Source organism: Amblyomma americanum, chromosome 1 (genome assembly GCF_052857255.1).
Source record: "Amblyomma americanum isolate KBUSLIRL-KWMA chromosome 1, ASM5285725v1, whole genome shotgun sequence".
In the NCBI taxonomy this organism is placed as follows: domain Eukaryota; kingdom Metazoa; phylum Arthropoda; class Arachnida; order Ixodida; family Ixodidae; genus Amblyomma; species Amblyomma americanum.
The window spans coordinates 101,718,897-101,790,939 of record NC_135497.1 but is presented as its reverse complement, the minus strand read 5'-3'; the positions used below and the strand labels follow the sequence as shown (position 1 = coordinate 101,790,939).

Below are 72,043 nucleotides of genomic sequence, written 5' to 3'. Positions count from 1 at the left end.
ACTGAAGTTTATTTTCTCACCTGCCCGAGATCGATTTATAGTCAGGAGCGCGCACTAGTTTCCTTTTACACGGATATTATTACTGATAAACGTCGCAAATATATGATAAACATATATCTAAGATATGACCATCTTATGTGGATTATGTCAAGAAAAAAACTGGCAGTCGCAGCACCTGGGCTTTCCTTCTTTCAAATAAGGTTCTTGAACAGAATCAAAAAAAGGGGAAGGGGGAATAATATCTCTGACTGGTAGCTTCGTGGCATTTGTCCTCATAAAGATCGACGAGAACCCCAACTGAATGCACGAACTAGTAAGTTTGAGTCATGGGTTTGCGAATAAAATCACTTTGCCTGGGATGGGATTGAGAAAGCGCCCGCGCATTTGTGGGTGGCGCCCTCCACCCTCCCTTTGTCGCCGCCACTGCTGGCTATACGTCACAGGCAGCATCTGACAATGGTAGCGGATCAAAAGAAAGAATTGGCTGCTCAATTGTTGCGGAACGCGGCCCCTGACCTTGGCTACTTAACATACCCGGTGTTTCAGGGAAGAATTCATGTAATTCTCAAAAATTGGTTCTTTGAGATAAAAATAAGACTTTTTCAGTATAGTATTACCAGTGTTGGCGGACACCAGAAAACCGGTTAAATAATATTTAATAATTAACTTTCTAATAGAGTTAGGCGCCTAGCGGCAATTAGAGATTTGTAGCCGATCGATAGTTATAGCCATATCAGTGTTTTAGAATTTAGCAAACGCGATTTCTCTTGGTGCTGTGGCTCGACGAAATTTGGCTTTTTTGACTAGTTACGTGCACTGGAGGGGTTGCTTTGCCTGCATGCTTTTCTAACGCGCACGTGTTTTGGCGCGATGCAGCCAAGTTTGTCAAGCCACAGCGCCCAGGGTAATCACGTTTTCGAAATTTTAAAAACTGATGCTGCTTTTATACTAACGGCCGGCTACAAGCCTCTAATTGCAACCATGCAGTTGCCTAGCTGTGATAGTTAAAAAGTTAATTATCAGAAATTAGTTAACCAGGTTACTACTTGAGATAATTCACCGGCTTTCCTATGTCCGTCAGTACTGTTAATACTATGCCGCAAAAGCCATATTTTGACTCAAAAAATCCTATTTTTGAAAATTACTTAAACCCTTGCCTGAAACACCTGTTATTATTTAATTTAAGCATTGCTACAAAACGGGACACACGCGAAGCGGGACGTAATAAAAATTTAGGGTGGCTTAGGGCATCTTTGGTTGGCCGTATCCGCGTGTACTACGCGGATACACGTACTGAGCCGATGTAGTGCGATGTCGAGATCTGCGTCGTAACTTACAAGCCGCTGTGAGGAAACTTGCGCGTTTGATGACGTTTGCAAACGCTGTATGTAACTCGTGCCGGCAAAGAACATGTGGGCTATGACAGATGCCGTAGTGGAAGGCTCTTGACTAATTTCGACCGCCTGCCGTTCTTTAACCGGCTCTGGCACCGCGCAACTCAAAGGCCTGTTTTGGATTTCGGCTCCATCGAAATTCGGCCGCCGCAGCCGGGATCGAATCCAGCGACTGCGGGCTCAGCAGCCGCACGGCATAGCCACTGAGGCACCACTGCCGGTGAAGGCATGTGTCTCTCTCAGTACTACCGTCATGTACAGGCGTGAGCAAAAGCGGAGAAACCACGGGAGCTATACAGTTTCTCAGTATTACCTACAGGCAAATCTGGCGTCACCGTCTATATGCGAGTTTCTTAAAGAGCACTTATGCCACCGCGAGAATGCTGGGAAGGCAAGGTTTCTTATTTGGCTTGGCTAGTGTTGGACCGAAAACGCGGATTCTGCCTCGAGATCGGCAGCTGCGCCGCGACTCTCTCGTCTGCGAGCAGATGAATATATTTGAATAGTTAATTTTTCACTTCTTTAATATATTTAAGACCACGTGTTAGACTGGTACTGGTATGAAAACTTTCACAGCGTTTTTGCGAGGTTTGCCGCGAGAAGAGTCCTATTGTTAGGGCTGGATCCATATCTCACGTCCAACAATAGCCAAGCCAAATACGAGGTTTTATCTTCCCTCTTCATCTAAACTTTACGAAGGTAATGGATGGCAGAGCTGTTTCAGGTCAGCGCTATGTGACAGCGAGTGCCTGTTGTCGAGAAATGCGCAGTGCGCCCTCTCCATGCTGGCCTGTTCACACAGGCCGTCAGTAGGACACGGCTTCTTCGGCAGAAAATCCTCAAGATACCACTGTTCGCTTTCGCGGTGGCAGGCTTAGTGAACGATTTAGCGTGTGCGAGCCATTTTATTCGTCAGTCTCTATCACAAGTCGCTATCGCAGCACTGTTTTGCGTTTAGGTTCAGCATTTTAAAACAACACACGACTTCCACTTGACGGCGTTAATTTTCACGTGACCAGGCTGCAGAGCGAAAGCTACAGCCGGTTTCTCGGCCGAGCTGTGTATCTTGCGAAAGTGTCTCCGCCTGTGCCAGTCAGCGAAAGACGACGGCTCATTGGGCTCAGCGCCAAATTTCTCGCACACTGGCCGTTCGCGAAATGTAATGAACCGCATTATTTGCACAGAACTGCATGATGAACTTCTGTGCAAAGTTGCGCAGCGATAGAGAATGGCTGATAGAAACGCTAATACGTGTCAACTCCCTCGCCCAGATAGGATATTGCGAGCGCGGTAGTGATGAGCGGTCTCTTGCGGCATTTCTGTTGAAAAAATCTGTGCCCGACGTAAACGCATGGACGAGCAGGCCAGCAGATTAGGGTGATAGCACTGAGCATATCTCGACAACAGGCAGACGCTGATAACGTTGGCGAGCAGTTATGCCACCGTTCCTGTGGTCTCTCCGCTTTTGCTCACACTTGCTAGTGTCGCGTGTCGGGCTGTCGTATATCCCAACGTTGGTTTATCCGGCGGCCGTGTTGGTAGTTTTCATGGAAAGGCTGTGGCTAAAGGTACGTTGGACGGATACGGTACATTTTTTTCCCGAGTACGTCGTGCGGATATGACCAACGTGTTTATCAATGTCCAGCCATTTGATGCTCGCTCGGCGGTCTGCCCGATTATGTTCCCGTTGCGCTCTTTTAATTGATTTACCGACTGCAAATGTAGTTATTCATTAGTTGGGTCAAGAATATTTACGATTGCTGCCCGGAATGGGGCGACTGGAGTTCGGTGCGCGTACTTCGACAACACCATATACTACTCCGGCTGCACCGTTTGCCGCACTTCGTTTGGTTGCAGCGTGCGAACTGCGAAATTACTCCTGCTATTTGCATTCCAACATATGTGGCACGCATACATGTGCTATTCTGCGGTGTATCGAAATGCGCTTGATTGGAACCTTGTTTCCTTGCGGCGAGCCGCTGTCCTCTAGTCGAAGTAGAGTGCACGCTCCATCGGGGCTCCAAATTTACATACGAAGTTGAGCGTGTCACGGAATCCCGTCTGGCCGGGAGCGTACGTTTGAAAAAATAAGAGACGCCGACCAGTGAAAAAAGGTTCGTTATACCGGAAGCGATTACAGTAGCACGCTCGGGACGTAAAGAATGAAAACACTCGCCACAACGCCTTAGCGGAGCACGCCGTCGTGAATGGCCACAAAATTGACTGTGGCAATAGATAGATAAAGAGGAGGAGGGAAAGGCGGGGATGTTAACCAGAAAGGGGTTCCGGTTGGCTACCCTGCACTGGGGAAAGGCAAGGATCATCGCAACCGAAAAAGTAGCAGAATCACGATTTCATCTGGAATCCTTAATCCTACAAACTACGTTACACACGTTAAACCGGAACGACGGTAATCTAAAGCCGATATACGCACGCTCCTTGAGCCGATTATTCAACCATATTTAAACGCCCCGTGCTTGGTGATGGATTCATTGTGAACAAGGCTTCCGTGTGGAATCCGAAACGTCAAGAACGAACCTTTTTTCACTGGTCGGCTTCTCTTATTTTTTCAAATTTACATCTGTGACAATGGCTGAGCGGGGGCTTTTAAGCTCGCGCTAAGCTCGAATCCGAGGAAGTCCACATGCGGGGACAAGCTGCGAGCAGGGTACTTTTCTCGTCTTCCCCGCTAAAACGCCGGTGCTTGCCCGGAAGCGGCTCTTGCGTGCTTCCGACCTTGTGGTTGCTCCTCCCCCGTGTATTGTGGAAAAGCATTCCTTCGCCTCGCCAGGAGCGTCTGCTCTGTCATCGCCGTTAGCCACTTTGTGGGAGTAACTGTAGGCCTGAAGAATTTGACATACTATTGCTTTTACCAAGGCTGTGAGGCAGATTCTTAAAATTTTAAAGACGGGCATTCTATTTGCCGATAAAGAAGAGCTGGAATGTGATATTTTTACATATTACTTTCGGGCGCTCTGCAGTGTAAGATGCGTGTAATAAATGCTCACATAATCGTGAGAATTTATTACCGCAGATTCGTCGTGCATGTTAGTGGTTTTCTGCGGGATATATGGTACACGCCTTAGGTTGCAGCTTGCGAACTGCAAAAATACTCTTGACCATTTCTATGCAAAACATATGAGGCCCATGCGATTTTCTGCCTTGTGCCTGAGTTCGCTTCATAAATGTTGAAGCTTTTCTTGTGGCGAGCCGCGCTCCACAGTCGAAGTTGAGCGTGCGCGCCGAATTTCTACTTGTACGTTACGACGGCTGAGCAGGGTTCGTTCGGCTCGCGCTAACTTCCCACCGGCGGGGGTTTAAACTACACGTACGCGAACTTTCGCTATAAGACAAAGACAAAGCTGCGGGCTGGGCATTCGTTTAGTCTTTCCCCAAACTATCCAAACAACCTCCGTCGCATTTTACGTGGAAGCGGATCGGTCAATCTTCTCGCTTTTCGGTAATTCCTGCTGCATTGCGGTGGAGCACGTCTTCGCCTTAGCAGGCTCTCCGGCTTGCTCGCCGCCGCTGTACTAGCGTAGGCGTAAAATAAATTAGACATGCGTTTTCCTATGGCTGTGTGATAGGATCTGAAATCTTAAATTATGGATGTCATATCTCCTCTGTTTGCCGGTAATTAAGTACTAGCGTAACATTTATTTATTACGTATTGTTCTGCATAGTGATACGCGTGTTGTGCCGGTACAAGCACTAGGTCCGCAGTATATATACCCGCCCTTCAGAGGTCGGTGCAGAATCGCAGCCGGCGGAAATGCTACATAGTGATAGTCGGTTGCTTAACTTACGAGCGGATGGAGGTGTCAGATTACGGGGCTGTCTACTAAGAGTGAAGTGAAGCCACCGAGCGAATACGTATATCTCTGCTGTGTCAAGTCGCGTGCCGCCGTTGCTTGCATGCAACCCGGTGCGAGTGACAGCGGTGGTCGCTGTGCGCAGCCGGGCGTAAAAACGCTCATCTTTGCCATTTGTGGGAGTCACTCAGGAGATTAACTGCAAAGTATGGTTAATGTATTAGACAAGCAGAGCAGAACAGTGGGGCTAAAAATTGATGTGCAGAAAACCAAGGTAGTGTTCAATAGTCTCGGAAGGGAACAGCAGTTTAGAATTTGTAGCGAAGTGCTGGAAGTGGTAAGGGAATACGTCTACGTAGGTCACATAGTGACCGCGGATCCGAATCACGAGAGCGAAATAACTAGAAGAATAAGAATGGGGTGTGGCGCATTTGGCAAGTTCCCTCACATCATGAGTGGCAGTTTACCAATATTCCCCAAGAAAAAAGTGTATAGCAGCTGTATCTTACCGGTACTGACCTACGGGGCAGAAACGTGGAGGCTAACGAAAAGTGTTCAGCTAAGGTTAAGGGCAGCGCAGCGAGCTACGGAAATAAAAATTATAGGCGTAACGTTTAGAGACAGAAAGAGGGAGTAGTGGATCAGGTATCAAACACGAGTTAATGATACCCTAATCGAAACCAAGAGGAAGAAATGGGCTTGAGCAGGGCACGTAATCCTAAGGCAAGATAACCAATGGGCCTTAATGGTAACATACTCGATTCTAAGGGATGAGAAGCGTAGCAGGGGGAAGCAGAAAGTATGGTGAGCGGATGAGATTAAGAAGGGATAATCTGAGAGATATGAGAGAAGCATTTTTCCTGCCGTGGGCGGAGTCGGGCTGATGATGATGATGATGGCGATGTGAGACTGGAGGAACTTTGCAGGTCCTCGAAAGTCGCGAAGGTTGAGATCCGTGTACGCGTAGCAAGCAGCATGACGGGCATACGTTGGACGTGACTTCAGCCACAGGCCTACAGCGACGTTCGTTGCACCTTTAACCAGAATTGACTGGGAACGTCGAATGTATCTTTAGGCACTTCGTTATCTAAAAAAACAGCGTAAGCTCATTCACGCCATGGCGGCATCAGTCGCCAACGACCGGCAGACTATATTTTTGCTCCTGTTGGAAAGAGAGGATCAATGCATATCGTAGAGACGATACGCACCATGTGCGTCGCACTAAGCAGCAAGACTAGAAATTCGCGCTCTTTACACAAAACAGCTAAATCACGTGCTCTTTGGACTGTCGCGATTGCGCGTAGCACGCTATAATTATCACTTCCTTCGTGTTTGCCAAACGTGCGCTGAGCAGTAGCGCATATGGCGACGCGCAGACAGCCCTTTGCGCAAAAGTCTACAAGTCTCTATGGAAGAACCACCACTGTTGTGTGCTCACTGCGTCCCGCGCACTGAAGTGGGCGTTCGCGGGCCAATGGACTTGAAGCAAAAAGAATGGCTCGTGAACGAATCTGTGTTCGGGGGTGGTGCTACTCGAAGCCATCATGCAGCTTCGAAAGACAACCAACGTTCCCGGGAGTCATATGGCGCTCAAAATACTGATTCTGCTCTATTCTGTGGCCTCCGTACCTTAAACCTCTGTGCACAAAATTCATTGCTAAGTTTCGCACAATTGTGAATCGTAACGCATGCGAGCGTGGTTGTGATTCCCACGAAGACACCTTGCGACAGGCCCTGCTTCTGTCGGCCTGGTGGCGGCATCTGCTGGGCTCGCCAAGAGACATGCTCGAGCTGTGGTTGCGAGCACGCGGTATTTATTCCGCTCTCAACAATGAGCGCGCGAGGCTGCGAACATTTGCCAACTAAAGGTATTAGCAAACCGCTGCATCCAGAAACGGATCATCCACAATACCATAAAGAGACTAACCTGGCATCGGTGCTTTTTTGAAAAATACTCCGGACGAACATTCAGTCAAGTTGGGCAAGGAATGTTGAACGTTTAGATTAAAATTCCGTGAATATTTGGCACGCAGCCTCATTTTGAATCACCTTAAGACGTCCCCTAGACCACAAAGAGTAGAAGTGGAATACGTAAAGAATAGTGACAAATTAGTAAATATTGGCTAAAGAAAAGTTATCGCTAAAATGTCGCGCATGCTCATGTTCCTTCTAAGCGCGCCGTGGAAAGTTCTTATAACTAACTAACAAATAATTACTTGTTATCGCAGCCAAAATAATATTGTTTGTCTCCATGGTTGTCACAAATTAGGTCAGGTAAAGCCCCTCTCCGCTCTTCGCATGCATGAAATCAGAGCTAACCAGAGATAACATTGTGTGTGCACGCGGGTGCGTGCGTTAGAACCACTTAAGTTTTAAGACTATCATCAGCAAAATGGCATGACGAACACCCGCAGCCGTTATCTATGCCACTTCAATATTCAGTACGGTTAGCGGAACAAGATACCGGGATCAGTGCCGGGGCCATAAATCTGCATCGTTTACTTTGCAGCATTAATCAGAAATAATGGTCAAGTGGCGTTCACAGAACATAAACCTTGCATCAGGCACTAAATATGGAAAGAGCTTATATTGCAACATGCAAGTCGGGGATCACATAGTTTGCAGCTTTGTCTCCTGCTTCGTCGACAACCTCCCTCTTATGCATATATGAATAATGGTTTCCCCAAATGTCGCGCATGCTCATGTTCCTTCTAAGCGTGCCGTGGAAAGTTCTTATAACTAACTAGTCATCCTACCTTGTGTTCTTAAGACTTTTTCTTTGTTTCGCACCCAGATAGTCCTTCTCTGCGTTCTTCTAATATTGCAGCAGCTACACCGAAGATATTTTCAAAAGCAACGGGATCGTTTTCATTCGTCAGCTTAATGTGTTATTGGCTTAACCAAAAGCCGGGATCTTTTTTAATAGGGAATTTTATTTCAAAAAGAGCAGAGACGGGCGCCTCGACGCAATAGCAACCAATTACAAAGTCGGGGGTGAATATTCTCGTTCGATACGACCAGCGCAGATGCAGACACAGAAAAGCAATATTCGTTTTTCATACAAAGTGAACGTACCACATCGTAAATCTCACTCAAAACAACGTTTGAACAGGGTTGAACAGGTGTTGTAGTGCTACACCGCGGATGATTCTTAAAATGATAATAAATGTGTATGGCGCGTAAAGTTTAACGCGACAGAGCTGCATATGAGACTGCGAGAGACGCCGTAGGGGAGGGCTCTAGGATTAATTTCAGCCACCTGGGGTTCTTTAACGTCCACTGACATCGCACAGCACACGGGCGTCTTTTGCCTTTTGTCTCCATCCAAACACGGCCGCTGTGCGGGGCTACAACCCCGCATCCTCGTGGTCAGCACCCGAATTTTGTGACCTCTGAGCCACCGCGGCGGGTGCATGCGTTCTACTAATACGGCTTGGTTCCGATCCCCACCGTGAGTGAGGAAGCTACGGCGACTCTTCCTGACATCCACGCTACCACCACTTTTCTGCCTAGGTGAGTCAACCGAGGTATATACTTCCAATTTGCAGCAGTCCCTCGGTCTTTTTCCTGTCTATAAAGCAATCAACACATTTCTCATTGCCAAAACTGGTACATTTGAATACAGTAGTGCGCATAACGTCTACTGCCCCGGCCCGGGACGCCCGTCCAGTCCGCGGTATTCCATCCCACCACAAAACTTACTAGGTCCAGGGGGCTGTGTTTGCGCAAATACTACCTGAGCCTTCAAATGTGGAAATGTATAACATCTTTTCATCGCTAAGCAGTGGATCCTCTATCCGCACTGTTCTCGGCGACATTTTCCCCCAAAATGCAAAACGTTTACCACCCAATATTTTCTGTGGTCTCTATTAGAATGTCATTTAAGGACCCTACCTATAAACATTCCAATATAGCAACCGTTGCCTCGCAATGCAACGAAAAGGTAGATGTGGGAATATTCTGTCCGGGTTTAGACTGTTCGTTTCCACTGCGCCTTCAGGATTTCACCCCTATTTTCCAAGCAGAGTTTCTGGCAGTAGTGCTTGCTGTATACGCAGGATGGGCCCCTCTCTTATCGCAGTAGCAGTCATTATTGATTCTTTATCTTTGTGTTCGTCCATCGCTTTGCCTGTTGACTCTCCCGCTTTAAGAACATTCTTATCCTTGCTGCCTTCGCATTTGAGCCTTGTTCATTTAGTATAGATACCCCGTCACAGCAGTGTGACAGTAAATGAGTTTGCTGATAGCCTCGCAAAGGCGTCCTTTAGCGGCCCAGCGTTGCCTATCTTCCTGGCTACAGCGTTTATCACAGCATCTAGGTTTCAGAGACGTGCGTTATGAAGTGAGCAAAACATAGCAATTTTATTATCGGCGGATTATCAGATCTGAGATATTTATTTATTTATTTTGTACATACTATCCGTCCAACCTGTACCAAGATAGGAGTGGACACAACATCAAACTTCTGGCATACGCAGACCAGCAGGAACAAGATGGAATCAATACAGTAGAATCAATAAGACAATCTTGACAAAGTACAGTTATAAAATACAGGTGAAAAATTGCAGGTAATAAAAGATTCCCTTTATATACTTGATACATTTATTTGTTTAGCAAGACGGATAGAAAATTCTTGCTGAGATTGTGCATTTACAACTTCGTTTGGCAGCCCATTCCGTTCGGACGCTGGTACAGGAAAAAAGGAATATTTGAAACAGTCCTTGCGAAATCTCTCTATTTGGACATGTCTACTATGTTTATTAAGGCATATGCGTGTTCTTGTTTCTTTTATGTATCGCTCTTTCCTCACATGCACTTAGCTATTAATAACACAATAAAAAGATTTAGTCTTTTTCCTTTTCGTCTCTGAGAAAGGAAAGGCAAATCAGCTTTCGCATAAAGGAAGGTCACGGAATCCAGCCTTCGGTATTGAGAGAAAATGAAGCGTAAGGCCTGTCTATGTACCTGCTAAGTTTAGATATTGGCTTTTTGTCGTATGGATCCCATATTTCACATGCATACTCAAGTAAGGGCCATACAAGCATCTTGTATGCTATCAGTTTTTTGTCTGTGGAAGCCTGCTTTATGACGCGTCTGAGGTAGCCTAGTCTTTTGTTCCCTTTCACGACAACGTTATCGATATGTTTTGTGCAGCTGAGATTTGAAGTTATGGTCATGCCGAGGTATTTGTATTCATTCACCCGTGAAAGGAGACTACCTTGTAAAGTATATGCAAAGTGAAGCGGATCAGCCTTGCGAGTAATCGTCATGCAGACTGTCTTGCGGGTTTAAGGTCATTTGGCATTCTTTACACCAGTTCTCGAAAAAACAAATTGGTTAGCTTGACTTTGTCACTAGCGGATTGAATTTCACTTTAAATTATGCAGTCGTCTGCGAATAGCCTTACTTTAAGTGGCGAATCTTGAATCAGGTCACTTATATATCATAAATAAATGGGGGCCAAGAACTGACTCCTGTGGCACCCCAGACTTAACTTCGAATAAGCCTGACTTCTTGTCTAAAATGGCAACATTCTACTTGCGATTGCTGGAAAAGTCCTCCACCCACAGAACTACGCAATTATTTCCAAGAATAGCTTTTAACGTATTTAGAAGTTTAGTGTGATTAACCTTATCGAAGGCTTTTCTGAAGTCTAAAATTAAAACATCCATCTCACCCCTGTCATCAATAACTTTACAAAAATCATGCACACATTCCATTAGTTGCATCACCGTTGATAAACCCACCCGGAACCCGTGTTGATACTCACTAGGATAACTATTGCGATTTAAATACTGACGAATATTTTGGATATAATATGTTCTAAAAGTCTGCAGCACACTGCTGTTAGTGCAATTGGTCTAAAATTAGAAACATTAGTAGTCTCTGCATCCTTAAAAACTGGTGTGACTTTACTGATCCCCGAGCCACCCGGAAGCGCACCCGTGTTGTTGTGGATCGGGTAGCATGCCGTCGCTCTGCAGGTGTTGTCGGGCAGAACAGGAACGAAGCGGTCCGGAGACGGATTTAAGGTGACCAAAAGGGAGAACTTTATGTACAGTATTTACATTGTCATGGTAGCGTAACAACTTGGTCGGAGACCGACCGGCGGAGCGGCCACTCTACTCGAGAGTCAGAACACACACCACTCCACTCCCTTCTGCTCCGAGTTTCTCTGTCGGCGAGCCGGGTATTCTCCTCGCAGCCGGGACACCCAGGTCCTCCTCTCCACGTCCGCTGCTCGGTCACAGCCTGTGCCAGCGCGCCCAGCTAGCAGCCATTCTGGGAAGGCGGGTTTGGCCCGGAAGCGTCCCCAAATAGTCATCCCGCACTCCAGGCCCGCGGGAAGGCCGAACGAGGCAATCAGGACAAAAAAGGGAGGGTCCGGCATATGGTCGTCCGCGAGCGACGGCGCCTCCCAGTCTCCGCCTGTGGGTCCGTCACGGCCACATCTGCCGTTGATTAGGTCGTCCCAGCCCAAGGATCACAACAGTGTTCAAAGATTCCTGGAGCAGGAAATTTTTTTTGGTCTCGGCAGTTTGGAGCCTCTCTGACGAGGTTGCGCTGCCGTATCCCTCCTCTAAATTTCTATCTACATAGGTCTGGTTTGGCGCTATTTCCCATTAGAGCAATTGGCCGTGCAGCTGAATCTATCGAACATTTTGGCTCTATTGTCGCCGCTTCATCTCTTTGAGAAGAAGGTTGCTGGAGAAGTTCTTGCTGCATATTGGCCTTAGTTTGAGTATCCGTCTCTTGCTATCATTTGGCGCCACCACACTAGGGTTCAGCCACAGATCTGTTTGTACTGCCGTCCAAAATTTCTTGCTGGAATCTCATCGACTGATTTGCAAAATCTTTCAATATTTTCTTTCATAGCGCATTATTATATTTTGACTCCATCAGTTAATCTTTTTTTTTTCATCAAAACTCTTATTTTTTTTCATTCTGTGCCCTACTTGAGGTAGAATCCACCGGTGTTGCTCTCCCACGTGCTTTTCTTTTGCCTTTGTTATGTACAGGCGTATAGCAAACTATGCCTCCCGATTCTTGGCCGATCCCCCAGTGTGGGTATGTGCCATCTTTTGTAAGGCTAACAACAACAACAACGAGGCAGCAGCATGGACTTCCGGGAGATGTCCCGCAAGAAGAACGGCAGTACGCGTGTGTTCTCCTGCTGAGCAGCTAAACGCCGTGGAGCCACCGCGACATGCCATGATGGAAGCAAGACTAGGACGAGGTTACGAGGAGAGGAGATTCGCATGCACTGCTGCAGCAGGCTTAACTAGCATTTTCGGACTTGTGTTTCTGCAGCAGAGCTGTGATCCCGAGAAAAAGCCGCAACCCCTTCACTACAAAAATAAAAAAGGTGCTCCATGTATGCCCCTTTAGACAATCCGTTTGCTCTGAAGGCATTCCGGGTTTCACGGCTGCCTGATCATAATTGTGAAGATCACGTTTCAAACAAATCGCTTTCGGACATTCTCACTTCCTCTGCGCTTCCCGCTACGAAAGCGGCTTCGTTAACTCATTTAAATGGAAGAGAAGTCGCAAAGAAGACTGATGAGGATGCGCCGAAAGTACTTGCTTTCGGTCGAACACAAGTAGCTCCCTGGTTCGCAGTGTAAAAGAAAAGGAGAATATGAGGAGGAACAGGAGGAGGACGAGGAGGAGGATGAGGAAGAAAAGAAGGAGGAAGAAAAGGAGAAGGAAAAACTATAGTATACTCCACCAGAGGCCACTCATCGTTATATTTACTCCATAATCAAAACATCCTACTGCACGTTTACCCCCGATCCCATTTTAAGTCACCAATCTCACAGTATCTGGATTGTTCTCAATTTCAATGATCGAACCTGCAGTCCTTTTTTTTTACTTATTTACAAAACGTTTCTGAGCATCTGCCAGTGACTGGCTGTGTCTTAGCCAATCCCCCACAGTGGGTACATGCCATTAACTTATTGTGACGAACAACGAAAAGAGACCACCAGCGGCAGCACTGATGCCCAGTTAAAAAGAACGAAGCCAAGCATTCCAGGAAGAGGGGGAGGTTAAGGAAAATAGGATATTTAATGGCACTGTTACGTGAGTATAGAATGTGATTTGAATCTGCCCCTTTGAATCTGCCCGTGCTGGACACTATCCTAACACACCCCCTCGCTTTTCCCTTTTGCTCTTCACCTCTCTCCTCCTCGCTCTGGTCCTTTACACATAGGGGTTGGACATACTCTTTTTCGAAATTTATTTTTCGGCATTTATTTCAGAACTCAGTTTTCAAGTTCCTTGAGTGCGAATATCATTTCCTGCGGGTCGATTACCGGTTTTTACCTCTTATACAATGTGCTATTCCTGTGCGGTCAAAGGTCCCGTGGAGTTTATCTAGGATTTTTGCCAGCTTGATCATTTGATTTATCAACAGTTGATGCCACTAATTGAATTTAATTGTCGGTAAAAAACTTAGAGCATTGTTTAATTGTAAACAAAAATGTTATCGAAATGTTGAAAAAAACTGACGGAAGTAAGACAGAACCGTTCTACCGAAACTGTAGTGGAAGCTGATTTCTAAAATGTGGGTTCCCATTTTGTCATTGGTCAGCTGAACAAAAGCGTGGGGAATAGGTTGATGTGGGTGTTGATGACAATGATGTGACTGCTGCTGAATCGTCTTGATAGACAGAACATGACACCTTTCTGCGGCTCTTATGCATAAGATCAAGCGTCCTTGAATGCAGTGAAGAAACCTGCTTGAACAAGTGATAGCACAAAGCGGGTAATGACAATGAGCAGCGCTACTCTTGCCGAGGACGTTTGGCACCAAGGCAGAACCTCCCAGTCTGCAGAGACGCGCAATATGCCGGAGCGATACCTATAAATGCAGAGATTAATTTCAAACGGTACCCCGTGTATCCACGCTCCTGGCTTAGGAATGTTATTTATCGCCTTTGACTGAGCGTAAGTACCGCTCTATATCCAGTTAGCTGCGGCGCGCATATGTCCATAGCGACCTTTTCCGGTAAAAACCGAAAAATGTAGCCTGTAGTTACAGCATAGAGGTCCCAGTCCCGTTCTTTTCCTCGTAGCACTGCTTCGCGGTTATGCCAACGCTGAGCTACGCCGAGATCTCGGGGTGCGAGGTATTAACAGCTGCCGCTGTAAAATAAGGACTCCTTCAACTAATGAAGTGCACATATAACTATTATTGCGATAGTATTAAAATTCCAGATCACGAGAAAAGCCAGCGTCTGTCCGTCCGTGTCAGTTTCCGGGGCCCACCTGCCACGCTGGGAAGCGGATAACCTGCCCACCATAGCACGTTACAATGAAATTGATACAAATGAATTCAGCGCAGTTGCCAACTGCCCACCGTGGCACTGGGCGTTAGCTCATTGGTCGAGGGATATATAGGCAGTCTCCCGAAGAACTGTCTGTGCAAATGTGAGTCTTACGGGAGCTCTGCAAAAGCATCCGCAAGTAAATAACGATCTAGTGCAGGTGGTGCAAGAAGGCCCTATACCGAGTGCCGTGCTCTGAACCCTACCACACCGCTGTTAGTTTCCAATAGTTTGGGTGAAATCAGTGGACGTAAAGTGCATTCAGTGTTTTGCTATTCAAAACCAACCCTTTATTTCTGGATTCAAAGAGCGGACAGAAGATATGGCTAATACAAAAATTCTTTCTGCTATCAGATGTGAAATTTTAAACATGTTAGTAAAAAATTTAAACTGATAAAAAAATGAGCCGTTTTGGCACCTTTTTGTAATGACCCCTTAAGGAGTTCAGCTGCTACCTGGTTAGGTGACGTATTCCGAAGCGTATTGTCAGGTTAATAAAATGCTTGTCAGCAGGTACCGAGGCCAGAGGGAATGTTCCTCTGGAACGTTCAGTGAAGGTACGAGGCGAACAGAGTGGATTGCTTGAAAGGCAAAATGACACAAAAAGTACAAGACTTTACTGAAAAACCTACTTGCGAAAAAAAAGGGTCTGCCTACTGTCTCCACGGGTAAAAAAAAGTTAAAAAAAAGCTAAGCCTCTACATTCTATTCGCCTTGGAACTCTCACTCTTCCTCCTCAACTGTAGCTTCCTGGTACTGCTGGCAATCTGAAATCAGATCGTTCATGTAGTCCTCTGCCTCGGTGAACTCCGCTTCCTCCATGCCTTCCCCGGTGTACCAATGCAAGAAGGCCTTGCGGCGGAACATGCCTGCGAAAAACATAAGTACGCTTGGTCACCAGACGTGGTTCACAGGTACTACAACTTGTACGCTGTTACAATAAATAGGTATGAATTGGCGGTATAATGCAGGCATGTGGCCAAAAAGAGAAGTTCAAGAACGAGCGCCGCTTACACGTCAACTGCTCGGAGATTCGCTTGAAGAGCTCCTGGATGGCCGTGGTGTGGCCAATGAAAGTATCAGACAGCTTGATACCACGAGGTGGGATGTCGCAGACTGCGGTCTTAACGTTGTTCGGGACCCACTCAACGAAGAAGGAAGAGTTCTTGTTCTGGATTTCCAGCATTTGTTCTTCGACTTCTTTCATGCTCATTCATCCTCTGAAAATCGCCGCCACTATCATGTAACGACCATGGCGGGGGTCACAAGCAACCATCATGTTTCTGGCGTCGAACATCTGCTGTGTCAACTCCTGCACAGACAGTGGCCAGTACTGTTCGCTGTGTCGGGACGTGAGTGGAGCAAAGCCAGGCATGAAGAAGTGCAGGCGTGGGAACGGTACCATGTTTACGGCCAGTTTGCGAAGGTCAGCGTTCAGCTGCCCAGGAAACCTGAGAGGAAAGCGAATAGGCTTGATAAGCGTCGAATCAGACTTTCCAACGATGTCGCTTTGGTTAGGATGGTTGGAACAAGATATTGGCAGATCCTCTCAGTCTTGATTTTTCCACCCTCACCTTCAAAACCCTTCCCGATTGTTGCCCTCATGCCCATTTGCTGACCATCCTTGGCCCTCACCCTCACTTCTTTGCTTCCTTTGACCCTCCATTATCTCCTCTTAAAAACGCGCCAACCCTTCCTGCCGCGTCCTCACTCATTCAAGCACCTTTAACATCAGAGGTATTTTTGTTCTAATACTTCCTGCGTATTTGGGACATTGAATGCAGGTCCTCAGTGCTCTATTCTGGAGAAGTTGATCATTACAAGCTTCTATCCTTGTGGGCTTGGTGACACCGGTTACAGAAGGATGCTGATCCCGATTCTTTTTGCCCAGATCGCCTGCCGGGCGCACTTCGCCGTGGGATCAACGGACCCTCCGTTCGAAAGGACTCCTGAAGAGCATGCGCCGACGGACCTGGTCATCATGCCATCGCCACGGCTGACCCAAGAAACAACGCCCTACGTGCATCAAGCCTGTCAGCGTATCAGCTCGGTGACATCATCGGATAGCGACCACTTCAGGCATAAATACTGGACGCTCTTGCAGGATTCCTTCAGTGGGCTTGGTGACACCGGTTACAGAAGGATGCTGATCCCGATTCTTTTTGCCCAGATCGCCTGCCGGGCGCACTTCGCCGTGGGATCAACGGACCCTCCGTTCGAAAGGACTCCTGAAGAGCATGCGCCGACGGACCTGGTCATCATGCCATCGCCACGGCTGACCCAAGAAACAACGCCCTACGTGCATCAAGCCTGTCAGCGTATCAGCTCGGTGACATCATCGGATAGCGACCACTTCAGGCATAAATACTGGACGCTCTTGCAGGATTCCTTCAGTGGGCTTGGTGACACCGGTTACAGAAGGATGCTGATCCCGATTCTTTTTGCCCAGATCGCCTGCCGGGCGCACTTCGCCGTGGGATCAACGGACCCTCCGTTCGAAAGGACTCCTGAAGAGCATGCGCCGACGGACCTGGTCATCATGCCATCGCCACGGCTGACCCAAGAAACAACGCCCTACGTGCATCAAGCCTGTCAGCGTATCAGCTCGGTGACATCATCGGATAGCGACCACTTCAGGCATAAATACTGGACGCTCTTGCAGGATTCCTTCAGTGGGCTTGGTGACACCGGTTACAGAAGGATGCTGATCCCGATTCTTTTTGCCCAGGTTGCTGACAAGTATCTAACTTCTTCTATTAGAGATGATACAGTCATATTGACGGTGTTGCCAAGCCCAGTGTTTGTTTGGTCTATTATGTGAGTGTTTACATGTGATCAGGTTATTGCTACTAACATCCGGAGACATAGAGCTAAATCCTGGTCCTACTTCTGATTCAGAGTCTGAGACACAGTTAAACAACCAATTACTTAAGAAAATTTTGAAAGAGCAAACAAAGACTAATAAGACTCTGGCTTCGCTGACTAGTAATCTGAAACAGGTAGAATCGACAGTCGAGAATATTCAAACCAGGATTACCAAAATTGAGAAAGAACTGTGCCGAATTGAGAATTGTGAGCAAAGGTTGCAGAAAGTGGACGAAGCTTGCAATAACACGAACAAACTAGTTCTTGAGTTAACCAAAAAAGTAGATGATCTCGAAAACAGAAGTCGTCGCAACAATATCGTAATATGTGGAGTAAAGGAAGATCCAGAGGAGGACTCAGTAGAACTGGAGCGGAAAGTTAACGAAGAAATTTTTAAAAAGATTCTAGGTGTTGAAGTAAACTCAATAGAGCGTATTCATCGAATTGGCCTAAAACATGCACAGCGACATCGTCCGATCATTTTGAGGTTTTTTAACTACGTAGACAAAACAAAGGTTATGTCATCCTGCTTCAAATTAAAGGACACAAAAGTAGCTATATCCGAAGATTTTTCAAAAAACATTCGGGATATTCGTGCAAAATTATGGCGTTCAGCGGCTGAAGAAAAGAACAATGGTTCTAAGGTTTCCCTTCGTTTCGATAAGCTCAAAGTTGATGACAGGCTGTGCGTATGGGACGCAACGCGCAATCGCAGAATAGAGTTGTTCAAATCATCTGCGCCTGCCCAACCCGAAACTTGCTCTCATCGACCCACACGTGCGAACACGCGTAAGCTAGATAACAAATGACGGGAATCCGTCAAGACGCTACGGCTTGTTTTGTTGAACGCACGCAGTGTACTGAATAAGATCCAGAGCCTTGAAGATATAATTCTGACCTATCAACCACACGTCCTAGTGGTAACTGAAACCTGGCTGCATTCCGATGTGCAAAATTCAGAAATAATGCCTCCTTCGTACACGCTTATCCGTAAGGACAGAGGATCAAGGGGTGGCGGAGTTGCAATTGCAATAAAGAATAACATTAAATTCACACGTTTAAACGGCATCAGTGATCATGAAAGCATATGGTGCAAAATAAAGTTTTTTGGAAAAACTATATTACTAGGAGGGGTCTATCGGCCTCCGAATGCTCCTCAGGAATACTTAGATTCCTTATATGATTATTTGCTGCAAAATACAAATTCGCGTTCCAACATCCTTATAACAGGAGATTTTAACCTTCCAGGAATTAACTGGTGCAGCCTTTCACATGACGGCAAAGATTCCAAAAATGCTGAGTCATTACTACTAACTGCATTTACGTTTTCGTTAACCCAGTTGGTTTTGGATGCTACAAGAATTTCCAGCTCTGCTGTACTTGACCTTGCGTTTGCAAGTAGCTCGCTTCCAGACTGCTCAGTCAGTGTCAAGGACGGTATATCTGGTCATCAGTTACTTGTTCTTGAGTGTCCTATTTCGGGCTTGCGATCGTATGTTAAACCTTCTGACACATTTGTAAGAGACTATACGCATGCTGATTATGACGGAATTATTAGTTGTATGGAATCTTTATTCCCTTCCTTTAATGAGACAAATGACGTTAATGTGCTGTGGACAAAGTTTAAAGACATAGTCATGCACTGTGAAAGCACCTACGTGCCTTTGAAGAAAAAGCGCATCAACAGGGAGTACCCGTGGATGGATCGTAATCTGATACATCAGAAACGCAAAATAAAACGCTCTCGAAAACGGGGGTGACAGGAAACAACTTGCAAGTCTAGTACGCACTTTCAAAGATAAAGTGCGCGCTGCAAGAGATCAGTTCTTTTCTTCCACATTGACTTCTTTCATGTCAGAGCAACCAAGGAAATTCTGGCAATATTTATCTAAAGATAAAAGCGGCATCACAGAGATCAGAACATCTGGCACAGGCATTGACGATCCTTTGACCATTGCTAATGAATTTAACGCCTTTTTTCAATCGGTGTTTACCATAAACGCATCGCACGCGCACTTGCAACCTTACACGCTTCGTAATCCGATGCCCGAAGTAGATTTAAGCAAAAACGGCATCCTTAGTCTTTTACGTAATCTAGACATAAAAAAGTCATCAGGTCCGGACAAAATATCTAATGTTTTCCTTAACAGATACGCAATCTGGGTAGCAGAGTACTTATATGTAATATATAAAACATCGTTAGAATCCTGTGTGATACCAGATGACTGGCGCCTTGCAAGGATAGTTCCGATTCACAAATCTGGATCCCCTCTAGAACTAAATAATTACAGACCAGTTTCCTTAACATCCACAACTTGTAAACTGCTAGAACATATTTTATTTAAAGCGATTATAACACATTTAGAGAATAACCATTTACTTCATGCAAATCAACATGGATTTAGGGCTGGTTTATCCACAATAACACAGTTAGCTGAGATAACGGATGATTTTATGAATGAGCTGAATATGAGGGGTCAAATCGATGCTGCGTTTCTGGACTTTTCCAAAGCGTTCGATGTAGTTCCGCATGCCGATTTAGTAACTAAACTGCTCTCAATGGGCATTGAACGCAATATCATCCGTTGGATAGAATCTTATTTGTCCTCAAGAAAACAATACGTTGCTGTTAAAGACTGCGTTTCTAGTACACTGAAAGTGCACTCAGGGGTGCCACAGGGGTCAGTTCTCGGTCCCTTGTTGTTCTTAGTTTATATCAATGACATCTATTTATCTGTTCAATCGCCTGTGAAGATCCGGTTGTTTGCGGACGATTGTGTTATTTATACTAATGTAAATCATCACTCCGACCAAGTAAGACTTAATGACGCGTTGCACTCAATTAGCGTATGGTGTGAAACATGGGGACTGAAGCTAAACACTTTGAAGACGGCAGCTATTACATTTACCAACAAGAAAGAACCCTTAGATTTTGCTTATATTATTAATAATTCTTATATTCATAAAACCCAGCGAGTGAAGTATTTAGGTGTTACACTCACAAGCAATTTAAGTTGGGAACCCCATATAGAAAACGTTTGCAGCAACGCGCTAAAAAAGCTGGCATTTTTGAAACGGAAATTGCGCCGTACTTCATCAACCGTTAAGTTAACAGCATACAAAGCTCTTGTCAGACCAAAATTAGAATATGCGGATTTAATCTGGAGCCCTCATCAAAAATATTTAATCAAGAAAATAGAAAGAGTGCAAAATTTAGCTTTGCGGTTTATATACTACACATACTCGCGTTTTTCAAGCGTGTCCGTTCTTCGCGACAGGGCGAAATTGAAAAAACTAGTTCATCCCAGAATTGTATCTCGCATCAAATTTTTATATCAGCTGTACCATGGTCACTACACAATAGCGCGTGAATGTTATTTACCCGAGCCCCCCATGCGCTCTGCTCGTACAAACCACAACAAAACAATTAAGCAACCATTAAGTAACCTTAACATCCATCAATATTCTCTTTTTCCCCATGCAATTTCACTATGGAATAAATTACCCGAAGAAGTAGTTAACGCTAATACAATAGAATCGTTCGTTCAGCTTTCAAATAACCTTTTCTTTGACCTCTAAATTGCCGCAATGAGAGCAGTTTCTTTTGCGTTACGCTTTTTCATTGTTATTTTGTTTACGTATTGCACTGTTGTACGTTCATGTTTATTTCTGTTACGTATAGTGTTACAATGATGTATGTACATGTTTATTGTGTTCTTAATTGCTAATTGGCAATAGTAATTTACGTTGTTGTATGTACCCACTCCTGCTTGGGCCCGAATAGGGCCTGCAGTATTTGTAAATAATAAATAAAATAAAAAATAAAAGCAAGTCCCCAAAAAGTAGCGGCGATTCTGAACATATCACTTGGTTCAGACGCGTCTTAAAACGACCTCACGTCGCACTCCACATACGAAGCAGTTAGTGCTTTTGGAAAACCTGAATGCTGGGCAGCATGCATGCTTTCTTGTTCATGCATCGGAAATAAGTCCCCTTTTGATGCCACACAAGTCGAGAGGAATAAAGAGCGCTGTGGTCTTCGGAGCTTCCTTCAGGCAGAATACTAGGAACACAACAACGAATAATAAAAACAAGCCGCAACGAGGGAAATGTTCGTGGACATACCGGCTCGGAAGCATTAAGGACATTGGGTTGAAATGCTTTGGGCACTTTACTAGTGCACTTTACAACGCAAAACTGCTCCCCAGCTCGATATTTAGAGAAGTGCCGTATACACCGAGATACAGTCTTAAATCCTTTTCAGAACTCGCGCTGGTCATTCCTGAGCACAGAAACTTTAATCAGAGTTTCTTTTCAACTCCACAAATGATTGTATTAGAAAAGTGTAACTGTCCCCTGAAATTCAGTTCGGAGAATATTATATCCGAAGAGATACGTAGCACGCTGCCCTCTCGCATTACAGGATGACAAAGGTCTGCTTCGTGTCAATAAAAAAAAAATTTAAGGACTGGAGCTCGTATTAGCGAATGTACCCAGCTCTCAACAGCATGGCATAGCAAACGCTGAACGCCGTAACTGCCCGGATTCATGGAGCGTTTTTACGGCGGCAGGTCGACGATTGATAAAAATTCGAGCGGAAGACACGGGCAATGTATGTGCTTCGCATCTAAGGTTTTATTTTCTTCTACAGACTGCGTTCTGTGGTAGCCTAGTCACATCCCCCAAGGTTCCGAATGCAAAGGTACGAATATCGCTATTATATGTGTCATGTGCTGTCGGACAACACTCCGCTCTGAACTATGCTGTATATATCACGCTTCGTTTGCATTCTTTCCTTTTTGGCCACACACGACAACCCATCTGGCGTCAGGGTATTTGACGCTACCAGGTAAGCGAAGCACCGCATTCCCATGTATTAGATTCTGCGTCATTCCTGACTTTCACTACAGTGTGCGCCTACTTTGCGGAAAAGTTCAAATCACGTGTCAACAGAGCGCGGTTGACATACTTGTGGCGTAATTCAATGGCCATCCAGAGCTCGTTTTCTTGCTCCCCGAAACCGGAATGCGTGTTTCAATGGAAGATGTGGATTCAGGTCCTTAGTTCTATTAGACAGTGACGGCATGTTTCCTAGATTCCCTCGATATCTTGCTCCTTCACGGATTTGGAGATGGGCTCCGTATCCCAGACTGGAATTCGCCATTAGCCATTCAAATCCAGACAGCTTCCAAGCGCAAGCCACCCACCGTCAGCACCGCCGATCTTCTTCTTTCCAGGACACAAGCTTGTACTAAAATAAATTCTTGGCTTTTCAGCATGTCTGCGTGACTTGCTGCCTGCTTGGAACAAGTGTATCACTGCCTGCGTGCCTCATATCCGATGCAGAAGTCTGGTAGAGCACTCTGAGCATGTCTCAGGTACCATACGCTTAGTAAGCGCGCTCAGGATGCTTGCTTGTTCCCGTCATAGGACCGCAACGGTTTGCGTTGCTACGCAAGCTGCAACCGGAGTTTTGTGCGAGAAATCGCGGCAGACTGAATTCAACAAGACGGAAACACTCGCGAATAAGAGCTCAGACAATAGAAGGGCTTTCTTTCGCGCATATTTCCGTCCTTTAGTAACGAGACTACCGCGGCTCCGTGCACAGTAAGCAACCAACCAGACCGAGTTCTTACCTTGCTATAGCGTTTTGGGGTTCCGATGCGTGCTTATTTAGTGTACATATATAGATAAAGTTAAGCACCCACCCTAGACATGAGGTTACACCCGACATTGTTGCAGAAACCAAGTGGTTGAGATCTCCGTAGGTGGGAGTCGTGATCTTGAGGGCCCGGAAGCAGATGTCATAGAGAGCCTCATTATCAATACAAAATGTACCGTGTGGGTACTCCAGCAACTTGTGCACAGCCAGGGTGGCATTGTAGGGCTCTACGACGGTGTCCGACACCTGGAGGTGGAACGCAGCCTCTTATAAATGTGGCATATCTGATGCACCACGTGTACAAGGAATTCGCATCCAAAGGGTGTTCTCACTAACCTTAGGACTGGGGACCACGCTGAACGTGTTCATGAGGCGATCGGGGTACTCTTCCAGGATCTTGACAAGGAGCAGTGTCCCCATGCCGGAACCAGTGCCGCCGCCAAGGGAGTGCGTCATCTGGAAGCCCTGGAGGCAGTCGCATGCCTCCGCTTCTTTGCGGACCACGTCCAGCACGGAGTCCACCAGTTCGCTTCCTTCCGTGTAGTGCCCCTTCGCCCAGTTATTGCCCGCTCCACACTGTCCTGAATAGGCAGACAGGTAAAGGCGTATGTTTTTCACAAAAAAAACACCTGAGAAAAAATTGTTTCGAGAAATCACACAAAGGAATTGTCACGTATTGAACACGCTGCTCCAACAATGCCCGACAGGAGGTCATTCTGTATGAATGGAGCAGCGACTACAGCGATTAACAGCAAGCAACAGATGGAGTTCCCGGATAGGACATGCTGTGCTGCCAACGCATTTACACTCCAGAAAGCGCCTCATACGGAATATTATGTTAAACGCCTCGGCTGCAGTATACGGGCGTGCGAATATTAGAAATTTTTGAGCACTGTATGAAATATACTCCTAATCGATTGATTGGCTGAGCCAATCAAATTGTATTCATTCAGAATTATTCCAGACGAATCGAATATCACCAAATTTTTTCGAATAAGAAGGTCGACTAAGGAATGCCGTAGGTTTCTTCCATCGCTATTTAGGAAAACGGTGCATTCAGACGGCGCACAGCACACTGATGCTATCGATCTGCGAGGTTTGTAAGGTTCCACGCCGCCACTATTCATTTCCATTCTTGTGGCAGCGTTCATAATGATCGAATATGAGCTCTAAGACTGGGCTACACGAGAAGGGCTGGGGTAGGTTTAGCAGACCCTGCGGTTATGTGCCCTCACAAAAACCATGATTCCTACGCAGCTCTCGCTCCTCAGCTATTGAAATATGCCGCTAGATTTACGGTATCGTCATAAGTATAAAAGACAACTGTCCTGTCAGTAGTTTGACATGATGGTCGTAAAGCTAATATTCTGACTTCATGTACCCCCTTGGAAGATAAGTGTTGCCTCATTTGACAGCTCTCTCTCCACAGCTCCATATGTCCTACCTCCGTACCGCAGTGCCGCCGTTAGCGCTTCTCTGTGTCGCACGTCATTTCTTTTGTGAGAATACTCACACAGGCAGCGAATAATCGTAAAATATTTGATTCATAATTGAGTCGCTTTTAATCACTAATCGATTCGTATTTATTTCGATTTTAGCGGTACTATTCTATTCGATTTCATAGCGAACCTGCGCTATTCGTATTTGTTTCGGTTCTCAGAAAGTACTATTCGCACACCCCTAGGCCGCAAAAGACGTTACCCACACTACAGCAAGATGTGTAGTAGCGTGAGCCCATGTGAGTGTGCAAGAGTTGCGAAGATCGCAAGGCTGCTAACCAGCCTGTCAGGTTCCTGACTCGCTTTAAGGACCACTGAAAGTAAATGTCAAACCAAGCAAGATGAATAGATTATTCTTCGAGAACAGTAACGACATTTTTCTGCGCAGGTGTTGCGATTTCTAAGTCAGCGAATTGCCTCCTATGGGCTGTAAGAGAAAACGAATCAGGGTAGCTTTAGCTGCACAAAATGAACTAAATACCCATTTTTGTTAATTGCGGCAAACTGATTTCTTTATTTAACGGTGATAGCAAAGTTATGAGTACCATAGTTTCTTAATATTTAGTGGTACCATTGTAATTCGATTTCATAGCGAACCTGCGCTATTCGTATTTGTTTCGGTTTTTAGAAAGTACTATTCGCACACCCCTAGGCCGCAAAAGACGTTACCCACACTGCAGCAAGATGTGTAGTAGCGTAATACATGTGTAGGCGCAGTAATACATGGAATATGAGGTTTCGTATTTTGCTTGGCTATTGTTTGGCATAAAATGTTAATTCAGCCGTAGAAATGAGGCTTCTCGAGATAAACCACGAAGAAATGGTCTTAAAGTTTGCATACCAGCCTCACATGTGCGCTAAATTCATTAAAAAATGAATAGTTAAAATAAGTGAAGTGCAACTTTTTCTCACGTGCTTGTTGTCATGATTTTTGCTTTACTGACTCCTCCCTATGTAATACCCGAAAGGGCCCTTAGAGTATATAAATAGCTAAGTAGATAAATAAATACATTATCAAATAAGCTCAACGTGTGCGCAGAGGGGAGCATGGCGACGCGGCGACTGATTCAGAGGTGAAATCCACGTTTACGGACCAACTATGCCAAGCCAAAAATGAAACCCCATCTTCCTGGCATTCCCGTGGTGGAAGAAGCGCTCTCTAAAAGACTCGCATAGACGATGCACCACTTCTCTCTCTAGGGAATATTGACTGTGGTAACTACAAAATGGAGGTGGCGAGTTTTTCGATCATTTCTTGATGATTTTGAAACTAAAAATTAAAAAGAAGCAATGCTACTGACTATCGTTTACTGAGCACTGTTATAGATGCCCACAATACAGGAACGGGAGCGTTGAAGCCGTAAGTGGGCTTGTGTGATGACAACCGGCAGCCGCAATCATTTTCGCGACTCATCAGCTACGCTTTGACTAAAAGAACAAGAAGGCTGGTTGCTGTCCTGCCAACATGTGTACCTGTCACGTACGGAGGATGGAAAGCGATTTGTAACCTCAAATTTGAGGAGATTTGCGCAATTGTCATCATCATAATCGGCCTGTGTGCACGGAGGGACAAATGCTTCTGAATATATTATTCCAATTAACTCCGTCCTGTCCCAGCTGCGGTCACCATACCCCCGCAAACTTCCTAATCTAGTCGGCCCACCTGACTTTCTTCCGGCCCCTACTGCGCTTGCCTTCTCTCGGAGCCCTTCCAGTATTGGCGGCCCATCGGCTATCTTGATTTCGCATTACATGTCCTGCCCATGATTTCAACTATATCGTTTGCTGCTCTGTTCTCTTGTTAATTTTCTCTTCCATTGCTTGCTACGCTGTCTTCAACTTAATTTTGAGCCTTTTCGTTCAGCTTCAAGACTCCGTTACACAGGTGGCTACTGTCAAGATGCAACTTTGTACACTTTCTTCTTGATGTATAATTGTACACTGCTATTCATGACCCCAGAGTGCCTGCAAAATGCGCACAACTCCATTATTATTCTGCTATATTTTCGCTCTTGTGGTCCGTGCCAGGCACTGCTTTAGCCTTGTTGAACGAAAAACGTTTTCCTTGACACCGATCCTGACAGGGATAAAAAAATTCACAGGCAAACATTGCGATTGCTGCGGTGGAGTTTGCGCTGGTAGTGCCTTCCCCCTCCACTTGTCACCTTCCCACGTTGCTCCTCTCCAGTTTCATCATCACCAGTATTTCCTAATCCTCACTATCCTCCTCTCCAGTTTCTCTAAAGCTTCAAATTGGAAAAACGGCGGCATTTTTCAACGTATTACTAAAGGCCGACACACTCGGAGCGATTTTCCCGCGAAAAACTGGCCAACAGCCGCACGGCGGCGTCCACCGGGCGGCCGGCGGCAGTTCGCCATCGATCATGTCGAGCTGGATAGGTTCGACGAGCGCTCAGCTGCTCGCCGGAAGTGGCCAATGCTTGTCTGCCTGATCCGACCAATCAGGGCGTGACCGCGTCTGACCTCTGCCCACCGCATTTCACTCGGCTAGCCAGCTAGGGTGAATGTGGCTACGCAAGCTCCGCGCGTCGTGTAATACCATACATTGATCGAAGCCGTTCAGACGGGACCAATACTTTTCTGGCAGACAAAAACGCTATCGCACCCCACACAGCTACACGCCGCGGCTAGACCCGATCACAGTCACCACTGCAAAGTGTGCGCAGCCCGTCCTGCTAGAATCTTTACTGAGGCTAGAATCACGCCGTTTCTAGCAACACTGAAATCATGGCAACAGCGGCCGCCGGTTTTTCGCCGCAAGTGCGCAGCATGACGACGGCACTTTCGTCGGGAAAGTTCGCTCTGTGTGGGGCGGCCTCCACTCTGCTTGCGGAGTAAAATGTGTCAGGTCGTGGTGGCAGGAGCTCAGCGTCACGTGTCAGTGTGAGGAGACTCAGCAAAAAGGTTGGATTATGGGCGGGTCTCGTTATGCTTGAAAAGCTGGTTGGTTTGACACCCACTTTGTCAAGGTTAAAATGTCACCATGTCTTGTTGCTACCGGACGTCACTGCCACCCTGTGGCTGCGCCGCCACGCTGTCATGTGGTTGGTCACATGGTGCATAGCAACTGCCGGCGGCGTGGCGCCATGGCTGATGGCGTGGTTCGTCACGTGATTGGCCACGTGACCAAGTTCCACTCGGCCAGCTGTAGCTATCGCGTCACTCCAGGTTTAATGAAAGCCAAACCACCGCCAATTTTTTCCACAAAGAAAACAATATATTTCTTCGAGAAACCGGTTCACTGCACGAAAACGATTATTTAATGGGCAGCGTAGTGGTGCAACCCTCGTAACACCGACGGTGGCAAAATGAAACCACTGTGCAATGCCTTCCGTGTTTATAACGCAGACTTGTGAAATAGGTGCGCAAGTTTAATAAAACAAAAACAAAAAAGGCTGCTTATAGTAAGGGACGCCCTACTGAAGCATGCCATACGAACCGCTCATCTGGAATTACGACATTATAGAGTCCCTATATGGTATGGAAAAATAAAAGAAAATATGTATGCCTTCGATACGTCCGCAGTAAGGGGTCCCTTAACTTTCCATATCAATTTCACGTCATTTTAATGTGGTGTGCATGGCGTCATACGAAGTCCGCATGTTCGCGTATGCACTGTCGATGAGCCCATATCTAAACCGTATGCTTCATATCGACTTCATATGCAATATTTAGAAAGTATGTGAAATCATAGCAGGCGTAATATTCAACGTCTCAGTAGGGAAATTTATGGACGGTTCATGCTGGGAGCACTCTTTTTGGGGCAATGCATGCTCTTGGACTTTCGGCGGAAAAAAAAAAGAATTGATGATTTTCTAGGGAATTTTTATCGCTGTGGAAATGCCATCCACCTCCTATTTTCTCGCCTAAACATTCGCTAAGTCACGTCAACATAGTTGTATCAACTATATGCCTAAAATTCCTGTTTCACGACAAAAGTCTGTGTACTATAATGGTACGGCTGGCTTAAAATTAAGATCACACACTATTCGGAAAATTTCTCCCTAAAAGCGCTCAGGTTAAACACTCTAGATTTAGGACTAGTAGGACAGGAAAGAAGTAGTGTGTGAGCGGGTGTATTTGCATATGTAGCTTTTTCTTTTCATTTAAGGTGTAATTGATGCTCACCGCTCGTTTAGGCATGGGATTCAGTCCTGTTGTTTAAGCCCCTCTTAAAATCTAAGTCGGCAGGAGCCCAGACAGTGAAGAGCAACCGCTCACCAAACACGAAGTTGTCTGGACGAAACAGCGCCCCCAGTCGACTCGAGCGGACGGCGTCCATGGTTCCTGGCTCCAGGTCAACCAGGATCGAACGAGAAACGTACCTCCCACCTGAAGCAAAAATGAAATCTCATTCAGAACGCGGCAGAAAAGATGATATGTGTCAATTACGAATGAATGCATCACCTCGCTTGAATGGTTCCAGGGAGCGGTACAGACGAAAACGCGACAGAAATGAGAAAATAAGCAAGCGAAAGCAACAAGGATGAGAAAACGTGCAGCTAAACAAGTCAAAGCAAGTCAGAGCCGAGATAAAAGCCTTTAATAAGAGTTTTAAAAACATTTATTACACTGGGTGTGGAGTAAAAAATAAGTATTTAGAAGGGCCATTCGTAAAGATTGTTAAAAGAAACTAAATTGAAGTGACAGCGGCAGCCAGAAATTTATCGCTGTGATCCGGTCATTCCGATAAGAAGTCATGTTATACCTAAAGTATTGATTGGACCACTTGAAATCAAATAAATAAATAAATGAAACTCGTACGGCACACAGGGCAACGAGAGAGAACTTTGCCTGCTGAGGTGAAAAATAGCGTATTTTGGCGCCACAACGATGCGGTACAAGACGCACACGTCAAGGGCACTCAAAGAGAGATTTGTGGGACTGCAGACAATCAAGCTGGAAAAGCTCCAATAATGCAAAATGTCTCAAATGCGAAAGGCTGCTAGACGCTACACTGTCAATGCCACAAAATCATGCACGAATAGAACGCAAAGCTCAAACAACACGGGCATGTCGCCGACTGCTCCACTGTGAAATCAGGCGTCATTTTAATTGCGTGAAAAAGCAGCACGGCGCACTCAACGAGACGCGACAGCTGTACAGTGAAAGTAACGAACTAGAGAAAGGCACGCACCACCGGCATCAGCATAGAATATGTTGATTCTTTCAAGCCTCTGATTAGAAGATCCGGAGTATTCGCCGTTGGCATCAACCGAATGTTCAGCGCTAATGTCCTCCCAGAACTACAAGCGGGCAAAGAAATCACAAACCAGCACACCGTCACATCAAGTGCGCACGACCATCAAAGGACGATCAGCGCCTGAAAATTGCGCGAAACATGAAATCATGTTAAACGCCTCAGGCAACAAATCTACAGCCACCAGTTCCTTTTTGTCGGAGCTGTAGGGTTCGCTGTCCCAGGTCCCGCAGCAAACCGGCCGCGGGATTTCGGCAGAGACTCACAGTTACTTCAATCCTTTCAGTCGCGTTACGAGTGATAGTCACACCAAGAGCAAAACATTTGTTAACTATTTCCCTTTCCCCATCCTTGGCAGATAATGGACAATTGGCTGCAGCCATCGCAATCTGCCACCCACCAGCGATACAAAATAACTCAGCAAAGTTAAAACAAATCTCAGACGACGGCTAAGGTCGCGCTCATGATGTGCTAGTGGTCGTTAAAGCATAAACGTGAAGGCATCCCTCTTAAAACACGCAATTCGTTGCGAGCCGGATCCGAACAATGTGACACAGAAGCCGCGACTAGGTATAAAGCAACTGCGGCTACAAGCAGCCGCGACTTGTTCACAACTCGGTGCTTACGCCCACAGCCTGAAATGAGGTTTTTGAACACGGTGCTACCGATCCGACGTGAATTTGCGAATAAAACTCACTGCAACATACTCTAAAACAAAAACAATCCAGCATGGGCTTGAGCGGCGAAATTACAGACGCTTGAAGAGGTGACTTACCTTCGCACCGATCTGGTTTCCACATTGGCCTACCTGGATTTGGACAATTTCACGCATCGTGAAATATGGCCTCTGGTTTCTCTCAGAAGGGCTTCCACCCAACTGTCCCGGTATTTGTATTACCCTTCGCTGGAACACGTCTCTCTCGACCGTGCTCCTATTCGTACGAGGGACAGCTCAGCAGCGGCTAAGAAAATGTCGCGGCTTATTGCGGTCAAGTTAGACTCGGCTGCGAGTTCAGATGGAAAGACTTAAGCTCACGCGACTGATCCGACGTCAAGGTTATGCCTAGTGGAATAGGAACTATTTCTTTTTCCGAAATCGCGAGGTCCTCACATGTGGCCGCACGGGCGAACGCGGTAGACGTCACCTGCATGCTTCATGTCTTTCCTTGTCTTCCTTTTCTTCGTGCTTTAAATTACTCGCTCCAGAAAGAGCCGATAGTGGCGCTGATTCTCCAGATTCTTTTTTTTTCTACTGTTGCTTCAGTTCACCGATGCACCGCGTTCAATTTTAGAACTAGGACTTCTTATTTGCCTGGTGCACCTGTCTTCAAGCTTCGACTTCTTGTTTTTTTTTTCTGGAGCAGAAAATACTTTGGTCGAGTATATAGAGCTTACCAAGTTTGTTTTAATTAACATGTTACAACCTTGGAGCGCTAATTCTACCACCCTTAAGTGTTTTTCAGTTTTCACTGAGCAGATATGACTCAGGCTACAAAAACTGTGCTTCCACCGATCCCCAATTCAGCTTCCCTGCAAGCGCTCCCTTGTAGAAGCGCACATTGCTCTAGTCTTCACGCCCCACATGTTATTTAAGTTCAAGTACTGCGTGGTCCTTTAAAAGGGCAGATGTGTAATACCCTTTCTGCGCCCTTTAGTGTGGGACGTCTGTTAATACGATAACTGGTACAGCACTCTCTCCTCAATGACCCTTTTGCCGTGAACCAGAATCAGCAGAGCGTTCTTGGCTGTTTTGCTGCCTCTTATCCTTCTTGAGAATTAGGGCGTTAAAAGAGCAGGTGCTTCCTCTTGTGGCACATTCCAGCGGGCGAACAGGAGCAGACGTGTCGAGCAGGGAAGCACTAAAGCAGTAGCACGCCGGGGGAAGGAGTGCTTGGGGCACTGGAACGGTCACTGCGCTGCTAGAGCTGTATGCCACTTCACGACGCTCGCTTTCAAACTATTCTCTCCATGCGTGCTAGCTAACATGACTGGCAATCATTGTTTCAAGATTATTCATTGCTGCAGTGGCAATCATCCTCGTGCGTTTCGACAACTCCATCGTCTTCTCGATATTTGCCAGAAGGGATCCTGAACTGAAGTCCGAATTCAGAATGAAATTAAAGCTATATTCAGGCTTTCTTAACAAACGTGGCGGCCTTTCGGGAATGTGCAATGAAAGCAAAATAATGCCCGCGAACGCCGGATGCGCGATAAAGTCCGCTTCCACCTGGCGCCAACTGCGCGTCCGAAGTGGCAGATGTGGGCTTTCAGCTGCTACTGGCACCTGTGGTCAATCCGCTCTGCCCATGCTTCGTATGACATGGCGGTTTGTTTTCAACTAGTGGATCCCGGGAGAAGGAACAGAAAGGCGCGCATGCGCAGAACGAATTAACAGAAATAAAAGCACGGAGCAGCACGGATTGCTCACGGCCTGGATCGGCGCAGCGGAACTGCGCATGCCCTACCCCCGCATGAAAGTGCTCCCACTTCCGTTCGCCCACTGTCATGCTCCATTGGCCTCAGTTAGAGCATTCTAGTTCTTCTACCATCTGGCACCGCCATTCTCAGGCACAGCTCCATCTTACAAATTTTTCTCATCGGGATCACATCGGTTCTCTTGCTAAAGCCTGCGATAATCCCGCATCTCGGTTCAATACATTTAACACAATACCTTGCTTGTATTACGTCAACCTAGCTATGCTCAACTGCTCGTTTTTGTATCTTCCTTCTAATTCTTGTTGACTAATTCGTGTCCTGCTAATTAACCAACTAGCACTTTCCATTTTTGGCCGATTATGGAGAACACCAGTGAGCGGTCCATACAGGCAGAGCATCTTAGCAGTTATTTTACCAGACGTGTATAAGGTGTTCCATATGTCACTCCCGGTTAGCGCTGCTTAACAATGGATCATGGAACGCTCCAGTAACGCTATTGAATCCTCGGACGTCAAAAAGTTGGAGCTCGCCTAGATAACCAGCGATACACAGCACGTCCAAAAACAAGCGCGGTGTGCATGCGTTTGTATGTTGCCAAGTTAGTTTACAGGCCAAAGATGGGACTTCAAAATAGTTTGCTGTAATTTACAGATCCCCAATATCCAGGTGCATAGGAGAGAACCACTTAAGAGCGTTCGTAGCATCGACAATCTGAGCGCGAATTGAAATGGTAGGAAGGGTTTTTGCCGGTAATGTCACAAGAGTCAACGGTCACAAAGGCAAGCTCAAATTAAGGCGATGAGGATACGTCGGAAAAACTCGCCTACTGCCAGTTACCTCGCAGGATTTTGCAAATACACTTGCAAGGAAGCCTCCGCGATTGCGTAAGTGTATATCCAGGCGAAGGATTCACAGATGCGCGCAAGGTGAAGCCTAGTGAGACGTTCCGCTTACTCAATCAGGATCAACGTTACTTGCGCTGTACGAACGACCGAGGGTCGACGTAAAGTAAAGACACGACTATACAGTATGGACCGCTAGCACTTCGCCATCGTGTGCCGTCCATCGGTATTCGATATTGCGCGAGTATCGTTACAGAAGGACCAATGAGTCCAAACAATATATTTTCCGAACCAGGAACTGATTTATTATCAGTAATCGAAGACTGCTGCTGGCTTCGCAAGGTTAATCGCTTGCACCCATTAGGAGCGATCTACCAAAATTCTGGCGATGGCGAAATAACTCAGTAAAAGAACACGTCATAATCGTGAACACATATTTAAATTTTGTGCGAAGAACGAGTCGCCGAAAACCCCCAACCTTCGTCTACCACTTCTTTAGGCTGAATCGTCTGGTTGCCCTTGGAGCAGAAACACTGCCAGGTTCATTCATTAACTTCGTAATAACAATAATAATCATTCATTCATACATTGCCGGTCCCAACTAAACTTGAGGCTGTTCATATGCTAGAAGTGGCTAATGCTCTCATTGGCTGGGCAGCGGGAACTGCTTCTGACTAGGACAATGATTGCAGGGGCGCTCTATGTTCTAGTAATACCTGTAGCTCTTTTTCTGGTTATGAGAGACGCTGTCATTTATTGTGTACTGGCTACTGGGACAATACTTTTATATATTTATATATTTATTTATTTAATTATTTTACCCTCTAGGCAAGGGGTGTTATGGAGAAAGGGAATGAAATGTAGCATATCGAACCACAAGAAAGCAGAAAGCACTTTTCCAACCCAGTTGAACGCCAACTGTTGCAGAGTTTCGAGTGACACTTCTGTAACCGTGATGCCATTTCTTCGTGGAGCTCCTAAATGCAAAGCGCGGCCTGCGAAACTCCGCCGGCGTTGTCGGCGGGCTGTAGCGCACTGCTCCCCCGCGCCTCGGTTTCGCCCGTGGTTTCGCAGTATGGCAGGCGGCGTTGGTGGCAATGATTTTACTTGTAAAAGGAGGACGAAGAGGGAGTTGCAGAAAGTGCCTTATTCATCGGGCACCTGCTGTTGTAGTTGTTAGCCTTTCAAAAGATGGCACATACACACACTGGGGGATCGGCCAAGAATCGGGAGGCAGAGGTGTCTATTCACCTGTACTCACTAAAAACAAAAGAAAAGCGAGGGAAAGCAACAGCGATGCATTCTACGTCATGAACAGATAAGGGATAAGAATTTTTATTTCTAAATAAATAAATAAATACATAACCAAATAATAATTATATATTAATAATAATCATAATAATAAGAATAAAAAAGAAGAGGGGATTAGAAAAACAATTTTTAAGTAAAAATGTAATAACTGATCGAAAAGAAAATTTTGTGAAACTTAGCAAGGCAGTCGATGAGATTCCAGCAGGAAGTTTTGAACAGCAGTACAAACAGATCTGTGGCTGAACCCAAATGTGATGGTGGCACCTTAACGATGGCAGGTGGAAATAAAAGAAGGTGACTAGAGTGACAGCCAGGAGGGCAAAAATGTAGGCAGTAGGAGGAGAGAAGACGGAAGACAGCAACGGAGGCCAATAGCATGTTCTGCACAGGAACGGGAAAACACACGCCCTGCTTGTTGTCGGGCCTCGTCAACTTTCCAGCGTCTTAGTTCTTTTCGACCACGCCGCCTCGTAGGTGGCGTTCCCCATTTTCAGTCACCAATCTCACAGTTTTCTGAATTGTCCTCAATTTCAATCATCGAACCTCAATTTATTTTTTTTGCTTATTTCAAAAACATTTTTCAGCATCTTTCAGTAACCACCGGTGTCTTGACCAATCCCCCGCAGTGAGTACGTGCCTTAACTTTTTGAGCAGAACAAAAGCCAGAGAGCAACAACAGCAGCAGCAAGGAGGGGGTGGGCAAGGAAAATAAGGAGACGTAATCGCAATCTTACGTGAATGTAGAAGGTGGATAGACTCTGCCCTGATCTGCAGACAGTTTGGACAGTGAGCTGTGTCGCCCCATCTGAGGTTGCAGAGCATTTGTGAGGTTGCTTGTTCCGTGTTCCATCTTCTCGTGTGCTTGTTCCGTGTTGAGTGACGGGGTAAAATGGTGCGGTTTTTCCCGATATTCTGCTAATGTTCAGCGATTTGCTCTTTGTATGTTGCGTCGTCTTCCGCTGACGTCGGTGGTGCATGAACGCGGGTATGAGAACGGGGCTGTCCCTGCTGGCTACAGCGTGCGACGCGCTGCTACAACCGGCGACCGTGCAAAACTTACCCGTGTTACCCTTCGTTGCATGCGGCGTGGGCTTCAATTCTCTGCGTAAGGTTGGCAGCAAACTTTTACGTGATGCGGGTGTGCAGATAAATTATTTCGGTGCATTCAAGCAAGCCTATCGCGCGAAAAGCCTGAACGTATGACAGCGTAGATAATGCATGAGCTCCAGTGCCAACGCTATAGACTTCTCATTCTCCAATGTCCCTCTGCGGGGATCACTACTCAGAGCCAGGGGTATGGGCATGGGTGAAAGGAGGGGGTTCCGAGAAAGGCAACAACGCGCAGGTTGAAGCCGCCACTTTGCAAAACGCTGCAGCCAGGACGACCGGCCGCTCTTTCCTTGCATATGACTGGTGCCGCCCATTTTTGCCGGCTCTCGGCGGCAACACTTCGCGAAGCGCTGCGTCCGCACCCCCCCCCCCCCCCTCCAGCTTCTCCCGTTTTGCCGTGTTTCTGCTAAGTATGTTCTAAGTATGACACTTACTGTACAACGCAGCAAAGTCGTGCATTATAGAACAAATTGCTTTTAGCAAGAACCGAGGGAGCGTGCTTGAATACGGACTACATTTATGCTACAAGACATGCCACTAGTTGCGGAGAGCTAATAGCCTGTAGCGACACATTGAAGTGCATTCTTGAACATAGCCGCCCAGCTCGGGGACCATGGATGCAGCCCAGCGCTGATATATGCCCTCTCTTCTTTCCGGCCATGGCTGCATGGAGCGTCTCAAGGAGTAACTGCAGTGGTTCTCAAGTTGCCTTTTATCCCCTCCCCCTCCCCCGCCCCGCTCGCTCTCTATGGCGAATTCCTCCTCCTTTCTGCGGTAACGTCACCACAGCGATCGACGCGTTCCCTAGTGGCGAAGAGGAAAACGGAAAGGCGAAGTGTGCGTAATTTGCTTAACATTGACAGGTAGAATAGTACGCTTTGTAATGAGCAAATGTTAATAGATACCATCGCAGTGAAGCTTCATTTAAAACTACAGTTAACAAATAATTGCTGCGGGCCGTAAAAGACGACGACCCCCGACCTCAGGTGCGGACGGCCACGTGGATGGTCGAGGAAGAGACGCCTTCTGCTTGACCCTCAACTCCGCCGGCACCACCGGCACCAGGAACGGCGCAGTCCTTCAACAGACGCAGCGGGTGAGCACTGCCTCTCCAGCGTCGCAGCGCCACATACAAAACACCGATGCTTCCTCGCGCCTTCAGCCCCGCCGTCTTCCCACTGGTGGTGGCGTGGAAGCGAAACTTTGCAATTGTCCAGGAGGAGCTTAGACGCCTGCACCTGGCTCAACTGCTCGCTCGTTCAGGACACTATGGGGCGGCAGACGTCGAAGTCATCTTTCCTCGGGGTCGGCGGAAGACGCTTTCGGGCAGACTTAGGGGTACCTGTGCGGCTGAGGTCAGTATCTTCGGCCGAGGAGTTCGGGCTGGCGTTGAACTCTTTGCCGATGTCGCCCTCATCATGTCTCTGGACTTCGTTGCGCCTACTGCTCGCATCAGTCGAGATTAGTGCATTTAGCAGGAGAGAGAAACAGCACGAAGCTAGGAAAAGAAAAGAAAATATGAAGTAATAAATTGGTTTTTCCATTAAGTAACGGGCAGCAAGTGTCTCACTTTTCTGAGCCGCAGCCGCGCCTTGACTGCAGTCTTGATAAAAGACAGGTCGAAAGAAACGAGAGAAAGAGGCGCCGTAGGTGAGGGCTTCGGATTAATTTAACCAACCGGAATTATTTAACAAGCATCGATGTCGCATAGCGCACGGGCGGCTTTTGTATTTCGCCTCCTTCGAAACGTGGCTTCTGCCGCCGGGGTTTGATACCGCGACGTATACAGCTGCTCAGCAGCCGAATCGGCAGCCACCGCTCCAGGTTCGAGCCAAACGGCCAGGAAAAAAAAATTCACCGTTCCAAAGCTACAAAATGAATGCCCATCTATGTAAAATATTAAGAGAATGTGTCCTAGTCGTAAAGCGAATCCCAGTGCGCGTAATGGAAAACGAAACTGTTTTGCCTTCTGCTAGTTTCGTTGCCCGCTTTCGGCTATTCGTCGCCGTACTCTCTCTCGCGCCGTCCGTGTCGCGTCTCGTCCCTTGCGCTGCGTCTGTCGCTGTCGGATGGGGGCACTTGACAGCCTCGTGCGCGCAGTCCGTGCGCCACGCCTCGTGGTGCGTTAATTCACACTCAGCAAGCAGGGGAGCGGGAGACGTTTCCAACAAGACGGACCGCCTGGAACCTCCGAGGAGAGCGGTCGCGTTTTTCCGAGCTCCCGCTGATCCGGCTCCCTGTCTCGGCGGCAATCGCTTCCCAGCATCCGGCCTGAGCGTTCGCGCGCGCGCGCTGTTTCCTGGATTAGCGCGCTGTGCCTACTTCGCCGCCTGCTGTGTCCGCGCTCGCTCGCGGTCGCTCCCCCGTACCATGGAGGTGCAGGTGCAGGGAGAGACCCCCCACCCCCGGGACTACGACCCAAGGGACTGGCCCCACGTCCTTAGTGTGTCTGCCCGATCCCAGGACTTCTGCACGTCAACAAGACCTGCTGCATGCCAGTCGCACCTGCAAGCCACGCGCGCAGCTGCGCAGCGTTCGCGGCAGCAGCCGCCGCTCCCGGCTGCTGACTACAAAATAATATTCCGGTCTCGAGGCGGGCTACAGCTGGACCTCCTTCCGCCCCGACTACTACGGGAAACGATCCTTCAAGCGGCGTCACAGCTTCAGGAGCGGACGCGTACCCGAATCAGGGTTCATCCTACAAATAACACGTGCACTATAAGTACGCCCCTAAAAGCTGACGCACTCGCGCTAGTTCGCATAACGCACATAAACTACCAAGCTAAGGACTTCGAAGTCGCACTCTATATAGCACCACCGGACGGAGCGGTACGCGGAGTCATCACAAATGCATACTGGGAGGAGACCCCGACAGCTCTCCTCCAGGACCTCGTTACCGGCAACGCGGAAGTCCCCATCGTGGACGTCCGTCGAATGGGGGCCACGCGTTCCATCCTAGTCACCTTCCGAGCTGGACCTGTGCCACGCGCCATTCTTTATGGAGGAGCCCTCCACAGGTGTACACCGTACCGAGGGCATATAGAAGCCTGCACGAACTGCCGCGTCCCAGGCCACCGAGCGGATGTGTGTGTCCACCCAAGATCGCATAAATGTCCCCGCTGCGGGAAATCCCATCCCAAAGAAGATGTGCCCTCATGTACCCCCAGCTGTATTCTCTGTGGAGGCGCACATTAGACCGGAACTGGGAACTGCAAAGCACGGGGCCGTAAACTGGCGTCCCCGAGGAACGCTCACTCTCCTACATCTAAATCGCGGCTGTCTCGCCGTGATCAGCAAAGCGCAGCAAACGGACGCAGCTCGACGGCTTCCCGGTCAAGTTCCAGAAACCGACAGAAGAGCAGCAAAAACTCCTCGCGTCTCGCTTGGGCAGACCGCGTTTCCGGCAACTCCGCCCGTCATCCCCCCGCCACCCCAGTCCTCCCAAGAAGATTCGAGAGACCAGGAACTCCGGGCCTTGCGCGACGAGGTAAGCAGTCTCTCCTCCCTTTTAAGCACCCCCACCCCTTCTCTGCCTACTCAACCCGCACCCCCTCTCGTTAACCCGACCTCCCCATCCGCAGACACTTCCAGCACCCCTCCTGCAAAGAAGCATCGAACCTCAGATGCCTCACCGCCTCCCATACCCCTAGAAATAGACGCTAAATTCGCTTCACTGGATGCCAAATTTGACCACAAACTAAAAGAGCTAGACACCCGCCTTGAGGCCAGATTCAATCACCTTGCCGCCACCCTCACCGAAAAACTTGAGCAGCGCATGCACGCTATGCTTACCAAGATGATGGAGTTCATGGAACATAGCCTAACCCATCGCTTCACCCAAATTCAGACCACCTACACTCCTCCCCCCCTACTTCCGCCAGCACAAACACCCTTTGCTGAACCACACACACCAATTGACACCCGTCTCACTCCCCTCCTTAACCCCCCTACTCTCCAATATGGTGGGGCGGAGCACTAATTCTCTCCCCATTTTAACCTGGAACTGCCGTGGTTTCCGGGCCAAGCGCGCACCTCTGCAACTTCTCATTCCCACCCTCACGCCTACTCCCCATATACTTCTTCTCCAGAAGACTGCACACCGGGCAACCCTCCCCAGCTACACAACTACACACTCAGACACCACTAGCGCACCCAGGGCGTCCACACTCATCCACCGCAGCCTCACCTATAAAACTCATCACATCACGTCTGAGACGCCCTGCGTGATCACTGAACTTATACATAACACACATACACTTGCTTCAATCTTTATAGCAATTATATACCACCCCCCGTCCCAGCCGATGGCCTCGCTAGAAACACTTCTGCGAGAGCTACACCTCCTAGCAGGGAAACATCCTCTACTAATCGGTGGGGACTTGAACAGTCAGCATACTGACTGGGGATACAGAACCACGACACATCGAGGTCGCAGGTTGTGGCTGCTCCTGCAGAACCTCCAACTGACTGTTCACAACACGTTTCAGAGGCCCACACGGATCGGCAACAGTGTCAGCATGGACACCAGTCCGGACCTGACGCTGAGCCTCTACATCCGCGGTGTTACCTGGAACAGAACTCAACATACAATGGGCAGTGATCATTACATTATACAAATCACTGTACCGTACAAGCCACCCCGTCACTCCTATACAACACATAAACTGGTTAACTGGGATGCAGTTCGCGCTGAACGCGCCACCCACTCAGACACTCCCATCACAGACATCTACGAATGGGTGCAATCACTCAAGCATGACGTTCACCACAACACGCAACACATTGAAACGACCACCGAAACCCCTACCCTGGACACACGCCTAGCCCACCTCTGGGAGGCTTATCAGAGCCTCCTGGAACGCTGGAAAGGCAATAAATACAACAAGACAGTTAAAAGGCGGCTGGCCGCGCTGCAGACACAAATCCAACAACACTCGTGGGAGCTCTGCCGGTCCAACTGGGGACAGATATGTGACGGCATCGCCGGAAACCTGTCCAGCAAACGCGCATGGCAACTCCTCCGACACCTCATCGACCCTACAAACACCAAATCATCAACACAACACCACGTTACACGCCTCCTACACCAACATATTGACGATCCCGAGGCCCTCATAAACACACTTCAGAATACATACACCTCTCCTGGTGCCCCCCCCCCCACTTCTACCCACCTACACAGGACCAGCCAATCCAACACTCGACACAGACATCACTGAGACGGAAGTAAGAGCGGCCCTCCTGACTCTCCGAACTAACTCCGCACCTGGTGCAGACCAGATCACAACCTCCATGCTGCGTAATCTGGACGACCAATCGATCACCCAGATTACGCAATACTTCAACCAGTGCTGGAGGGAGGGTATCCTCCCGCAGTCCTGGCGCCACGCGAAGGTAATATTCATACCCAAACCAAACAAAACACTTACACTTCAAAACCTTCGCCCCATTTCGCTAACCTCATGCCTCGGAAAGCTCTTCGAGCATGTTGTGTTAGCAAGACTCACAACGCACATGGCGGACAACAATCTATACCCGCATGGCATGGTGGGATTCCGCCCCCTCTATTCGCACAGGACGCCATGCTGCAACTCACACATGATATTTTCGACCCGCTTCTGCCTGGTCACACAAAGGCAGTCTTAGCTTTGGATCTCTCCAAAGCTTTTGATCGCATCGAACATCAGGCGATCATGACTGCGCTATCTCCATTGAATGTGGGTGCGCGCACGTACACCTACATTCAAGCATTCCTCACTGACCGCAAGGCTGAGATACATTTTGGCCCTCTCTCTTCCTCCTCCTACACGCTTCAGAGTATCGGAACCCCTCAAGGGTCCGTCCTCTCCCCCTTCCTTTTCAACATCACCCTCATCCCCCTCGCCCGAAAATTGGCAACTATTCCCCACCTTAAGCACACTCTTTATGCCGACGACATCACACTGTGGACCACCCACAGCAGTAATGGCGACATAGAGAACACCTTACAGGAAGCAGCCACCCTCACCCAAAATTATGTACAGAACATCGGACTGTCTTGTTCCCCAGAGAAGTCCGAACTGCTCCTCATCCGGCCTAAGAACCACCGCTCCCCCCGCTCCCCCATTGCCATCGAATTGAATGGGGACCCTGTACCGGAGGTTGAAACCCTCCGCGTATTGGGCCTGCATATCCAGAACGACGGCAAAAACACCACCACCCTCAAGAAACTCAAGCATGTTGCAGGCGCGATATCGCATTTCATCCGCAGAGTTTCGGGCCATCATAGAGGCATGAAGGAGCGCGACCTTTTTCGCCTCATTCATGCCTTTGTCCTCAGCCGTGTGCTCTACACTACCCCATACCTAGAACTATCCAAACACGACAAAAAATGCTTTGGATGCCTTGATCCGCAAGGCATTCAAAGTCGCACTTCATCTTCCCCTCAACACCCCCACAGACAGATTACTAGGCCTGGGCCTCCACAACACGATCAGGGAACTCGTGGAGACCCATCGACAGGCCCAATACATAAGGCTTACACAAACCTCCACAGGCCGGTATATCCTGCACTCCCTCGGAATCAGAATACCGGCCAACGACCCAACCCTCCTCCCCATTCCTCGATCCCTTCACCGAGAGCTGGTCATCAAGCCATTGCCAAAAAATATGCACCCTTCCCACCATGAGCAACGCCGCAGAGCCCGTGCGAAGGCACTCCACCGAGTATACGGCTCCGAGGCGGACGCCGTATGGGTGGACGCCGCCTGCACGGGTGACGAAGCAACCGCAGCCGTGGTAGACTCCTCTTCATCCGCCCTCCTCACACTACCTCTCCCCTGAGACACCGCCCCAGAGGCTGCAGAGGAAGCCGCCATCGCAATTGCCATCACCCGCACGGAAGCCCGGTACATTTTAACAGACTCAAAAACTGCAATTCTAAATTTTGCGCGAGGCCGAGTCCACGTCCCTGCTTTTCGCATACTGGACTCGCCCGATGCACCCCCACCCCGCCATGTAGAGCTTATATGGGTGCCTGCGCACTCCGGGAATCCCGGAAACGAGGCCGCCAACCTTTTAGCCCGCAGTTCTTTAAACCGGGCTCAGGTGGCCTCGGATCGGGGATTCGCGAGGGAGTGAATGCACTCGTTCAGCGAGATGACGCAGGCCTATAGAGCCTCACGCCAGCTCTATCCCCCGCCCCACCCCTCCCTAGATAACAAACACGCAACACTCTGGCGCAAACTAGACACACACACTCTCCTCACCCCTGACCCTAGCCCACTATCATCCCTCCTTCCCCACTCCTGCTTGCACCTTGTGCCCAGAACCCGTTGCCTCCTCCCTCCACATCCTCTCCCTCTGCCCGGCGCACCCTCCCCCGCGCGGCCTAGAGGACCTCAAGACCTGGGAGGACTGGGAGACCCTGCTGCACTCAGAAGACCCGGCCGTGCAGACCATCGCCACAGGCCGGGCTGCCAGTGTTATGGACCTTAGGGACATAAACACTTGAGTGAAGTGGGGTCGTGCGGGGACCCAGGGGCATGCCCCGTTTTCCTCTGGACAATAAAGTTTTTCTCTCTCTCTCTCCAACAAGACGCCTCCAAACGCCTCTCAGGAAAACATCCCGGAACTGGAGAAGAGCATCCTGATTCATTTAGGGCCACCTCAAGGCTACATGGGAGTTTAAAAAAAACGAAAGTTACTGCCAATATGACCTAGTGCTTAGGGCCAAGTTTGCAAACTTGTCAGCGGGATATGCAGGGACAGTGCTAGTGAGGAGGCACTAGATGGGCTTCGTGACAGCACAAACAAAGCGAGCAAAGGAAGGGTGAGCCTAAGAGTGCTTAGCCAAGGTTTCGTCGAGAGGCATTGTCTTCCCCTGACAACTCTTCTCATGGAAACTTTGGCTAAGAACCATGAGACTAACCCCTCCCTTGTTCATTTTGTATTATGAGGGACAGGTACTTTTAATACGGTATAAAATAGGGACTCTCGTTTTCTGGAAAAACCGGATTTTAACTGTTTCTTGCACCCCGAGTAGATTTCTTAAGTATCAGATTAAACCTGATTTCTACCCGAAAATAAGCCTTCTACGGAACGTATAGTTGCCCTTTGGACAAAGCTGAATACACCGCAAGGGAACTTAGCGGACACGTTGTGCGAACATCCAGAGGAATGATTTCAGTACAGTGATCATTTCAACCTTTTTTTACGCTTTTTATTCATGGCGTTGCTTATCTGAGGCTATGCCCGAACAGTGCCTTTCATAAGCGAGAAGCAAAAGCACAGGCAATGACTTACCAGACGTCTACTTGGCATCACTGTATCGTGCGCTACAAACGTTAACGGCATCCTGTTACAAGGTTCTTCTGCGTTTAAACTGATCGCATATACGTTGAATGTACTACAGGGGACAAAATTCCGGTTGGCGAGTTATAGAAATACCATTCGTTGTAGCTCTACCTAGCTAAGAAGTCGCCTGATATTGTATGCAGCTGTTAAAGGCCTAAAGGCTCCTTCCTCTCTTCACAATATCAGGCGCCTGGGTAGCGAGGGGGAGCTAGAATAAACGTTTTTCCTAGACCTCGTGTCCTGTAAAATTTTGTCCCATTCTACAAACAATGGCAGGCCTGTGTTTCCCGGACGCAGAACTGCCGTGCTACAGTTGATAACGTACGCAGCAAAATATTTAAAACGAAGCAGGAAAAAAGAAATACCTGATTTAATAGGTGGTTGGAGTGCAACCCGCCATTACCTTATTATTTTTTTTCAAAACAATGTATAAAAATGGGGCATTTTATGTCCGGCACAAAGACAAGGGCTGAAACCAGATTGTCTGCTGCCTCAAAAAATGACCTGATAAAAACCGAACTGTGGAATCTTTTGCTGAACAATCCTTTCTGTACCCGAATCACAGCTCACAAAATATCGCCCGGTTATGCCCCCCCCCCAATTTTGGAAAAAAATAAATCCAGAAAATAAATGGCCCTAGACGCAACACAGCCTTCAAAGCATTTCCTTGCTCTTCAGTGTCATTACAAAAGTTAAATATTTGAATTATATAAAAAGACAAATGTGCAGTATATATATGGTTCAGGCTTACACAGCTATGAGACAGGAGAAAAAGCGGAAATAACGGTTAGCAGAGGTAGCAGTTGGGGTATGCAAGAAAAATGAGAACATGAAAACAACGAAAACCTCTTTTGTACACCAGAAGAGAAAAGAAGCAGGTAACGTATGTCATACTTTGAGCAGACGCGCAACCCGAGGCCGCCGCTTTTCAAAAAGCTGCCGCCGACAGGCGGCCAGAATCGGAGTCAAAGGCGCATGCGCAGTAAGCCCGACCGGCTCGCCGCTCTTTCCTTGCATATGACTGGTGCCGCCATTGTTGCCGGCTCTCGGAGCCCACGCTTTGCCATCGTCCTTCCAAGTATGACGCCTACTGTACAACGAGCAAAGTCTGCATTCTAATGCAAATTACTTTTTCGCAAAAACCTGGGAAGCGTGCTCGAATACGGACTAGATTTATGCTAAGAGACATACACTATAGTTGCGGAGGGGGCATAGCCTGTGGCCAAACATTTCTTTTGGCTAGAATAGCCTGGATGCGACACCTCGTTGCAGTCGCCGCAGTCGTTACGTGTATTCGCACTATGGCGTGTTGTGAAGGCTCCGCGACCTGTTTTGGCTACTATTGCGAGTGAAATTTGCTGGATTAAAGGCACAGCGCTTTTTTGCATTCGGTCATTGGCGTGTGCACTCCCAAGCTGTCAGGACGAGCAAATCGTGCGCCCTTCAGGCACCGATGCATACGACAACGATATGAGCGGAAATTGCTTGTGGCCACGCTCATCTCTAGTGCTGCTCTGGGGGCCCAGAAAGCCGAAAAAGCTTCAATGCATGCAGCAAAGGCGGAGCCTGCGGTAGTGTGTGTGCCTGTGTTTGCGCTCGCGGGAAGCAGCCGGCCACGCAAGCCGCTTCTTAGCGCAGCGGTGCGCCCACGACGGAAGCTGCTACCGAGAGGGATTTTGCTTCTTCTGACTCCAGTGACGCGTGTGTATCTCACCAATGTGAGATGCGTAACTTCAGTGTACAGAAGTGGCTAAGGGTACAAACGCGTCATCGAGCAACGCGGAGAGGACGTATAGCTTAATAAAAAAAGAAAATATATTTGACTGTCAACACCGCAAAAATGTTCGCGGACATCGTCTCGATATCGGAACACGTAGCATGTACATGTTGGCTTGACACGTCGTCCATATTGTATGAGGAAGAAAACTCTGATTTCTTCCCATGCTTCACGTTTAATTTTTTCCAGTGTTCATGCAATACTAGAGCACTGCCTGCATTTAAGAACGGGAAATATTTGACGGCGCTCAATAAGCGCCTGCGCAGAAAATTGTACTGCGGAGACAAAAATTTTTGTGGGACCATAAAAAGAACGAAAAATAAGGTGTCCCTGCCCAAGCTACTGAGTATAACGGGCTGTACGAAGTAGGTTAACATGACGATTCTAGTCAAAAAAGAATACCAACAACGCCTGCAGCACAGGGCGCACGTGGGATCGTAGAAAGTGCATTCTTGAGCACGGCCGCCCAGATCGGGCACGTCGTTTCTTGAATTTTACGGCAAAACAAAAATCCGCATATAAACGGCACGTGCTGCGGTATCATTTCCCGCAACTTCTAGCAGCTCCGGCGGCACGCAATGCTGAATGTCCGCGAATCTGCCTTTTTGTCACGATGCCGGTGGCGCACACATTTAAATGTGCCAGCTGTGGTATGTTTTCGCGCTGCTGATTGGTGGTTCGCGTTCCGTGTGCCAGTCGCATGTATCACAGTTATGGCGTTTGGGGGCCTCCGGCTGATGTGCAGCGTCCCGTGCACAACGCTCTCTCTCGGCTGCATCCATGGTCGCCCAGCGCTGACATTTGCTCTCTCTTCTTCGCGGCCATGGCTGCATGAAACGTCTCAAGCAGTAACTGCAGTGCTCTTCAAGTGGCCTTTTATCCCCTCCCGCTGCCCAGCCCCGCTCGCTCTCTATGGCGCATTCCTCCTAATTTCTGCGGTAACGTCCCCAGAGGATGGTAAGACAGCATGTTACCCAGATGTTTTGGGGTAGTCCAGCAGTCTGACTGCTGGTGATACATCAGTGGAAGCAGAGTGAGCCGATTTGGCTAAGGTGTCGACAGCTTCGTTACCTAGAATTCCGGAGTGGGAAGACACCCATTGGAGAGAAATGTCAATGCCCCTATCCTCTACAGCCATGAGACGAGTCTTGAGGAAAGCTGCGGCTGAAGAGGTATGTTATGGGTGCTGTAGGCTCGAGAGAGCAGTCTTACAGTCTGTCAGGATGGAGACGCTGTATTTAGTGTGAAATTGTTCAATAAGGTCTTCAGCTGGATAGAGAGCTGCTATTTCTGAGGCAGTTGAACAGGCTGGAAAGCCAAGCCTACAGGTTTTGGATATGTTGAGAGAGGGAATGAAGCAGGCGGCAGCGGCCTGACAATTTTGAGTTAAGATAGACCTATCTGTGAATACGAGAAGCCTGTTCTGAAGCTCTTCGTGTAGAAGTATGGCTGCGGATTGTTAGCGATAGTCCGCTGAGGTACGAAGTTTATAAAGGAATTCCAAAGTGGTGCGCACGTCAAGAGGACGGTTGGTAGGAGGAGGATGAGTGGCTGTGCTTGGCTGACGACGGTCTTCATCGAAAAAATCTTCAAATTTCGCGTAGAGGATACCTGCCCTGGATGAGGAACGTGATAAAAGTTTTGAGAAGAGACTCAATCCATCAGGAAGATTGCAAATGCGATTGATGTGGGCCAGTCCTTTTTGCAGAAATAGGAGGGAGAAGGGGAGGATTCCAGCCTCAGTCATGGTGGGGGAAACTTGGGAGCTGTTGGGTACACCCAAAAACTTTCTGATGTAGTTGCGGCGAAGGACTTCGAGTGTACGAAGACGTGGGGGGACGACGAATGTGAGGGCATAGAAGATACAGGAAGATGCTGCGGCTTCGAAGAAAGTTATTCCCCATTTGGTGCTACAGCCAAGCCCACCGGCCAGCAATCTCATTATGGCCTTGCCAACTCTGTGGATATAAGGTGTGAGGGACCTTTCTGCAGGTATCCAGGAGAATTTTTTGCCAATTGTGAGGCCCACTTAGAGGACTTGATTCCGACAATCCAGGAAACGGCCGTTGACTTTGAGCTTCGGTACACTGGCAAGAAAAAGTTTTCGGTGGATGAGAGGTCCTTCAAACTTCTCTGGACAGTCAGCAAGGCCGATGCGGGAGATGTACTTCTCAAGAGCAGACAGAGCCTGCTGAAAGTGTTTTCGGGCAGTTGCGAGATGTCTTTTAGAACAGCGCATCCAAAGTGTAATGTCGTCAGCATATACTGATACATGTATTCAGTATGGAGGGTCTGTGTGGCGGACACTGGGTAGACCTGCAAGAGTTAGATTAAGAAGGAAGGGCTAATTACGGACCCTTGACGAACAACAGAAGAGATAGAGTGGGTGGAGCTCATGGTGCTTCGTAGACGAACTTAGACAAGTCGTTGGCTGAGAAAGAGTTGATCCAATTTTTGCAGGCGTCCCTCAATCTCTAAGGCATCGGGAGCCATCAGGATGGCTCAGCGGGGAAGGGAGTCAAGGTCTGAAGTGACATCCAGCAGGACAAGGATACTGGCATCCACCTGAGCTCGAGCGTCCTGCAAAGTAGACACAACGTCGACAATAGAGTAGACGGTGCACCGGTGCCGTCGCAATCCTATTTGCTCATCACGAAGAAAGTTCCTGGCATTTGAGATACATGTAAGTCTCTCGAGGGCAATAGCTTAAATAGCCTTGCAGACGACTGAAGTCAAGGAGACAGGCCTGTATAAGGAAATGTTGGAAAAGAGCTTATTATTCTTACGTATCGACACGACAATGGCTAAATAATAAATTCAGTACAATTGCCAACTGCCCACCGTGATACCAAGCGTCAGCTCTTTGGACGAGGGATAGATTGGCAGTCTCCCGCAAAAGTGAGTCTGTGCAAAAGTGAGTCTTACGGGAGCTCTGGAAAAGCATCCGCAAGTAAATAAGAATGCGTTGTGGGTGGTGCAAGAAGGCCCTATACAGAGTGCCGTGCTCTGAACACTACCACACCGCTTTTAGTCTTCAGAAGTTTGGATGGAAACAGTGAACGAATACTGCATTGTGTGTGCTGCTAATCGGAGCCAACCCCTTTGTTCTGGATTCAAAGTGCGGACAAAAGATATCGCCAATATAACAATTCTTTCTGCTATCAGATGTTTTCACTGATGGTACTTTTATATTTTAAACATGTTATTAAGGAGTCTCAATTCATATAAAATAAGCCATTTTGGTACCTTTTTGTAATGACCCCTTAAGGAGTTCAGCTGCTACCTGGTTAGGTGACGTATTCCGGAGCGCATTGTCAGGTTAATAAAATGCTTGTCAGGAGGTACCGAGTCCCGAGGGAATGTTCCTCTGGCACATTGAGTGAAGGTATGAGGCGAAAAGGGCATATTGCTGGAAGGGCAAAATGTCACGAAGAATACAATTTACTGAAAAGCCAACTTGCAAGAAAGGCTCTTCCTGCTGTCTCCACCGGTAAAAATTAAAAAAAAAATAGTTAAGCCTCTACATTCTATTCGCCTTGGAACTCTCCCTCTTCCTCCTCGACTGTAGCTTCCTGGTACTGCTGGTAGTCTGAAATCAGATCATTCATGTAGTACTCTGCCTCGGTGAACTCCGCTTTCTCCATGCCCTCCCCGGTGTACCAATGCAAGAAGGTCTTGCGGAGCAACATGGCTGCGAAAAACATAAGTACGCTTGGTCACCAGACGTGGTTCACAGGTACTACAACTTGTACGCTGTTACAATAGGTATGAGTAAGCGGTATAATGCAGGCATGTGGCCAAAAAGAGAAGTTCAAGAACGAGCGCCGCTTACACGTCAACTGCTCGGAGATTCGCTTGAAGAGCTCCTGGATGGCCGTGCTGTTGCCAATGAAAGTATCAGACAGCTTGAGTCCACGAGGTGGGATGTCATAGACTGCGGTCTTAACGTTGTTCGCGAGCCACTCGACGAAGAAGGAAGAGTTCTTGTTCTGGATTTCCAGCATTTGTTCTTCGACTTCTTTCATGCTCATTCGTCCTCTGAAGATCGCCGCCACTGTCATGTAACGACCATGGCGGAGGTTGCAAGCAACCATCATGTTTTGGCATCGAACATCTGCTCTGTCAACTCCTGCAAAGTCAGTGCCCGGTACTGTTCGCTTTGTCGGGACGTGAGTGGAGCAAAGCCAGGCATGAAAAAGTGCAGGCGTGGGAATGGTACCATGTTTACAGCCAAGTGGCGAAGGTCAGCGTTCAACTGCCCAGGAAACCTGAGAGGAAAGCGAATAGGCTTGAAAAGCGTCGACTCAGACTTTCCAACGATGTCGCTTTGGTTAGGATGGTTGGAACAAGGTATTGGCAGATCATCTCAGTCTTGATTTTTGCACACTCACCTTAACCTTCAAAACTCTGCCCGATTGTCGAACTCATCCCCATTTTCTGACCCTCCTTGGCCCTCAACCTCACTTCATTGCTTCCTTTGACATTCCATTATCTCCTCTTAAAAACGCGCCAACCCTTCCTGCCACGTCCTCACCCATTCCAGCACCTTTAACATCAGAGTTATTGTTGTTCTAATACTTCCTGCTTATTTGGGACATTGAACTCAGGTTCTAAGTGCTCTATTCTGGAGAAGTTGATCATTCCAAGCTTGTATCCTTTAATAAAAGCCATCCCACAAAAAGTAGCGGCGATTGCGAACATATAACTTGGTTCAGACGCGTCTTAAAACGAGCTCACGTGGGACTCCACATACGAAGCAGTTAGTGTCATTGCAAAACCTGAATGCTGGCCAGCATGCAGGCTTTCTTGTCTCTGCTATGGAAATAAGTCTCCTTTTGATGGCACACAAGTGCGAGAGGAATATATAGCGCTGTTGTCATCGGCGCTTCCTTCAGGCAGAATACTAGGAACCCAAGAACTAATCACAAAAACAAGCCGCAACAAGGGGACTTTTCATGGACATAGCGGCTCGAAATCATTAAGGACAACGGGATGAAAGGCTCTGCGCACTTTACAAGTGCACTTTACAACGCAAAACTGCTCCCCAGCTCGATAATTAGACAAGTGCCGTATACACCGAGATACAGTCTTAAATCCTTTTCAGAACTCGCGCTGGTCATTCCTGAGCACAGAAACTTTAATCAGAGTTTCTTTTCAACTCCACAAATGATTGTATTAGAAAAGTGTAACTGTCCCCTGAAATTCAGTTCGGAGAATATTATATCCGAAGAGATACGTAGCACGCTGCCCTCTCGCATTACAGGATGACAAAGGTCTGCTTCGTGTAAATAAAAAAAAATTTAAAGACTGGAGCTCGTATTAGTGATTGTACCCAGCTCTCAACAGCATGGCATAGCAAACGCTGAACGCCGTAACTGCCCGGATTCATGGAGCGTTTTTACGGCGGCAGGTCGACGATTGATAAAAATTCGAGCGGAAGACACGGGCAATGTATGTGCTTCGCATCTAAGGTTTTATTTTCTTCTACAGACTGCGTTCTGTGGTAGCCTAGTCACATCCCCCAAGGTTCCGAATGTAAAGGTACGAATATCGCTATTATATGTGTCAAGTGCTGTCGGACAACACTCCGCTCTGAACTATGCTGTATATATCACGCTTCGTTTGCATTCTTTCCTTTTTGGCCACACACGACAACCCATCTGGCGTCAGGGTATTTGACGCTACCAGGTAACCGAAGCACCACATTCACCTGTGCTAGATTCTGTGTCATTCCTGACTTTCACTAAATTGTGCGCCGACTTTTCTGAAAAGTTCAAATCACGTGTCAACAGAGCGCGGTTGACATACTTGTGGCGTAATTCAATGGGCCATCCAGAGCACGTTGTGTTGCTCCCCGAAACCGAAATGCGTGTTTCAATGGACGATGTGGATTCAGGTCCTTAGTTCTCATTAGACAGTGAGGGCATGTTTCCTAGATTCTCTCGATATCTTGCTCCTTCGCGGATTTGGAGATGTGCTCTGTATCGCAGACTTCAAGTCGCCATTAGCCATTCCAATCCAGACAGCTTCCAAGCGCTAGCCACCGTCAACACCACCGATCTTATTCTCTCCAGAAACAAGCTTGTACTAAAATAATTTTTTGGCTTTTCAGCATGTCTGCGTCACTTGCTGTCTGCTTGGAACAAGTGGATCACTGTCTGCTTGCCTCATATCTGAAGCAGAAACCTGGTAGAGCACTCTGAGCATGTCTCAGGTACCATACGCTCAGTAAGCGCGCACAGGATGCTTGATTGTTCCCGTCACAGGACCGCAACGGTTTGCGTTACTACGCATGCTGCAACCGGAGTTTTGTGCGAGGACCCGCGAGATACTGAATCCAACAAGACGGAAACACTCGCGAATAAGAGCTCAGACAGGAGAAGGGCGTTCTTTCGCGCATGTTTTCATCCTTTAGTAACGAGACTACCGCGGCTCCATGCACAGTAAGCAACCAACCTGACAGCGTTCTCACGTTGCTATAGCATTTTGGGGTTCCGAGGCGTGATGATTTAGTGTACATATATAGATAAAGTTAAGCACCCACCCTAGACATGTGGTTACACCCGACATTGTTGCAGAAACCAAGTGGTTGAGATCTCAGCAGGTGGGAGTCGTGATATTGAGGGCCCAGAATCAGATGTCGTAGGGAGCCTCGTTTTCAATACAAAATGTACCGTCGGAGTACTACAGCAACTTGTGCACAGCGAGGGTGGCATTGTATGGCTCCACGACGGTGTCCGACACCTGGAGGTGGAACGCAGCCCCTTATAAATGTGGCATGTCTGATGCACCACGGGTACAACGAATTCGCACCCAAAGGGTGTTGTCACTAACCATAGCACTGGGGACCACGCTGAACGTGTTCATGAGGCGATCGGGGTACTCTTCCAGGATCTTGACCAGGAGCAGTGTCCCCATGCCGGATACGGTGCCCCCGCCGAGGGAGTGCGTCATCTGGAATCCCTGGAGGCAGTCGCATGCCTCCGCTTCTTTGCGGTGCACGTCCGGCACGGAGTCAACCAGTTCGCTTCCTTCAGTGTAATGCCCCTTGGCCCAGTTATTGCCCGCTCCACACTGTCCTGAATAGGCAGACAGTTAAAGGCGTATGTTTTTAACAAAAAGAAACATAGAAAAAATTGTTACCAGAAATCGCACAAAGGAAATGTCACGTATTGAACACATTGCTCCAACAATGCCCGAGGGGAGGTCATTCTGTACGAATGGAGCAGCGACTACAGCGATTTACAGCAGGGAACAGATGAAGTTCCCAGGTATGACATGCTGTGTTGCCAACGCATTTACATTCAAGAAAGCGCCTCATACGAAATTTCATGTTAAACGCTTCGGCAGCAGTATACGGGCGTGCGATTATTAGAAATTTTTGAGCAGTGTATCAAATATCTTTCTATTCGATTGATTGGCTGAGCGAATCAAATTGCATTCGTTCAAAATTATTCCAAACGAATCGAAATTAACCGAATTTTTTTCGAATAAGAACGTCGACTAAGGCATGCCGTAGTTTTCTTCCATGGCGATTAAAGAAAACGGTCCCTTCAGACGGCGCACAGCACACTGATGCTATCGATCTGCGAGGTTTGTAAGGTTCCACGCTGCCACTATTCACTTCCATTCTTGTGGCAGCGTTCATAATGATCGAATATGAGCTCTAAGACTGGGCTACACGAGAAGGGCTGGGGTAGGTTTAGCAGACCCTGCCGTTATGTGCCCTCACAAAAACCATGATTCCTACACAGCTCTCGCTCCTCAGATACTGAAATATGCCGCTAGATTTGCAGTGTCGGCATAAGTATCAAAAGATAATTGCCCCGTCATTTTGACATGATGGTCGTACAGCTAATATTCTGACTTCACGTACCCCATGCCGAGATAAGTGTTGCCTCATTTGCCAGCTCACTCCATAGCTCTATAAGGCCTACCTCCGTACCGCAGTGCCGCCGTTAGCGCTTCTCTGTGTCTCACTATCATTTATTTTGTGAGAATACTCGCACAGGCAGCGAATAATCGTAAAAATATTTGATTCACAATCGAGTTGGTTTTAATCACTGCTCGATGCGTATTTATTTGGATTTTAGTGGTACTATTCTAATTCGATTTCACAGCGAACCTGCGCTATTCGTACATGTCTCGGTTCTCAGAAAGTACTATTCGCGCACCCATAGGAAGCAAAAGACGTTACCCACACTGCAGCAACATGTGTAGTAGCGTGAGCCCATGTGATTGTGCAAGAGGTGCGAAGATCGCAAGGCTGCTAACCAGCCTGTCAGGTTCCTAACTCGCTTTAAGGACCACTGAACGTAAATGTCAAACAAAGCAAGACGAATAGATTATTCCTCGAGAACAGTAACGAAGTTTTTCTGTGCAGTCGTTGCGATTCCTACGTCAGTGAATTGCCTCCTATGGATTGCAAGAGAAAACGAGTCAGGATAGAATGTTAACTGATTTCTTAATTTAACGGCGATAGCAAAGGTGTGAGTATCAGAGTTTCTTAATATTTCCTAGAGGGAAAGATGGAGCTGTGGTAACTATCCCGCGATGAACAGGAGTACTAATACATGGTAGATGAGGTTTGGTATTTTGCTTGGTTTTTGTTCGGCATGAAATGTGAATTCAGCCGTAGGAATGACACTTCTCGACATAAACCACGAAGAAATGCTCTTAAAGTTAGCAAAGCAGCCGCACACTTGCGTTATATTCATTAAAAATTGAATAGTTAAATTCAGGGAAGTGCAATGTTTACTCACGTGCTTGTTGTCATCATTTTTGCTTTACTGACTCCTCCCTATGTAACACCCGAAAATGCCCTTAGAGTATATAAATAACTAAGTAGATAAATAAATACATTATCAAATAAGCTCAACGTGTGCGCAGAGGGGAGCATGGCGACGCGGCTACTGATTCAGAGGTGAAATCCAAGTTTAAGGACCAACTATGCCAAACTAAAAATGAAACCCCATCTTCCTGGCATTCCCGTGGTGGAAGAAGCGCTCTCTAAAAGACTCGCATAGACGATGGCGCCACTCCTCCCTCTAGATAATATTGTGTAAGGTAACTACAAAATGAAGGCGACGATTTGTTTCGATCATTTCTTGATAATTTTGAAATTAAAAATCAAAAAAAGATACTATGCTACTGACTATCCTTTACTGAACACCTTTATACAAGCCCAGAATACAAGAACTGGAGCGTTGAAACCGTAAGTGGGCTTGTGTGACGACAACCAGCAGCCGCAATCACTTTCGCGACTCATCAGCTACGTTTAAACTAATAGAATAGGAAGGCTGGTTGCTATCCTGCCAACACGTGTTCCTGTCACGTACGGAGAATGGAAATTTTGAGGAAATTTGCGCAATTGTCATCATCATCATCGGCCTGTGTGCACGGAGGGACAAAGGCCGCTCCATATTCTTCCAATTAACTCCGTCCTGTTACAGCTGCCGTCACCATAGCCCCGCAAACTTCCTAAACTAGTCTGCCCACCTGACTTTCTGCCGCCCCCTACTGCGCTTGCCTTCTCTCGGAGACCATCCAATATTGGCGGCCCATCGGCTATCTTGATTTCGCATTACATGTCCTGTCCATGATTTCAACTATATCGTTTGCTGATCTGTTCTCTTCATTTTATCTTGCATTGCTCGCTACGCTGTCCGCAACTTAATTTCGAGCCTTTTAGTTAAGCTTCAAGACTCCGTTCCACAGGTGACACTGCTGTCAAGACGCAGCTATGTGCACTTGCTTCTTGAGGTATAGTTGTACACTCCTATTCATGACCCCAGAGTGCCTGCAAAATGCGCACCAACCCATTCTTATTCTGCTAGCTTTTCACTGTTGTGGTCCGTGCCAGGCACTGCTTTGGCCTCGTTGAATGAAGAACGTTTTCTTTGACACCGATCCTGAGAGGGATCTGCTGAAACAGGAACTGATTTATGGTCAGTCATCGAAGACTGCTGCCGGCTTCGCAAGGTTAATGGCTTGCATTCCATAGGAGCGATCACCCAAGAGTCCGTCGATGGCCAAATAATACTGTAAGAGAGGACGTTATAACCGTGAACGCATTTTTAAATTTCGTGCGAACAACGAGTCGCAGAAACCCCCAACCTTCGTCTTCCCCTTATTTAGGCTGAACTGTCTGGTTGATTCATTAACTCGGTAATAAAAATAATAATTAAATAATAAATTTATTCACCCATATGTTGCGCGTCCGAACTTAAACTTCAGCCTGTTTATTAGCTCCAAGCTGTTGTAGGCAGTAGCCACATGCAGTAGCTAGGCCGGCTGGCTGGCTGCACTTGCTTGGCTTGGCTTGGCTGCGCTGCTGCTGGGTCTTGGTCTTCCTGCCGCTTCCCAATGACAAAAGGGAGACGTCAGTCGCAACGGCTGAGGGCAGTGTGGTCCACCCAGGGGCTGCCACCCTGGGCGCCCCTTGAGGCTCGATTGGTGTCGAGAACTCAAGCAGCGAAAAGACAATTGAGCTTGACTTGGTGTGCACAGTGCTGAAGGTATCTCAGATGCTCGACTGTTCTGAAACGGACAGATTGCCGCTGCTTCGCAGGTGACAGAAAGACCCCCTCATAAGCATGGCCGCCGGCCTACTGTATGGTCATGTTGGCCACGCCCTGTTCAAAGTACAGAAACCACAGGAGCAGTGGCGGCACGTTGAGGAAGAAAAGGGCGACGACGAGGCGCTTCCCCTCCTGTGGCCACAACCTCAAGATAAGCCATGCATCGGCAACGAGGTACATCGCTGTTGCAACGTACCACAGCTTCCAGAGGCCAACAAACAGTCCCCACATAGCACATATGAGCAGTGGCCTCTGGAGCTTTTCCACATAGCGTTCGTCCGCTTCTCCGGCCATGGCAGCCAGTAATGCCTGCCGCCGGTCTTCCCTCTCGTCTTGCTGGTGCTGCCGCTGGGGCTGCTGCCAGTGGAAGGGGGCACCCCGCAAGGAAGGCGACGCTCCATTGTCGAGGCCGCGGAGCACGTACACCGCTCGCTGCCGCCACCACTGACTGCCACGAATCTGCTGCTCAGGAACGACATCTTCATCTTCCGTGTCCGAGAACAGCTCTTGTCGCGGCATGTCTGTCATAACAGTTTCTGTTGTAACGGTGGCGGTGATGGTGGTCACGGTCATGGCCTTCGCTGAATCTTGACCTTTAGACAAGCCGTTGGGAATGCCCTGCTGCTGCTGCTGCGGCTGCTGCTGCTGCTGCTGCTGCCGCTGCCGCTGTTGCTGCTGCCGCTGTTGCTGCTGCCGCTGCCGCTGCCGCTGGCGCCGCTGCCGCTGCCGCTGCCGCTGCTTCTGCTGCCGCTGCCGCTGCCGGTGCCTTGAAGACTTGTTCCACGTTTGCCAGATGCCACTAAACTTCGGAATTTTAAAACCCAATACCGCGAACAGCAGCGAAGAATTTACGATAGACGACATGGCGTACGGCAACTTCTCAACCTTCTGGAAAGTGATGAAGACTGGGTTACAGACTTAAATCGAAAAGGGAACGTCGTGGCTCCCGCCAGCGAGCCTTGGTCATACATAGTTGACACTAGAGACGGCACTATATGGTGAACTCGATCCCATCTTATCCCTTTTCTCAATCCTGCGGAAGAGAGAGACAACCAAGACGTTGTATACGAGGAATCTGTGTGGCGACGTACATGAAGACGACAAGGCACTAACACTCCTTGGGACTTCAGTCGCTCCGGAAGATTCACAAACCACCTGCCCTGACGCCCCCACCGGCACACCAGGTGTGGACGTTGTGTCGTTCCTCGTAAGAGTTTGCTTTTCTTTCAGGAGAGATGTTGTAAGCAATAGCCACATGCATTAGCCAGGCAGGCAGCTAGGAGGCACTTGCTTGGATTGGCTGCGCTGCTGCGCGCTCGCGTGAGGCTCGCGGCGCCTGGGACGCGTCTCGTGCATGTGCCGGTATTCGCCTGGCTGGAATGAACCTGCCCAGTTGGCGTCTCGACACAAGTGGCTAATGCTTGCCAGCGGCTAGACCGCGGAACTGCTTCTGATTAGGAGAATGAGAGCAGGGGCGCTGTAAATTCTAGTAATATCTATAGCTCTTTGTCTAGCTATGAGAGACGCTGTCATTTATTGTATCCTGTGAATACCTTTACTTATTTATTTATTTATTCATTTATTTATTTAACCCTTTAGGCCAGGCATGTTTTATTGACAGGGATTGAAATGTAGCATATCGAAACATAAGAAAGCAGAATGGACTTCGCGATCGAGTTGAACGCCAGCTGTTGCACAATTTCGCGTAACACTGCCGTAAATGTGAAGCCATTTCATCCTGGAACTCCTAACTACACTGCGCGGCCTTCGAAACTCTTTCCGCGTTGATGACGGGCTGTAGCTCACTGCTCCCCCGCGCTTCGCTTTCGCCCATTGTTTAGCAGTAGGGAATGTGGCGCTGGTAGCAGTGATTTTACTTATAAAAGGAGGAGGAAAAGGGAATTCTAGAAACTGCCTTCGATCGATCACGTAAACTGTGGCCGGTGAAAATAAAAGGTGACTAGAGTGACAGTCAGGAGAGCAAAAATACAGGCAGTAGGAGAAGAGTAGACAGAGGACGGCCATGGAGGCTATTAGCATGTTCTAACGGGAAAACACACGCCCTGCATGTTGTCAGGCTTCGTGAAATTTACAGCACCGTGGTTCTTTTCGACCACACCACCTCGTAGGTTGCGTTCCCAGTTTCAGTCAACAATCGCACACTTTCTGAATTGTTCTCAATTTCAATCATCGAACCTGCAGTATTTTTTTTTGTTATTTCAAAAACATTTTTAAGTATCTGTCAGTGACCGCCTGTGTCCTGGTCAATTCCCCGCAGTGGGTGCGTGCCAATAACTTATTGAGAAGGACAACGAAAAGAGACCAACAGCAGCAGCACTGATGCCCAGTTAAAAAGAACGAAGCCAAATGTTCAAGGAAATAGAGGAAGGGTAAGGAAAATAAGGAGAGATAATGGCAGTGTTACATGAGTATAGACTGTGCTTTGAATCTACCCCAATCTCCAGACAGCACAGCTGTGTCACGCCAGCTGAGGTTGCAGAGCATTAGTGAGGTGAGGAGAGTGTCTAAACTTCGCGAAGGACGCGTACTTGTTCCGTGCTGAGTGACGGGGTAAAATGGCGCGGTTTTCCCCGATATTCTGCTAATGTTAAGCGATTTGCTCTTTGTATGCTGTGGCGCCTCCCGCTGACATCGGTGGCGCATGAACGCTGGTATGAGAAAGGGGCTATCCCTGCTGGCTACAGCGTGCGACGCGCTGCTACAACCGGCGACCGTGCAAAACTTACCCGTATTACCCTTCGCGTCTTGCGGTGCGGGCCTCGTATCTCTGCGTCAGGTTTCCAGGAAAAGTTTACGTGATTCGGGTGTGCAGATAAATTATATCGGTGCATTCAAGCAAGCCTATCGCGCGAAAAGCCTGCAAGTATGTCAGCGTAGATAATGCATGAGCTCCAGTGCCAACGCTATAGGCTTCTCAGTCTCCAATGTAGCATCAAGGTAGGTGGGGGCGGCTCTATTTGCTCCTTCCCTCTGCGGGGATTACTGCTCAGAGCCGGCTGGAGGGGTATGGGTATGGAAGAAGGGAGGGGGTCCGAGAAAGGCTACAACGCTTAGGCCGAAGCCGCCGATTTGCAAAACGCTGCCATCGACAGGCGGCGAGAATCACAGCCAAAATTGCATGCGCAGTCAGTACGGCCGGCCGCTCTCTTCTTGCATACGTCTGGTGACTCACATTGTTGCCGGCTTTCGGCGGCACCGCTTCGCGAAGTGCGGCGGCCACGTTTTGCCATCTTACTTCTAAGTATATTCTAAGTATGACACATACTGTACAACACACATAAGTCGTGCATTACAGAACAAATTATTTTTTAGCAAGAACCGAGGAAGCGTGTTTGAATACGGACTGTATTGATGCTACAAGACATGCCCCTAGTTGCGGAGAGGTAATAGCCTCTAGCGACACATCTGAGTGCATTCTTGAACATCGCCGCCCAGCTCGGGGACCATGGATGCAGCTCAGCGCTGACATTTGCCCTCTCTTCTTTCCGGCCATGGCTGCATGAAGCGTCTCAAGGAGTAACTGCAGTGGTTCTCAAGTTGCCTTTTATCCCCTCCCCTCCCCCGCCCCGCTCGCTCTCTATGGCGCATTCCTCCTCCTTTCGGCGGTAATGACACCACAGCGATCGACGCGTTCCCTAGTGGCGAAGAGGAAAACGGAAAGGCGAAGTGTGCGTAATTTGCTTAATATTGACAGGTAGAATAGTACGCTTTGTAATGAGCAAATGTCATTAGATACCATCGCAGTGAAGCTTCATTTAAAACTACAGTGAACAAATATTTGCTGCGGGCCGTAAAAGACGACGACTCCAGACCTCAGGTGCGGACGGCCACGTGGATGGTCGAGGAAGAGACGCCTTCTGCTTGACCCTCTACTCCGCCGGCACCGCCGCCACCAGAAGCGACGCAGTTTTTCGCCAGCCGCAGCCGGTGAGCACTGCTTCTCCAGCGTCGCGGCGCCACATACAAAACAGAGATGCTTCCTCGCGCATAAACCCCCGCCCCCTTCCCAGTGGTGGTGGCGTGGAAGCGAAATTTTGGCTTTGTCTAGAAGGAGCTTGGACGCCTGCACCTGGCTCAGCTGCTCGCTCGTCCAGGACCCCACGGTGCGGCAGACGTCGAAGTCATCTTTCCTCGTGGACGACGGAAGACGCTTGCGGGCAGGCATAGGGGTACCTGTGCGGCTGAGGTCAGCAGCATCGGCCGAGGACTTGGGGCCGAAGTTCAACGCTTCCTCGACGTCAACGAGGTTTCAGTTGATGACTCTGGCCTCCGCTGCGGCTGCCGCTGGGGTCAGTGATGCGAATTTAGTAGTTAAATAATGTCGTCTGAAGTTCAGCAAAAAACTGGAAAAATATAGCTGCCTTAGTAAATTCGTTATGCAAAAATAAAACGTGCAGTATTGTCAGTCTCATGGTCGACACCTCAATCGTGCCTTTATGGAGGGGATGAATAACGGAGTGAAGGTAGGATCAAACAGGGAGCTGTAGTGGAGGGCTCCGTATTGGTTTCGGACACCTGTGGTTCTTCAACGTGCGCTGACTTCGTACCCCAAACGGACGTGGTTTGCATTTCGCTTCTATCAAAGGGCTACCAGCGCGGCCATGGTTTGTTGCAGCGTCACCGTGTTCAGCAGATGAATGCCCTAAGCACTGAAGAACCGTGGCAGGTTCGAGCTCAAACGACGAGAAAAAGTACAGCGCTTCAGAACAACACCAGGAATGTCATCTACGTGAAAGATCAATAGATTATTGCGAGGTTGTAAAGTGGAGCACAGTGTACAGCCTTTGTCAGAAGTTTAAAGCACAGGGGGCAGTCTTGTACATAACGTGTTACAGGTAATTGATTACTTGTAATAAATTTCATTTTCATCGAATTTTGTAATGCACTGATTTCTTTTAATGCGATAACATCCACATTTTCTTCTCACAACAAAAAATTCTGCCTTCTATGCCACGAAATTCTCTGATTGGTCGAGGGAAGTTACGTCAACAATCGCAACTCCTCATTATGTTCCGTTGGTTCTCGCGTGCCTCAGGGCTCTGTGTTAGGTCCTCTGTTCTTCATAATATACATTAATGACCTACCTGACTGTGTATCCTCTAACGTTCATTTATTTGCTCATGATTGCGTTGTCTTTCGGGAAATTAGCAGTTGGGACGATACTAATGCCTTGCAACATGATATTGATGCTATTACTAATTGGAGTGACTTGTGGAAAATGGACCTTAATACATCTAAATGTAAAGCATTACGTGTCTCTAGAAATTCCTGCACTCCTAGTGTCGATTACCTTAACAGTGCGCTCGAATCCGTCACTTCCTATCGTTATCTCGGCATCGAAATCAGTTCTGATCTTGCTTGGTCCCGTCACATAAACACTATAATTAACAATGCTAATCGCATGCTTGCTTATCTTCGCCGTAAGTTTTCTTCTGCGCTCAGCTGACTTAAAGTTCTCCTGTACAAGAAACTAATCCGTAGCAAACTAGAATACCCTGCATCCATTTGGGACCCTAGCTGTGCTAACCAAACCTATGCCCTGGAGCTTGTCCGGAATAACTGCGTTCGTTTCATTCCGCATAACTACCATCGTACTGCTAGCATATCATCAATGAAACGCATGTTAAACCTTCCTTCATTAGCGTCTCGTCGAAAATTTTCTGGAATTTGCTTATTCCATAATTTTTTTTTCTTATTTGTGCCATGATTCGTAGCGCACTCATCCCTTCGCCTTCGTACATCTCATCTCGTCTGGACCACGCACACAAGGTTGGAATTGCTCCACTCAGGACCAAAACATGCAGCAACTCCTTCATTCCTCGAACATCCACGGACTGGAACCACCTTCGCGGACCGAATGCCAGCATTGTAGACATTACTCATTTTAGAACTGCATTAGCCACCATTATTTATGTCGATCATTAATTTGTCTGCTTCGTGTTATCTTTTCTCTATTGTATTTGATTCAACCACTCCCCTCTGTAATGCCCCAGGCCTTGAGGGTAAAATAAGGAAATTAAAATTAATAAACTTGTGACGTCATCACCACATGGCCACCGTGACAGGAGTCAATCTGCCCACAGGTTTTTGAGTAAAGTTCATAGGATCCTTATAGGGGAGCTCGGGATGATCAACCTGGGTCTCACAGACCCCACCGATGGCTGTGTTTGGAACAGGCACCTGTCGGGAGGAGGAGGAGGAAGAAAAACGTTTAGTGACCAAAAAATAAGTGTTGTCTGAGCTTGTGGTAGGAATCTTCAGTTTAGGACCGCACTGGCTTTGGCCGACGAGCGCTTGTCGGCACTCCAATTGGACGGTGGTCATTTGTATCCCCACTGCTAGGGTGACGTGCCCGGTGTTTAAATGTTGCGGTTTAGCCAGGCACCCCCATGATACTATGCATCAATGGTGTCCCAGCGCTGACATTCGCCCTCTCTTCTTTCCGGCCATGGCTGCATTAAGCGCCTCAAGGCACTGTGGTAACAAGCAGTAACTCTAGTGGTCTTCACGTGGCCTTTCATCCTCCCGCCTCTCCCCTCGCCCTCCATCGCGCATCCTACTCCTCTCTGCAGTAACGTCACCACAGCGATCGAAGTGTTCCCTAGTGGCAAAAAGGAATACGAAAACGCGAAGTGAACCTTCATTTAAAACTGCCGTGAACAGTGAGTGAGTGAGTAAAAACTTTATTGAAAGAAAGTAGATTCGTGGTCAATAAGTGAGGTCCAGACCATGTAGGTATCGTACCGCACAGGCCCATTCGACAGCCTTGACTTGAGTGCCTCGGTCGTCGCTGACCTTTACTGAAAGCCACGCGTCAGGTGAGGGAGCAGCCATGAGATCTGGGGGTGGGGGATGTGCTTTACAGTCCCAGATTATGTGGTCTAAATTAGCTTTTGCACCGCAAAAGCGGCAGTTAGGGCTGGAGGTTGTAATAAATATGTGCGAGTACACATTTGGGTTGGGGAAAGAGTCGGTCTGTAGTCTTCTCCACGCCACCTGCTGCTCCCTTGACAGGGAGGGGTGCGGCGGCGGGAACTGCCTACGTGCGAGTCTAAAATGGGTGGTGTGGTCGTGATAGGAGGTTAGCGCTTCACCGGTTGCCTCCGGGTTCGGACCGTCTACTGCTCGGCCGGCTTTAACTCGAGCTTGTGTGTTGGCGGCCTCGTTTCCGGGGTTTCCGGCGTGCGCCGGGACCCATACCAGGTCAATGTCTCGGAGGGGGGATGTGTCTTTAACATTTTCCAGGTTATTTCTGGCCGTGAGTGAGATGCGGCCTTTGGCAAAGTTCGCAATGACATATTTGGAATCGCTAACGATGGTTGTAGCGTCCGTAAAGGCGATAGCAGCTGCAATTGGAGCTTCTTCAGCGGTTTCTGCGTTCTTGGTAAATACTGTAGCGGTCACGAGTGGAGTGGCCGGGTCCGGGTCCTGAGGATGAGATACCCCACAGATGGCGAATCTGTGGGGGCTGTCTTGGTAGTTGGCTGCATCGACGTAGATGATGTCTGGAAGACTCTGCAAGCGTCGATGCAGAGCTCTGGCTCTTGTTTCCCGCCGACCCTGTTGGGTTTGCGGGTTCATGTTCTAGGGTAGAGGTAATATTTTTATCTTTTTTCGGATACGGCTAGGAACGGGGCCTGGATGGTCCGCCATAGGCTCCCCTTCGATGCGAAGTCTGTCCAGGATGATTCTGCCTGTTGCAATGCTGGAGAGTCGGGCCGTCTGTGTTGTTAGGTGGGCTTCCTTAAGTTCAGAAAAGGTATTGTGTACTCCCAGGGCGAGGAGTTTCTCGTTGGCTGTGAATTTAGGAAGGCCCAACGCCGTTTTGTATGCATGCCGTATTAGGGTATCGATCTTTTGTTCTTTTCCTTTCTTGAGATGGAGATATGGGAAGGCATATGTAATTTTGCTGATGACGAATGCTTGAAGGAGTTTGTATAGGTCGTGCTCCTTCATGCCTCGCCTCTTGTTGGCGATGCGCCTGATCATGCGCGCCACCCGGTGTACTGAGCTTTCGAGTCTCCCCAGTGCTACAGTGTTGCGGGAGGTGTTGGAGATGTGGAGTCCTAAGACCCGAATGTTCTCCACTTCATCTATGTTTTTGCCTTGGATCGTAATGTTGATGGGGATCCTTTCTTCAGGTTTCTTGCTCCGCCGTACGATTAGGAGTTCTGATTTTGGTTGGGAACACTCGAGGCCGGCTCTCCTTGCCTCCAACTCACCCGTTTCAGCCGCTGCTTGGAGAGCTTCTTCAATTTGTCCATCGGAGCCGCGGTTCGTCCAGATAGTTATGTCGTCTGCGTACAGAGTGTGATGGATGTTTCGAATTGCGTTGAGCCTGTCTGGAAGCTTGATTAAAGCCAGATTAAAGAGGAAGGGCGACAGGACTGCTCCTTGTCGTGTCCCTCTGTTTCCGAGCCTGATTGGGGTGGATTTCAGTGGTCCAACGGTGATCTCCACCGCTCTATTTTCTAGGAAGGCTTTAACATAATTGTACGCCCGTTCGCCTGGGTTGAGGTCGGCTAGGTGTTTCAGAATGGTATTGTGTGACACGTTGTCGAATGCCTTTTTGAGATCGAGGCTCAATGTTGCTCTCGTGTTCTTAATGGAGGGGTCGAGTATGTCACGTGATAGTTGGAGCATGACGTCTTGGGTGGAGAGTCATCTTCTGAAGCGCACCATGGAGTGTGGCATGAGGTTGTGGTCTTCGGTGTAGTCCCGTAGTCTGTTCAGCAACACGTGCTCCATGAGTTTCCCGAGACAGGATGTGAGGGAAATGGGTCTTAGGTTGTCCACATTGAGTTTCTTGTTGGGTTTTGGAATAAATGTCACTCGGGCATGTTACCATCTGCTGGGAATGATTCCTGTCTCCCAGCATACGTTGAAGTAATCCGTGACTGCAGTGACAGATTTCAGGTCCAGGTTACGGAGGACTTTATTCGTAATCAGATCGGGTCCTGCCGCTGAGGTTGTTCTAAGCTGGCCCAGCGCTGCCCAGACCTCTGCATCACTGAACGGCTCGTCCAGCTGCGGATTTGGTTGTCCCGAATACTGTGGGCTCGTTTCTCCGTCGTATGCGGTATTTAGGTATTTGTCCCTGAGGAGGTCCAAGAAGTAGTGTTTGTCCCCGGGGTGTTGATGGATGACTTTAGCGAGCTGTCCTTGCGCAGCCGACTTGGACTGTGTGGGGTCGAGAAGGTGGCGGAGCAGGTGCCACGCCCTCTTACTACCCAGTTGTCCGTTCAGGCTGTCACAGGTTTGAAACCATTGTTGCCAGGTAAGTTCTATCGCATATTGTTCAATTTCTCTTTCGAGTTGGGCGATTCGACTTCGTAGCCTTTTGTTGAGTCGCTGTCTTCCACCTCTTCATAAGACTATTTTTTGCCTCCCACATGTGTGCCAATCTTGAATCGAGGTTAGCTTGTGCGGCGTCGGTTGTTATTTCGCTTGTGTGCGACTCTACATCCTTGCATATTGATTGAACCCAATCTTGGATGTCTTCGATTTCAGTCGGGGCCGTTTGATCCCGTTCTTTCCGAAATTTTTCCCAGTCTGTAAATTTTGTTACCTTCCAGCCCTTCTTCCGAATCTCGGTGCGAAGGGTAATGGCCAGGATGTAGTGGTCGCTGTTTAGATCCGTGCCTGTGTTTCGCCAGGCGGGGTTCTGCACATTCCTGGCTAGCGTGAGGCCCGGGGTGGTGTCTCGGCTAACGCTGTTGCCAGTTCTGGTCGCTGTGCTAGGATCGTTTAGTAGCGAGAGTCCTAATCCTTGGATTTTGTTCCAGAGGATGTTGCCTTTCTTGCTTGACTACTGGTATCCCCACTCTACGTGTGGCGCGTTGAAGTCGCCCGTAATCACTAGCTGCCCATTCTTGGCTAATTTCGTGGTGGACTCTAGTAATGCCGGGATTTCTCTGGATTGATCTTTTGGGGAGCTTTATAGGATAAGAACGTATAGGCTCCCCTGCCTCTTTCTGGCGGGAATAATTTCGGTGAGCGTGTAGTCTGCTTGAGAATCGTCGAATTCATGTTGAATGGCCGTGAGTTGGTTACCCACTAGCGTGGCTGTCATTGCTGCTTTGTGTGGTATGTTTTTTGTGATATGGTTTTGTATCCTGGTAAACTAACGGGTCCCATCGGTTCTTGGATCGTAATAATGTCCGGTTTGACTTCTAAGTTTTGAATATAAAGCTGCAGATTGGATTTTTGTCTCGAAAACCTCTACAGTTCCATTGCCAGATGATGATATCTTGATTACGAGCTGCCATGTTGGGGCACTGTCTGCTGCGTAACGGCGCTCGCTATTGCGCTCACTTGGGCTTGTAATGCCTTGATGGCGTCAATCATTTCTTCTCTGGTCTGTTGTAGGTTCTTGGCGATATCTGTGCATGTCGCGTCTAACCTATCTGCTCGGGCTTCCAGTTTGTTGACCCTCTCATTCTGCTGGAGAGGTAGCTTGGCTTTAACAGCGAACGTTGACGTCGGTTGGGACGCCGCGTCTGTTTCAATTCGCTTCTTGGGATTCTGGGCCTCTTGCTGGTCTTTTGGGGCCTGTCTTTTTTGAGCCTTCGGTTGTTCTATGTCCATACCCGCACCTTCGGAAGGAGGGAGGGATTGAGACCTGTTATTAGCGGTTGTCGCGCTTTCAATGTGGCGTTGGGTTTGCGTGAGGCTCGCGAGTTTACTGCCTAGCTCACTGATCTGGGACTGCATGCGTTCTATTAAAATGGCTTGCTCCCTCACCTAATTGCGAAGTGCCTGCTTCTCCGGATCTTCCTGCCACTTGAGAGCCTTTTCTTCTGGCTTAGTCCAGGGGTTCTTGGGGTCCCGCTTCCGGCTGGACTATGGTAGGTCCTGTCGAAGGTCTTGCGACTGGCTGCGTCGTGTAGCAGACTTGCTTCTACTTCGTGGCAGCGGCGGGAAGGACTCCTCCCTCTCGTCGCCTAGGGTCAGCGTCTCTTTTTGTCGGGTTCTGTCCCTCGATTGGCGGCCGAAGATGTCGCTCTGCCCGGCGTTTTGGTCGGCGTTCCTGGCCAGGTCGGGTTTCTGGGTGGCTTGCTGCTTGACGAATTTGAACTTGCAGCTGGTGCTCCCGGTTCTGTGCGCCCCCGTGCAGACGATGCAAACGGGGACGCAGGTTGGTGGTTGTCCCTCATGTGGTGGGGGGTGCTCTTCTCCGCACCTGACGCAGCGGGTTCGTTTTGTTTGTGGGCAGACGTCTTGTCGGTGCCCTGTCTTGCGGCAGTTGAAGCAGGCCTCTACTCGGTTGAGAAAGAGGGCCACTTTGTCTTGTGCCGGGGTATCGGAGTAGTCGGGGGAGCTCCGTTCCGGCTACCGTAATGATTATATGATTTGTTCTCCCATACCGTCTTGCCGATAGGATAGTCCAGTCGGGGTTGTAGGTGTTGTAGTTATGAATAAGCGCGTCCGTTTCGCCACAATACTCGTTGTGGATGAGGCCTTTTACCGAGAGATCCGGGGAAGGAGCGTAAGCTTTGATGGGGTACTGCTTTTCCCCAATGACGAACGCTTGCAGGTTGAGGTAAGCGTTCGCACGTTTCTCGTTGGGCGTGCTTATCGTGAAGGTGTGGTTTACTGGGTGTTTCTGAAGAATATCTTCGGTAAGGGTGTTGTCGTCGGTAATCTTGGCGGCTTGACGAAACGCTTCGAGCAGTAGGTCTTCTTCTTCTATGGGGAGGCCTAGGCTTCCTATGGGTAGAGTCAAGGGGCTTGCCTTTCTTCGCGTAGCCTTGGGCGCCAGTAATGGCGGCGGCCTCGTCCCCAACGCCGGGCGTCCCGATGGCGGCTCGGCCCGGCGCCGAGCGTGCGTCTTCTTTGTCGACGCCGCGCCGGCGGAATCGTTGCTGGTTCTTCAGTGCCATGGAGGTCCATGTTCCGTCGTTAAAGTCATGTTCTGTGATCGGTTCACCCTCGACGGTGACTTCCATGTTGCAGGCGTGTCAGCTCCCTCCGGGGAGCCGAGGTCGTCGGGAGTGGTTACCGCCAGGCGGCCGTACTCGTGCTAGGCCTATCAGGCCTAGCGGCGGAAAAACGTGGTCGACGCAAAATGCGCCGAAAAATAGGCACACGAGCACTTGCACGCAAACACCGGTCGTCCTCGTGGTCCAGACGAGGTCATGAAGGCGTTAGTAAAGGTTTCAGCAGCCGGTCGAGGGCTAGTTCGCGGGTGGTAGCCGTAATCCTCGGAGCTCATGCGAAACGCGTCCGCACGCTCTCGCAAAGCGGGTAACTCTCCTCCCGTGAACAAATAACTGCTGCGGGCCGTAAAAGACGACGACGTGCAATGGGAGTGCGCGAGCAGGGAGAAGCAGAAGAGAAAAGAACGTTTTTTCAGATGATGCCGGCAGGTTCGGTCGGTGTGCTTGTTCCGAGGCTTGATGTCACATTTGCGGGGCCCAAGATGAGAATCCGACCTCAGACCTCAAATGCGGACGGCCACGCGGACGCTCGACGAGGAGGCGCCTTCCGCTTGACCCGCAACTCCACCGTCACCACCGGCACCAGGAGCGACGCAGTCCTTCGCCAACCGCAGCGGGTGAGCACTGCTTCTTCAGCGTCGCGGCGCCACATCCAAAACAACGATGCTTCCTCGCGCCTTCACCCCGCCACCTTCCCTGTGGTGGTGTTGTGGAAGCGAAATTTTGGCGTTGTCCGGGAAGAGCTTCGACGGCTGCACCTGGCTCATCTGCTCTCTCGTCCAGGACACCACGGTGCGGCTAACGTCGAAGTCATCCTTCTTCGGGGAAGACGGAAGACGTTTGCGGGCAGGCACAGGCATACCTGTGCGGCTGAGGACAGCAGCATCACCCGCAGACTTGGGGCTGGAGTGGAACTCATATCCGACGTCGCCCTCTTCATGTCTCTGGACAATGTTGCGCCTACTGCTCGCATCAGTCGAGAGGAGTGCATTTAGCAGAACAAAGAGACTACACGAAGCTCGGAAAATGAAAAGAAACTATGAAGCTATAAATTCGTTATCCCATTAAGTAACGGTGCAGTAACCGCCTCACTTCTCTCAGCCGCAGCCGCGCCATGATTGAAGTTTTAATAAAAGCGGGGTCGAAAGGAGTTAGAGAGAGAGACGCCGTGGCTAAGGGCTTTTTATTAGTTTAACCACCTGTGGTTCTTTAGAAATCACTGATATCGCATAGCACACGATCGCCTTTAGCTAATTCGCCTCCATCGAAACCCGGCTGCCGCGGCTGCGGTTTGATACCGCATCGTATACAGCTACTCAGCAGCCGAACCGACGACCACCGCAACTGGATCGAGCTAAACGGTAACAAAGAAAAATTTACCGTTCCAAAACTACGAAATGAATGGCCATCTAAGTATAATATGAAGAGATTGCGTCGTAGTCGTAAAGCGAATCACAGTGTGAGTAATTGAAAAACTATTTTAACTTCCTTGAATTAGTAAAAAAAAAATCTCCGTGATCATCATCATATTACAGCGATAGGTGGCTCAGTTTCCTTCCCAGGTTTCACCTAGTCGTCGCCGGTCTCGATGTCGCGCCGTCAGTCTCGCGTCTCGTGCCTCGCGCTGCATTCGTCCTCGTCGGCTTAGGACACGATAGTCCCCGTTCATGGGACTGCCTCGAGCACGCAGTCCGTACGCTACGCCTCGTGGTGCGTTCACAGTCAGCAAGGAGGGAAGCGGGAGATATTTTCAACAAGACGTCACCAAATGCCTCTCAGGAAAACATCCCGGAACTGGAGAACTGCATCCAGATTCGTTCACTGCAACCTCAAGGCTACATGGGAGTTTAAAAAAACGAAACTCACTGCTAAGGTGACCTAGTGCATAGGGCCAGGTTTGCAAACTCATCAGCGGGCTATGAAGGGACAATGGTAGAGAGACGGCAGGTTGATGGGCTTTTTTACAGCACAAACACAGCGAACAAGGGAGGGGCGGTCCTGAGAGTCCTTAGCCAAGGTTTCGGCAAGAGGGCTTGTCATAGTCGAACAACTCCTCTGCTCAAAACTTTGGCTAAGATCCCTGTAGCTATCCCGTCCCTTGTTCACATTGTGTTATGAGGGACAGGTATTTTAATACAGCAGAGCGTACGGCCCTTCGTTTTCTGGTAAAATTCGATTTTAACCGACTCTTGCACCCCGCGCAGTTTTCTTGAAGATCGGTTTGGACCCGGTTTCTAACCAAAAAAAAAAGGCTTCTAGGTTACTCAGTTGCCCTTTGGACAAAGCTGAATACACCACAAGGGAACTTAGCGGACACCTTGTGCGGAAGCCAGAGGAATGTTTTCAATACTCTGATCATTTCAAACTTTTTTTAACGCTTTTAATTAATGAAGTTGCTATTTGAGGAAATGCGACAAGAGTGCGTTTTAGATGTGAGAAGCAAAGACACCAACTCGCCCAATCTATCGTTCTCCAAAAGCACGAGCACTAACTGAGGAGGCGTCCTCTTGGCATCACTGTATCGTGCGCTGCACACGCTAACGGCATCCTGTTGCAAGACTCGTCTGCGTTTAAATTCATCACATTTACGTTGAATGCATGGTGTTGCAGTGTACAAACAACGGCAGGTCGGTGTTCCACGGACGCAGAAGTGCGGCGTTATAGTTTATAACTTACGAAGCGAAATATTTAAAATGAAAGAGAAAATAAAGAAATACGTGATTTTATGGTAGGTTGCAGTGCAACCTGCCATTACTTCATTGTTTTCAAAAAGGGACAAAAAATAGGGCATTTTATGTCTCGCACAAAAACGACACTTAAAGCGAATTGTCTGTTTTCACTCAATATGACCCGATCAAACCATAGTTTGTGGGAAGCCTGCTAGATTCCCGCCGTGGCGTCTGCGCTGCATCCCGCGTCGCTCTCTTTCCCTTTCTCCCGCCTCGGGCGGCGGAGACACGGCTGGTGGCTAATCGCTGTCATTCGGCCGCAGCTCCGCCCCCGGCTTCCCAAGGGCCTTTGCCATTGGTGACTTTTGGCGGGAATTCGAGACCCGTTTTGGGTGGTCGCGCGGCGCGCGACCGTCTGAGCGGGGCCCAGACAGAGATGGAGACCCCCTCCGAGACAGCGTAAGGTGCGTACGTTACTGTTCGTCCGGGCCGGCCTCTGCCGTTCAGACCAGTTGATACTCGAGCTCGCCAGCGTGGGTCCTCGATCCGCCGCGGCTCGAGCCTGTCCAGGGGTCCAACGACCTCTGACAGGCGCACCTTGCGTTGACTGCCCACTCTCTCTCGCAAACGGCCCAATGGCCGACACGAGAGAGATCACAGCACTGCCGCGGGGACAATCTCCTGCAGCGGCGTGCTAGCGGCGCGCATTTCTCTTGTTGCCCCGAGCGCGCACCGGAGCCTTGCTCTGAGCGCGCCCCGGGACGGGGTGACTGTTGAGTGTGTGTGTGTACCGCTGGAGGACGGCGTCAATAAACGTCTCCTTTGTGAATTTGGAGGCGTTTCTTGCGGCGAGCCGCTCTCCTCTCTGCAGAGGTTGAACGCCGCCGCAGCGGTGCCCCAGGGTGCGTGTGGTGACGGCTGATCGGGGCCCTTGGCTCGCGCGAAGCTCGAACCCGCGGTGGGTAGTGGCCTGTGCCTACTTAGAAACCCACAACTGGCGCCCAACGTGCTAAGTCACTGGCTCTTAGCCTTTGATAGCACATTTGCCGAGCAGGTCGCCTTGACGATCACGCTTGCGCACCATGTCTGCCACCCCCATCGGGGCACTCGGCAGCTACGTGTCGGCTCCCTTAGTTGTCGTAGCGTCCTTTGATCCGTTGGCGGCTGTTTCTTCAAATAGCCAAACACCGTTGTTGGCCGCGGCCCCCATTGGGGCATACGGCGGTACAACCCCCAAGGTCG

At 48.6% G+C, this 72,043-nt stretch overlaps 2 pseudogenes; both read right to left on the bottom strand.

Moving 5' to 3' along the window:
• Window positions 1–15,243: 15,243 nt before the first annotated feature.
• On the bottom strand, window positions 15,244–55,414 carry LOC144112896 (tubulin beta-4B chain-like; annotated as a pseudogene).
• Window positions 55,415–68,764: 13,350 nt separating this feature from the next.
• LOC144112885 (uncharacterized) overlaps window positions 68,765–72,043 on the bottom strand; it is a 9,514-nt pseudogene continuing 6,235 nt past the window's right edge.